Source organism: Mytilus trossulus, chromosome 11, assembly GCF_036588685.1.
Source record: "Mytilus trossulus isolate FHL-02 chromosome 11, PNRI_Mtr1.1.1.hap1, whole genome shotgun sequence".
NCBI lineage: Eukaryota > Metazoa > Mollusca > Bivalvia > Mytilida > Mytilidae > Mytilus > Mytilus trossulus.
This window is the reverse complement of record NC_086383.1, coordinates 48,434,569-48,506,657: the sequence shown is the minus strand read 5'-3', so window position 1 is coordinate 48,506,657 and position 72,089 is coordinate 48,434,569. Positions and strand designations below refer to the sequence as shown.

The window sequence follows — 72,089 nt, the reverse complement described above, 5'->3', positions numbered from 1 at the left end:
TGAAATGTACATGTTTTGCCAAACCACACTCTGTCTATCAAATTCGATCACATTGTCATCCACATTTACATATCGTAGTACTACTTAATACTGCCTTTACACATTTGCATTTCCTTAGTAACCATGTTCACTTTGACTTATAACATGTATAAGTTGAGCGCTTACTGCAGGAAGTTATTATAAAGTCATATGGTATATTCATCGCAGATGACAAGGCCTGTCATCTGAGAATTTCATAAATATTGGTTTTTTTTTGGAGTAGCCATCTTGAATGATGACCATTTTGAAAACATGATTTTCCAATATATCATTATTTGCTAATCTTATTAATTCACTGTTTGCATTCATACATTTTTTACTAATCTATATTTAATATTCACAAAGATGTCAGATAAGGCATGCACATGTTTACAAATAAAGATCAGTATCAGAATTTTTGTTACTTACATGTTTGCCAAAGTGACTTTTTAAAACAGAAATAACGTATATATGATATAATTTATGACCAAAAGTTTTTGTTGGAAAAGATCAAAATTGTAGATTTCGAAAACCCTGGGGCTAGATATCAGAAGAACATTATGGGCGATTAGACTGAAAGGAATGTGTGAAACGGCAAGAGAGGACATGTGAATGTGTGCAATGTCAAGCAGGTACAAAGGGAACAGACATAGACATTTGAGCTTGCAGTCACTCTTTTAGTGCAAGCATAAGAAGATGTTAGGTTTTGGAATGCTTTTCCTTTCGCTCAATTCGAAACAGTTGAATGAGGGCTATGGAACTGCAGAACAATCCAGAATCACAAGGCATAATGGCACAATTAAATCATGTCAAAAAAATGTTCAGAGTACAAGACACACAAAGAATTCGAAAGCCAGGAATCTTTTATCCTTGGAGCTGTGCTTTCCAAAATAATAAAACACTTTGATGGCACACGGTCTGGAAGAGGTATTGTACTAATATCCAAACTTGCAGATCACGCTAAATTGTACAGTTAACGCCTGGAACAACTTGGAGTTATCATGGAAGGAATAACTGATACAACGCTGTTAACAAAATTGAAATGTAGCTGCCATAGCAAGCATGCAAGCAAGATAAATTAGTTCTTTTGATTTTCAACAAAGGTATTCGTGACGCTCTGAAACAGACCTCGTAATAATAGCGTAAAAATAAAGACATCACCATAGCCATAGCAGGCAAAATATATATGCTTGATACTAAAAATAGCTTTACAGGGACACTCAGTAAACGCTGTTGACACTAATCAGTTCAACAGACATAAGTTTCCTCAGTAAGAATGATTCATGATGGCTACACATCGCGACACAGTCCAGTTATATCGTTGAGTGGCAGACAAACATACAATTTCTCAGCTATAATAGTTCAATTGTGCAACTCGTAGTCGAAAGGATACAACTGCAACTTATCAGTCCTCAGATAGAGAGTAAGATGTCTCAAAGATTGTGGAACTGATTGATTTTGAAAGCCTACATTGAATGTCCCTGTAAACCTTTTTATAGTAGCAAGCCTAACTCTTCAAACTATTCTAGTTACTTTGACTATGAAGAGGCCTTCACCATCACGACTAAAAGTCATGGCCTGTTTCAGAACTTCCCCAACATATTCGTTTAGAATCCGGAGAAAGACGCAACAATTCATGTGTGCTTGTATCATCTATGGCAGCTAGTTTTCAATTTTTAGGAGTGTTGTATTAATCATTCCTTTCATGACAACTCATATTTACTAAGAATATTTACTGTACAATTTACAGATATCATCAATTTCAAATATTAAAACAATTCCAGACTGTGAGCCGTCACTGTTTTCTATCATTTTGGCGAGGTCCATTCCATGGATAACAGATTCTTGATTTCTTTCTGTGTCTCGAATTCTGTTTAATTGTCTTGTCGTGCAGTTTTAACAAACATTTACCATGTTATCTGCCCCTGAAATATTAATCTCCAGCACTGAGTCTGGCTAAAAGAACAAGTGTTAGTAGTTCAAGTGACCGTTACATACACTATTGTCGATCATAATTGTCGATGCTTCATGATGAATGATATCATATACCTCATCAAAAAAAAAAAGAAAAAAAAACACCCTGCAGTCATTGTTCTTGTTGATTCATCACAACTGTTGCTGGTTATTTTACTGTTTGTTTTTTCAATCCGTGACTCATCTTAGACTTTTTTCTTTTTTCCTGACAAAATATACTTTGATCTTAAGATTTGCCTTGAAAGGATTAGTACATTTTGTCTTGTGATTCTCTCATTAAATGTCCTTCATCGTCTTGGAACAGTTGTATGCTTACAACAAATGACTGATTACCAGCTCAAATGGCTATGTCTGCTCTTTTTATATTTGCCTGGCATTGTTAATCCTCACGTGTCCTCTCTTCGCGTTACGGAATTCTTTCCAGTATATTTTTTTATTATTTTTTTCATCTCCAGTGATTTTAATAGCTACGCAGTTTTCCTTTTCAACATACGGTGGTCATAACTCATATTGTATATACACATTTTTTGGTGGTAAAAAAGTAGCTAAGCCCTTTATGCTTAACTGCAATTAAAAGAATTTACGTATTTCTTTACATACATTTATTTGTTAACCATGTTTACATACGCATGGCTTATTTGAGCACTTGGTGAATATATCCTATATTAACAGTCATAAATTATTTATTAGCAAAACTAGTTGTAAATGCAAATAAAACTTAGTATTACATGTATTAATTCAAAAAACAATTTAGCATAGAGAATAATGATATATTGGAAATTTACGTTGCCAAAATGGCCACCATTCAAGATGGCCACTAAATACTTCAATAGTCCTCAGTTGATATTCTTTGTCATAATGAATACGAAAGTTTATCAAAATTGGTAAAGAAATATATTTTTCATATTTTTTCTAATTATTTTTATTATTTTTTTGGACATGATTTCAAAATGGCCGCTCAGAGCCGCCATTTTGATTTTCTGAAATTGGGTCCATAGCTAAAAATGTAAGTTATGACCTCAACTAACACTCTGCAAAGTTTGATGCTTTTACCACAATCTGAGCAATTGTTTCACAATTCGACTGGACTGAGTGTTGAAATACATAACAATGAAGAATATGGAAAGGTCTAGAGATAAAAGAAAAAAGAAGAAAGAGAACAATTATTACGGGTGCATCAATGGAAACAAGTTAAGAGAAGCCGGTTTCAAGTCGTTAAAAGAATTAATTTAAATCCAGGTGTTATTATTTTGACTAATTACTCAAAGGAAACCATCTAAACATACTAGTTGAGGAAATGATGACTGGTTTCAGAGATGTATGACATGTTAAAGAAAAATATCGAAATTTCAATGCATGTTGAACATTTTACCAAACATGCTGAAAATTAAAAAATTATAAGGATATGGTCTCACTGAAAAGTGTATCTAGATTTATCTCATCACTGAGCAAAATGAAGAAACAAATACTTTCGGCATCGTTTGTGATATGTTGATGCTATATTATTTCTTATTGAATTTTTGATCAACAAACTCGTTGTACTATAGTTTTGTTTTTCTTTTATATGTACTTCTTCATGCAACTAAGTAAACACTTTTTTAGTCTCAATTACATTAATTTTGTGTTTTACTTATTTAGACAAGGGGCGAACAGTTTATACCTTGGCTGTTAACACAGACAATAATTGTCGGTTGTCGAATAATGTACGATGCCTTTAATAAATATTATTTTTCTCGATTAATGTTATAAATTGAATCACAAAGTTCAAATAAAGCGTTCAAATAAAACACTTCCATTATATAGAGTATAAACAATTCGAATGACATTTAAAACAATATTTTGAAAAAATAACCATTCTTTTAAACCAAGTTATAAGTGCTGATTTTCATGGTCCTTATGCCAATCTTTCTTTAGTAAGTTTTTCATTTTCATTTATATTTCTATTTGCAATATTCTAATGACAAGCTATGGCAAAATTTACAACATATATAATAAGTTACATGGAGTGTAAGTGACATAATAAGATATCTATGGTGTCAGTAAATTCTATATGGGATGATTGTAAAGTGATCATACCTGCTAGCATCACATAATGTGTTTAAACTAGCGGCTTATAAAAGAGATTAAGTCTTCAATACGTAGAAGAAACTCCTCCCATTTGTCTATACATAAACAACCAAATGCAAACAATAACAACTTGTTAGCTTTGTTTAATTAATTTCAATTGTCATTACATGTGTCCATTTCCTCGTCTGTTGAAACCTTTCAGATTTCCCTTTTGTTTTGAAAGGGGTCAACAATAACAATTTGTGAGCTGTAAATGTGTTTTATTATTTTTTATTTCAATCTTTCATCATCAATTTCATCATCGGTTGAAACCTTTCAGAATTTTCCACACACCGTGTTGTTTTCATAAAGGGATGAGCCATCTTTTTTTGTTTCGAAAGGGAAGTAAAAACCATATATTTTTAGGACACCCTATATCAAATAGATATGAAGTTACTGTATGTAGTCCTTTAACCAATCATATCCTTATAAATGTGTAGTAGGTAAGTTAATACATAATATAAAACATGGATAGACAAAAGAGAACAATAGTACAATGCAATGACATGTAAAGTTATGAGATTATATTAGATCGAATAGAATCCTTACATCATTTACATAATTACATAGTACTTTGAATTTTGAATGGATCACAGCTACAAAGTTATACATCTAATCAGACATTCAAAGGTAAAACTGCTTTCTGCAAAAGAAAGTATATATATCGTATTTTATTTAACGCACATAATAGCTCTTATATTTGAAGTGCAAACAGTGGATATTTCCGATGAATCTGATAAAACCAATTGTTACTTTTTGTTTACTGATCTTTGTATATGAAGCTCATAATGGTAAGTAAAAAGCAAGTTTGTTAATAAGTGTGTTTATCAAAGTAATATAAGAATTTGTTTTATGACTATGCAATTAAACTATCCACCAATTCTGGTATTGAAAAATATTATGAGGATAAAGCTTCTGTGAAATCAATTTTTTGTTCATATGAATAATAATATATTTATCAGGATATGTGTTCTCCTCGATTTCTTAATAAACACGCTTTAAAAAACCTGTAATCATTGGATTTTTAAAAGGTCTATTTATATTTGGCATGATTTATAATGAATAAAAAATATTGGCGGGGATTGCTTATATCTAGATTTAAACATTAAATATGTGCACCTTTTTTTCTTTAATACATTGTAAAAAAACAAGGATTTAATAAGATTTTTTAAAATTGCTTTCTCGAGTATATGAAAAGCAAAGAAGGTGCAAGTAGGCAACATTTCTTGGCACTACATTGAAAAACAAGAATGTGTCCCAAGTACACGAATGCCCCACTCGCACTATCATTTTCCATGTTCAGTGGACCGTAACATTTGGGGTAAAAACTTTAATTTGGCAGTAAAATTAGAAAGATCATATCATAGGGAACATGTGTACCAAGTTTGAAGTCGATTGGACTTCAACTTCATCAAAAACTACCTTGACCAAAAACTTTAACCTGAAGCGGGACAGACGGACGGACGAACAGACGAACGGACGCACAAACCAGAAAACACAATGCCCCCCCCCCCTACTATCGTAAGTGGGGCATAAAAATAGAAGATTGCGTATATCTGACAAAAAGTCAGAAACATACTCAATATTAAAAGTCAGAAACATACTCAATATTAAAAGTCAGAAACATACTTAATGTTAAACTGATGTGATTCTCTTCATCTTTTTAGTTTTTGCTTATTGTATCGATATCATAAGTGCCGTAGAAGCATTTTTACGACTGCCATACACTATTTATTAAATCTATCATTCATTACTCATTTTAATCTTGATTGTATTGACATGGTACTAGACATGTAGCTGGAATCTCAATCAGATTTATAAATAAATAACAATTGATGCTTAACCTTTCAACCATATATATAAATATGAACATAAGGAGATATGGTATCATCGCCAATGACATAGTTATCGCCATCGCCAATGACATAGTTATCCACCAAAGTTCTAATGAAGTGGTTGTGAACAACCTTTTGCCCTTCGAAAAATTAGCAAAAAAATTCTGCTACAAATCCCACAAACCACGGCGTCTTCCAGTGTCGAAAATCATTGAATAGACTTTAATTTTTTTCTTCGTATATATTTGATTTAAAAATTGATTGGTATGTACGTCGTCCGGTGATTATTTAACGAGAATATCTCATAAATGATGCCTGCTGCAAATAATACCTAAAAATGATTCTTTTTAAGTGACTTCTTTTTCAAAAACAAAAAAAAACATCCTTTCTCATAACTCAAGTAAAAACAAACAAGTCACAACAAGACTTTAGAATAAATGAGTTGGAATGTTTTCCGAAAGTAAGGCGTTATTTCATGTTTAATGATAAAAAAAATGGTAGAAAATAATTTTATAACGTATAAAATGATGAAACAAACAAGAATCTTCAAACATTTAACAAAGTTTATTTGAGATGTTTTATTTGAATGATACATTTGAAACATAGGAGTAATTGAATAAAGTATTTCAGTGCATAGCTTATTACAAAAAATCAAGGATGGTAAATCATTCACAAGAGTTAAAATACAAACAAATAAGCCAGAGAGAAAGTTTAAAGATGGAAAATAAATAAATCAATGAAAAAAATAGTAAAACAAAAGAGACGCTATCTGGTAAATGTAACAAGGTAAAGAAGCATTGTCCCGTGGTGTGTGCGGTTATACAAATTCACTAGTACGATCACTCAGACTTTAAACTCAAAGGTAAATTATTTGATAGAATGAAGCTAGATTTATCAAATTTAAAAAAAAAAAGATAATCGTGTTTGTTTTTTTCAGGAAATGCTTTAAAAATTCTTCATATATCAGGACTGGAGTATGAGATGTATTGCACAAATGTCACGACATACTTTCTGGAGACAATAACTAATTGTGCTTTACAATGTAGCACTGAATTAGATAGATGTACGCATATAAACTTCAACAATACTGTAGAACGTTGTCTGTTGCTGAAATCATGCTTAGCATTAGATACAGTATCAGCAAATGCATCAGCTACATCATCAGCAAATGCAACAACAGCTAATGCAGATGCTTGGGCATCAGTGGGTCCATCAGGTTTCGCATCAGCATCTGCATCATCATCATCATCATCAGGTGGACCATCAGCTTCAGTGTCAGTAAATTTGACTGTAAATGCGAATCATTTTAAGGGTTTAGTTCATTCAGTTACTTAATTCTGGTCTGATCCTGGAGTGACTTATAATGTAAAACTTTAGAAAAACAAGAGCTATAACATGAATTTTATAATTATCTGACTTGTACTTTGAAGTAGAACTCGTATAAACAATGTTTTGTGTTGTTTCATAATATGTTGGAGTATTTGAAAATTGGTATACTTTTTTTTATTTAAAAATATCAAGCCATAAAAGAAACTGACAATACTGTTGATAAAGGAAAGTACGAATTTTAGTTAAATTCCTCGAATTTAATGTATTTTAAAAATTTCACTAGTGAAGACATTTACATTGAATTTCAAATTATTTCTAAAACATAGAAGTTTTCATTTAAAAAATTGAATAACTAAGATAGATGTCAAAGGTATAACAAATCATATCTTCGCTTATGCTTATAAAGATGTGTATTTTGTATCAATCTTATCGCTAGTCAAAATAAATCACACGATCTAAGCATATGTTAATAACTATCAGGGTACCAGGATTATAATTTAGTACGCCAGACGCGCGTTTCGTTTATATAAGACTCATCAGTGACGCTCATATCAAATGTATAAGGAATGTTATTAGAATGCTACCCCTTTTTTTCATCTTTCTGTTAATTTTCCTGACTGTTTAAGCCATTCAATGTAAAAGCATTACAAAACATTCATAAAATTAGTTTAAAAAACCCACCCAATTACGTATAAAAAGAAGCACGAGACCAAGGTATTTAAACAAAAAACAAATTTTAAATTATTTCTAAATTAAAATTGAAATTGAAATTGATGAAAAGACAAACTAGTCAACAAAATTCTAAAGAACACTAAAGACACGTGAGCCAAAACCAAAAACAGATACCCTTCAGCTCACCAATTAAGACACGTGTTAATCAAATGACTTATTTAAAAAAAAAACGCTCGATATTTTTTCATATTATTTATGCGAAATTAACAATATGTAAAACTGATCGTAGCGACCAAATTGATTTTAACCCTCAAGGTTTTATTGGGTACGTGGAGAAAGGAAAAGTTAAGCAATATGAAGTGAAATGACTTAATTAAAACTCAATGTGTCAGTTTATATATCAATTAATTTCTTTCATAATCGTGTTCTTCGGTCCTACTAGTATTTCAATATTTTTGAGAAATTATCAGCTATCTTGCACGGCCCTCTGATTTGTAATTTTAAGGGTATGAATGGCTATCAGGATATTCCTTTACTGTATAATTAACATCATCGATGTTGCTTTCGTAAAAGACTCTGTTGATACGTTCACACAACACTCTGCAAATATAGCTTATTATTACGTACGCACGATACTCGTTTCGTTTACGAAAGACTAATCAGTGAGGGTCAAATAAAAAAAGTAAATGGCCAAAAGAAATGTTGATAAGCATTGAGGACGAACATTTTCAAAGGTTTGCCAAATAAAGCTAAGATGTAATATTTGCCTGGATCCAATACAAACGATTCCTGGAAGGTAACATGCAGGTTTGTAAGGGTTAGCGGAAGCTCTTTTCGACTCAATAGACAACACGCGAGTTCGATGCATTTCTGTCAAAATATTTGGATTTAGTGAATTTATATCCATATTAAATACAATTCGTAACAAAAACCAAATAACCAAAATCAAATACACTTCCACGAGGCAATAGTTGTTTTCAAAGTTTTGTTAATTTTGAGAGACTACTCGAGCTTCAACTATACATCAGCACATTTATACAAGATTTCATGTTATATGGACACACCAGAAATTCCATACAAAACACGACATTCGTGCGTTAAAGGGTATTTTCACTTCCGTTCTTTTGTTGGGCGAGTATTTGGAAAACTATGATGCTATATTGCACGAATTATTCGGCATATTGAATTCTAATATACCGCAATGGAGGTAAGCAATTCACATAAAGACATTTATTTTCGGTAAACTTAGCTTTGTTTTTTATTACCGTGTATTGTCAAGCTTGGTTACTTTTTTTCTCAGTCACTGAATGTACGATGTTGTTCCATACTAAAGCTGCTTAACATGCAAATTCCAAGGGCGTCAAAACCACGCTACGCATTGAATCGTTATACCCAATCAAATTGGTCTATTGTCAATTACTTGATATGTTTAGACTAAGGCAATTATGTTATTTGTTTGTGTGATGTTGTTTTGAAATAGTTTGCAATAAAATGGGAGTTCATTCTATAGGAAACATCATTATTTGCCATGAAATTCGACATCAATGAATTTTTATATGAAAATTTACCTATGGTCAGCATATTTATCTCTTTATATTAAACCAGCATTTGTTTTTATGAAAATTATATATATATTGTTTTTTATTAACCTTCTCTATATTCCTTCACAAAAATATTTTGAAATTCTTAAAGATACGATTTGCATGGCCTGTTTTATCTGCCACTTAAATTCAGGACGCTTACTGGAATGTATACAAAGCAATGGAGGCCAGAAGTGGGATTTTCTGAAGTTCTGAAATATTTTAGGCATTCGGAAGTCAGGTTTGAAACGACCATTAGAAAATTGGCATTTTTGTACAATACTTTAAAATAACAATGAAAACATATCTGTAGAAATGTTTTTTTTTATTTAGAAGTGTAGAAAAAACCGTATTCTGCACTAATTTTGTACACTGGTATTACGTTGTTACGTCAATGCAGAGTTTTACAGTGTGATAAGGAAAATAACAAAGTCCGAACGACCTGACATGATGACCTATTAGACTACTGTATGATAATTGAAAATCAGCACTGTGGCCATAAGGGAATTGTGATTAGGTACAAACATTATTTCTAGTATCCTGCACAATGACGATCACTTAGAAGCTTGATGAGCGTTAAGACTGCATGGATACAGGCTATCTCCTCTATCTGGTAAATGACGTCAATTTTTACATCAAATTGAACATTTAGCGTGTATAATTGACGAGTTTTTTTCCGGTGATGGACAAACTCGACAGTAGTCTATTTGACTATAAAAGACGTCACCAAAAAAGTTTAACTGCATATTTGGAATCTGAAGATTTTGGTAACAATAATTTCTTCTCAACACCTAAATTTTATACTTTCACGAGGCAATAGTTTTTTTCAAAGTTTTGTTAATTTTGAGAGACAACTCGAGCTTCAACTATATATCAACACATTTATACAAGATTATGGTATTTCATGTTATATGGACACACCAGAAAATCCATACAAAACACGAGTTTTTCCGGTATCGCATTAAATGTACAGGGATCACAGTATATACCCTGTCTCAGACCTGAATAACATATAATGTTGTTCTTAGCATGACTTAGTTTTTCCTTGCGCTCGATGCGTCTTTTGCTAGCAATCTCAACATTTACATAAGTGGTTAAAAGCAGAGACTGTGACACATATCGGCATAAAATATATAGGGACATACGGTTTAGCAAAATAGTCAAAAAAATTCCCTGAAAGAATGCCTTTGTTTGATCAAATTATAATGAAAACTTTACAATCAAAATCTATATATATTATGGAAACGATCAAAATGTAAAATTTAGAAATTGACTTTGACCTTTGACCTTGACCTCCAATCATTTCCTGTAAACTAAAGACCTTTAATCAATAGAACCTAAGGTATTTATCACATATCTTGAGATCACGAGAAATTTCGAAAAACATTCTTGTACGATTACGGAGGAGTTGCAAACACACGAAAAAGTTTTAGGGGTGATAACTCTTGCAACGAAAAGTTGTTAGGGGAGATTACTGTTGCAACGAACAAATGTGAGAGGAGATAACGCTTACAACGTAAAGTATTCGGTTAAGCGGGATCAGTGCCATGGCGCATAAATTGTACGCTTTAATATACCAAACATTAATCGACATCTTGCGGCAGAAATACATGTGGCGGATAAAATAATAAATCAGATGTTAAGAAAACAATTAGAGGTAATCCCTGGTGTCAGTAGACCGTTTCTGTTCAAGATAAAAAAAAAAAAGGTATGCGAAAACAGATTAAACAAACATCTCTTCCAGTGTTAAATGAGAGGATATTTTACACTGATATGAAAAATATATAGTTGCTAGAGACATTTCTGTGAATTAAGGGAGAACATAATTACTTCCGTTTTAGAAAGTGTCACTTCCAGAGTTATGAAAGGTTATTTTACACTGATTCCAGAAATATATGATTTCCTTACACTTTTCTTTGAATTAGCATAATAAGCTTCAACAGTTTATTTCTGTTGTAGTTTGATAGGTTACTGTATGCCGATTCCAAAAATATAGTTATTTCCCTATGAATTATTGCAAAATGTCTACTTACGGTTTCCCCAAAAATAACCGAATCATATGCACCAGTTCTTTTATTTGAATCTAGCTTTTAAAGGGAAGACTGACACACTAGAAAATAACAAACTTTAGAATATGACCTTGAACTTAAAAGCATTAAGCCCATGCTATTTTTTAGTGGAACAAGGCACTTAAAAGTATGTCATTGTCTTTAAACAAAATAGCTACATGTATCCTTTACACAAAAAAAACTTGCATGATACAGTAAAAAAAATGCGTTATCTAAACTGCCCTCAAATTAAATGTGAACATGATGCACATGATTTATATCTACGCTATCTATTTTTGTGAAATACTTAACGAAATCTTATTTGTATGATAAAACAACGTTAAAAATGAATCAGACAGTTTTAAATGTATCTGATCTGACAATATCGGCCAATATTACAACTGTTAGTGCTTCCTTGTCACTTTTAGGAGGATTAATAATAATTTGGTCGTACAGATGTATCCCTGCAACACGAAATCAAGTTCGTGCCATGTTAGTGGCTCTTACTGTTGCCGATATGATGACTGCTTTTGGCCAAGAAATAGCCGGAGTAAGATGGTACAACCTTGGTATGAACAACTCCACAACATCGGACACTTTATGCGAAGTTCAAAGTTTTTTGACAACATTTTCATGTATGGCATCATTCTTTTGGACAACATTTATAGCGCTTTACCTATTCATATGTGTTTGGTATTCGACAGATCTACTTTTGTCTAGATCGCAACGTTTCCTGTTGCAATGTATTGCATGGGGAATCCCAGGTATGTTTTAATTCTGAAACGTTCTTATCAAGTTATTTAATGGTCTAACCTTATCTACTTTGAATTTCTCAAACATTTGAGTGCAGCTCTAAATCCTAGAGTAATTTTTTATATGAAAAAAATAGACATCTATTTCATCATCATATTTGTTTTCTATATAGTGTGTTTCGCATTGACGACTTGTTCAATCATAGATACTTTTGAGTATCTACAACGCTTAACAAAACATTACTATTTCTATTATATTAAATGTTCAATTTTAGATAAATCAATAGAAAACGTTCCTGGATATACGTTATTCATTTTATTGATGAAATCAAATATCAAATCTTTAATTATTAAAAGGATGTTTTTATAACATGCAGAAGATAATTCTAAATACCGATAGTTTTGGAGAATACAAAAGTCATTATTAATCGACTGCTGAAAGCATACTATTGACAATAACTATGCTCACTTTGAGATGATAGAGCGCATAGATATGTATTGCAACTCTCTGCTGAAATACAAAATTTAAGTTATTAATGAACATTCTTACAGAAAGTATACTATTTTTAAGTTCTTAAAATATAAATTTTATTATTGCTCGTTTAATCTGTAAATCAGTGTTAGAAGGTTTTTTTTTTAAACTTGCTTAATCGCTTCTCCAAATTGGATCCTTATCTTTATTGAATTAGAAATGATATGACGTATTAATTTTCGTATTTCATTATTTGGTGGCTGATATTGTAGTTTATGTATCTTACTCGGTAAATAGCCGACAGACTGACAAATCAGCGAGTATGATTTCATACATGTTTTGAACGAAATCATTTATTATTTTTTATTATTTGTCTATTTTTTTGTTCTTATAACATGTATTACATGTCATGGAATTCTGGAACACACACATATGAACGAAAACATGTCTTTTAAGGAATTATAACATCAACAGCATTGGCTTATGGAGTTCTCGGAAATAATGGTTTTGCTTTAAATGGAGTTTGGTGTTGGCTTAATAAAACATCTAAAGACAAATACGGAATCCTTTGGATGTTACTAACAGGAAAAGGCTGGGAAATACTTACTTACCTGATTACAGCTTCATTATATATTTTACTAAAAATAAGAACATTCCTGAAGGTATGTAAGAGCAGCATGTTTCCCATTGATTTGTTTGGAAGATAATGTTGTTTTAATAGCTTTAATGAAATGGTATATAAGGGATACATTTTCTTGGTAGAAGAATATGTCATTTGTCATATAACTTAGTTGTTAACTTTCTAAAATTCCTACATATAGGATTACCTCGGACGGCATTTGATCTTTGAGCTCAAAGCTTACTATGTTTGACCTTCAGTAGTGTTGGTCTTCAGTGGAAGGTTTTATTCAAGAAATAGGAGTTCTGTGAAAAGAATTTATATCATGAATTTCGAAAAGCGAACATGTTAACCGAAGTTCAACTTACATTCTTGCTTAACGTATTCACATAGTTATTTAAAATTACTAGATGAAAAAGAACACCAATTGAACTGCATCTTTCAATTATTGAGTAGCAAGCAAAGACATCATCACCTAACGACAATATATTAAATTATCAAAGGTACCGACAATTAACTATAAGATATAAATTATATTATTTAGAGAAGAATATGAAATATGAAACAAACACCCAAAATGTTCTATTAAAAAGAATTAAGATCGGCCTAAATCCAGCATTCTTTTGTCTTGTTTTTATTTATTGAAATAGCTCCTTAAAATAATAATAATAAAGGTCACATTGAAACGTACATTTCATTCTGTATTTTTATATCTAAAATATATTTTTTCAGAGAAGACGCCACAATTCTTATCTATGGAATCAAGCCAGCAATGGGTTGCGGAGAGAGGACGAACTTTTTTGTTTTACTTGGTTGATCCTTTATTGTCTCAGGTTTTGGGGGACTGTCAGATTTTTTATTAATATTATTGACAATGGCAGTCATCCAAAAAGCTTTTATTTTGAAAATTTTAAATTGGTATTACTGTTTCTACAATCCTATGGAGATAGTGCGCAAGCTTTCTGGAATTTCATTTTATTTTGTGTCTGTGATAATACTGTTCGTTCTTTTAGTTTGAACAATTGTCTTTCTTTTTCACATAATGAAATGGCCTATTCTGATATTCGTTCCCATACTGAGGAAGGGTTAGATACAAATTTACAACACGCCAATGAGCAAAGCCCTCTGTTACATTAGATAAAACTATAATAGGGTTCTACTTTTTCATGTAAATACTTAACAATATGTATTTGACTATTATTAAACAGTATATAGATGAAAGATAAATATATCATTTACAATGTTAATCAAGATATGAAAAATATTTTGAAATGTCAGCGTTATGTTCAGATTATGTGAATTAGTTTGTTCAATATTAACATCTTATAATTAAATAAATTTACTGTTTTTGTGTCTCATTTATATCATGATATTAGTTGAACTACATGAAATTGTTGTATTATATAATCTGCACGTGTTTTGGATTTTTTAGTGTTTCACATATGCTCAATAAATTCTTTTTAATTCATTGGTCGTTATTTTAAATTGATATTGGAAGAAATTGTTATATTCTATAAGTGTTTGTATGGAGACAGAAATATGTTTTATTTCACCTTAAAACATACAAGCACACACAAAAATATTTTCTCTAAATCTATCTCTAAACTATACATGTACATCTAGTTTCAACCTCACAATATTCCGTTAACACTTCATTATAATACTTATCGTTCCCCTGCATACCAAATAAGTTAAATTTCGGTTACTTTACGGCAAAGTGGTAAAATGCTATATTTATCTTCTATTTCATTAACTTTTTTTTTATATCTTATTTGTGATGTTAAACAATTATTACATGTGAATATGTTTTTGCTCGTATTTATCTATCTTCCGCTTTATAAACAGATAATGATTTTATCCAATAGCAATTGGCTTAAAATTCTGCACAGATAACAACGAATATCAAAGTGCGTATTGTGTCAACTTTAATATCTTATTATTACCAACATGATGTCATACGATCTGTGAAAAATTATTTATACAGTATGAATTTTGAATCGCTAAATTTTCTTTCTTTTCCTTTCAAACGACAAATCAGCTACAAATCCATGAGCTTTATAAATGAATTTCCAATTGATAGTCAAACCAAAGCGATAGACATTTTCAATAAAAAATAAACAACAAAGGTGCACTTAAAAAGATAATTCTATTCTTCAAATATACGCATGCTCCTCTAGTGATTGATGTATGACGACCCTTATCATATTTAAAGACGCATATTGTATTGAATTGAACGAAACACACTACATGTATGCCGAAGAAGGCAAAACATTAAATTGATACGGAAACACCGCAGATTGAACTTACGTATAATAAACAGGAATAATGTGTTTTTATGAAGTTTTTCTCGTGTAGAATAGTCGACATATACTGATTGATCACTATCTGATTACTATCTGTCATCTTGCATCGTTGTCTATATCGTCATCCTGCTTCTTTGTCAAACTTTTAAATATCTGCAAACTCTTTCTGTACAAAAAAATGACCAAACTGGTAAAGAATGAAATTGGTCACATCTTAGTGACCAAATAGTTTTAAAAGGTACGAGGGTTATAATTTAATACGCCATACACGCTTTTCATCTACATAAGACTCTTCCGGGATGCTCAGATCAAAGCAGTTATAATGCCAAACAAATACAAAGTTGAAGAACATTTAGGACCAAAAATCAAAATGTTGGGCCAAATACGACTATGGTAATATATTTCTTGGATCAGAAAATCCAACGTTTTGTAAACAGGAAATTTATGAAAATGATCATATAATTGATATTTCTGTCAACAACGAAGTGCTGACTACTGGGTTAGTGATACCTTAGGGGACGAAACGTCCCCCAGCAGTGGCATCGACCCAGTGGTGTAAATAGGTACCAGGATTATAATTAAATACGCCAGACGCGCGTTCGTCGACATGATACTCATCAGTAATGCTCATAGCAAAATAGTTATAAGCCAAACAAGTACAAAGTTGTAGAGCATTTAGGACCCAATGTTCCAAGACATTGTACCAAATACGACTAAGGTAATTTATGCCTGTTTTTTCGAAGAAAAGTTCAAAGTTGTGTAACTAGCAAATTCATGAAAATGACCATATAATTGATACTCATGTCAACACCGAAGTGCTGTCTACTTGGCTAGTGATAACCTCGGGAACGAAACATCTAACAGCAGTGGGAACGACCCAGTGGTATAAATAGTTACAAGGATTATAATTTAATACACCAGGCGCGCGTTTCTTCTACAAACATTGTCTTAGTTTCTATAAAAAAAAAAGTTAGAGGTGGGCTAGGTTTTCATCATTGTTCATAAAATATATTTTCGACTTAATGATGACATGTTATATTTAGCATAAAACAATCCACTCCAACACTCAAATCCATGAAAAACATGATACATGATAAACATAATTGATACAATGGGAAAGTATAAGAATTATGACTTTCTCTACCTAGCATTTTACAAATTACTCATTTATAAAGATATCAAAAAAGTAATTCATGGTTGATTTATTTGAATAACCCAAAGAATATAACATTTCAAAATGCAGACTTTTTCCAAGATTACTGTGTTATCTTCAAATAACTTTTTAAAAAATCTTTTTCATTTGCATTATAATGAAGTCAATTTTAACTAGAAAAAGTATTTAAAAGAGCAACAACACATTTAAATGCTGAATAAATTATAAAGTGAGCATGCATAGCAAAGGAATTTTAATGAGAGCTGGAAAAGGAACACTACTTCAAAGACTAGTTACAAAAAATATATAATATTTGTCACAAGGAAGATTATTTCCTTAATTTTCCAAATCAATAGTTTAAAAAAAGAAGTGAATGATTATTAACAGTTATAGAGTAAATGATCCTTGTCAACATTTTTATTTTTTTTGTTTTGTTCTGTTAAATTTATCAATACTGTTATAGATTATGAAATTATTCTCGTCTAAAACTTAATAGAACGAACCTTTAAACACTACAGTGAACTGAAGTGTACCACAAGGATTAACAGTGGCATCATTGTCGTTTTGAGTAAAAGTATGGCGGAAAAGGGTCAATTGACACCACAATCATTTTAAGTGTAACCTTAATGAGTTAAATGACGATACAGAAGAAAATACGAGGACACTTACAATTCAAATAAAATTAACACAGATTAATGGAGGAAACCGAAGCCTATCTAATCTGATTTCATTAAATCATAAGAATTATATAATGACGTGCATGCTAAACCACAATTCAAACAGTGTAACAAAAAATTGGTTGAATATGAATGTTTAATGAAAGGTTTGTGGTTTTGTTATTTCCTATTTGTCTCATCCTACAACAATAGGCGGCTAAAACACGAAACAGATATCGTGTACTAAGTGTTGAATTTCACAACATCTTAGGATTTCAAATTTTGTTATAGTACGTATGTTTCAGTTTTTTTGTCTTTTAATAATAATGAAATTCATGTTAACACGATAATACGTACAACGTTCTAATGAGTTTCTTAGATGCTTTGAATTAGGATGACGGTCACATTACCATACGATTTGACAGTGATCTTAACAACACGACGTAGTTCGTTTTACGCTCACTATAATTCGAACCATATTCAGAATAAGAAGAAGGAGTGATACTCTTTTTTTTCTCGAAATGAAATGGATTGTGTCTATGTGTATACTGATCTTTCCAGTTAAATCTTCGAACGGTAAGTAGAAATTTGAAAATATTTGGATTTTATTTAGAATCAGAAAAAGCACTGGCAATTTTTTTTTAGGCTTTACTGACTATTTTTTCAGTCGTTACTGACTATTTTTTCAGTCTTTACTGACTAATGATTTTGAGAGATTAACCCAAAATAAGTTTACGTATAATTTTAAAGGCTACATTTCGTGGGATTAATATAGATAAAGTATGTATTATCAATCTAACACTGTTTAAAATCATAAGGAACGAGTTTCTTTTTAGTGTTGTCAAACTTTAAACGGATGTATGGAGACATGCATGTTTATTTTCTATTTAAATATTGCTTGATCTATCTATAACATGATACATGTACATATTTATCATAAGTTTAAATTCTGACTATTCTGCTGGCTGTCGACACTTTTTTCATTGCACAACTCATGGCATCTATGACAATGACGTTTCAAAACATTGAATCGCTGGGATATATTTTAATTAATGGATTTTAATATCTGATGCATGCTTTATTGTTATTATTTTTGCTTTTAACGAGCATTGAGTTACTGCAAATGCTCCAAAATCATACTTTGGTGTTAACTTGACATGTTGACACAATTTGTAATACATTTTTGTTATTCAATGTTTGCTTATTTTGTAAGAAAAATCACCGAATGGAGTTATAATTAAAATGTAAGTAAATTATATATTTTTTATCGTTGTAGCTTTTGCCTCTAAACTAGTTAAAATCACAGGACCTGAACGGTATTTGCAATGTGGCGAGAGTAAGAACTACATTGTTGAAAATAAAATGAAATGTGTAATACAGTGCAGTAATAACATAGACGTCTGTTGGAATTTGTCATTTAACGGTGAAACAGGGATGTGCACTTTGTTGAATAATTGTTCACCCGCTTCCAGTTATACATATTACGATGGCGATGGCGGAGGTTATAAATACAATTTCATTGGAGTTAACGTTTTGAAATTTTAAGTTTTTCTTTAACTTAAAATGGAATATTGTTAATATTTATAGACATTCTGATGATAAATGTAAATAATAAATGCATTTCGACTGAGTCTTTTGTTTATTCTTTGGTGATGTTTCATGCACATAAGAAAGAAGACGTGCATAGAATTATCAATTACCTCGTGGCTTTTTAAAGTCTTTTTTTTTTTTTTTTTTTTTTTTTAAAGTAAAGTAGAATTGATAAGTTAGATAATTTAAACTCAAGAATAGAAATAACATTATAAGATTTAATTCAATCCACTGGTATTAAAATATTATTTTCACGTGTATAAAGTTTTAATGATATATATATTATTGTACCAGATTTATTGTTAATACTTCAGACTTAATATTTATTGAAGGTTTCCGATGCAACAAATGTTTACCGAAAACTGAACACAACCATTTTACTGATATGCTAATGATAGTGTCATTACATATTAGATTTGTTGTTTAATAACAATATTCCTTTTTCAAATTACTTCAGTGTTCGTCTTGTGATTAGTTGGACGACATGTCACAAAATAAATACCTGCGTTTTACCGATTTCAAGATTTGTATTTTAATGCAACTTCTTATGTCATTTAAGACTAGACTTTGGTCATAAATTTCAAACACTAGACATTCCCAATCAGTTCTCATTGTTATAAAACGCATATGATATGAAAAGTATTATCATTCATCTTAAGAGTGAACAAAAATCACCATGAATAAAACAAGAAAAAAGTGAAAAGAGTTCTAATACACATATTACGTTTATAACTCTCAGCTATTTCACCAGGCGCGGGTTGTTGCATAGCTTTACAAATGTAATAATTTGATCACGATTGTAAATTATATCAAGCAATTTTGAACCAACTATATTTCAGTCAAGAGAACCTTAAATAATGATGGTTTATAGTTCATATAAAACATAAGCATATTTTACGCTAATTTCAAAGCAAAATGACAGTCTTTACTTTTATTATAAAATACATATAGTCACACACGAATCATAGGCATATCTCTGTGGCATCTATATCAATAAAAACAATATATTTTCATATGACACAAATAAAGTATGCAATAGAAAAAATGTATCTTAACGCGTCTACCATTTCACAAAATCTTGAAACAGCAAATGCTGATTCAATTTTTGCAATTCATTACTATTTCATGACCATTCTTGATTATGATGAATCGAACAGCCACGTCCGGAACGGTTTGAATGTTTAGTACATTCAATCTTATCGGAGGGAAATGGAAATTTGATTCAGCGGGATCAAGTCTGGAACACAAGTCGCTTTAAAATGATTCCGTTATATAATTAGATTAATACGATGAATGCAGCTATGTATCCCAAAAACCTACACATATATAAAGGATTAACAATGTTTATCAAAAATAATATTATTTGTTGTCATATCGTGACATTCATTGCTTTAAGAAATTTCAGAGAGATTACCACATTTTAGCTTTTCATCCATAATCCTATATCAAGAAAAGGTTTCCATACACTTTCCAACTGTCTTATGTTTCCTCTTTGATTATTTCTTTATTTCTATTTTTGTACAGATATTTTTAAATAAGATGCATGTTTACACGACAATTTCATAATATTCAATGGAATTTAAAGGAAATATATTTTCTTTAAAAGATCAAATAGCGGGTTTACATTGATATCAACTAAATATGCCCATAGAATTAATCTTTTAAAGTAACTATCTTTTGTTCAAATAAAAACCTAAATGGCGTAGGTTCGTCGCTCCTATAAACTGAATTATGTTTGATGTGAAGAGAAAGAGAGGTTATATTTCACAATGAAATGGAGTATTACCTTGTTTTACTACGTCTTTTGATTAGAACTTCGAACGGTAAGTAAATATATGAAAATGTGCGCATGTAAGTAACTATAGTGAAAATTGCCACTTCTTTTTCTCGTTTGATTTTTTTTTTTTAATTATCGATTTTCTTGATTATTTTTAAATGTTAATGTATTTTATCATAATCTTAATGGTAGGAACAATCAAAATCAAATTTAAAAAGGTTAACACAAAAAAATATAAACAAACATTAAAAAGAAAACATAACATTTAGGGGTAACCCGAACCTCACCAGAAACCAGAGTGGACACTGGTTCTGTGAAAAAGCAAGCTATTGGTTTTTCACTAGTAATAGCCGTCGTGTTACACAAGACATATATCCGATGATGTCATAAGAAGTTACAAACTTGGGCTCTACCATACAAAAGTACACTGGTGTTTTTGATTGTTAGATGTTTCTTTGCCAGATAATCAGATTAATTAACACCAAAAACGGAATACAAATTCAACAGTTCGCAGTATATTTTGTTCTCTCATTTTATTACATAATTTACGAACATGATACACAATACAAAAGTTGAATTCAGTGAAATCATTGAAAGGCAAAAAAATCACTTAGATTAGTCTGAATATGTATACATCATTTTGTTTATTTTCTTTTGTTACATCTTCTAACATCGGACTCTGACTTCTCTTGAACTGAATTTTAATGTGTGCATTGTTATGCGTTTATTTTTCTACATTGGCTTGAGGTAAAGGGGGAGGGTTGAGATCTAATAAACATGTTTTATCAAGCCGCAATTTTGCGCCTGTCCCAAGTCGGGAGCCTCCGTCCTTTGTTAGTCTTGTATGCTTTTTTATTTTAGTTTCTTGTGTATAATTCGGAGTTTAGTATGACGTCCATTTTCACTGTACTAGTATACATATTTTTTAAGGGGCCTGCGTAAGGACACCTACGGGTGTGGGAGTTTCTCGATACATTGAAGACAGATTGGTGGCCTTCCGTTGTTGTCTGCTCCATGGTCAGGTTGTTGTCGCTTTGAATTTTGTGACTTTCTCCATTTCCTTACTCATTTTTTTCAATTTTATTATAATCTATACTGTGATTCTTTCGAGTTGGAATGTGTCTCTATACTAGATAAAATCACTGTATTCGAACATAATTTGCTGTGTGGTCAGAGTACGACGTACATTGTATTGACTAAGATAAAATGTGTATTACAACGTAAAATATTACGGGGCGCCGAATGGGACTCTTGTGGTTTTGTACTCAAAATTCAATTTTGTACGGACAAAAGTGAGTTTTGTTCAACAAAAATGAGTTCAGTTTAACAAAATTTGTAGCAAACTACAATTTTTTTGTTTTGTCATACAAAATTATATTTCAGTGGACAAAAGTAAGTTTTGTCATGACAAAATTCATTTTTGTAATTCAGACTTTACTTTTGTTACCTAATTTGAGATTTGGGCGACAAAGGTCAATTTTGTATACAAATTAGTTCAGTTTAGGTTCTGTGAACTAATTTGCATACAAAACTGAGATTTTGTCACAACATTCAATTTTGGTTTATTTTTGTGTAGACAAAATTGAATTTGTTAAACAGAAGTAAAAATTTAACACAAAAGTCAATTTTGTGTTTCTAAAGTCAATTTTATATACAAATAAGTTTATATTTGCACACTCATTGACAAACTTGAATTTTGTCATTTTGTCATGAAAAAAATGAATTTTGTCATTTTGTATGAAAAAAATGAATTTTGTCTACAAAAATGAATTTTGTCATCACAAAACTGAAGTTCTCATAAAACAAGTCTGTATCACAAAGTTTTGTAAGACAAAATAAAATTTGTTATGACAGAATTGAATTTTATACAAAACCATAAGATTCCTATTCGTCGCCCCGTATAATAATTTTTAATATTTTTAAGAAGGAGTATGTTGTTGAAAACTACTGCAAACTGGTTATGCCTTTTTGTGAAAGAAGCGCCTTTGCAAAATTTAGATGTGGGGTGGCTCCTATTAGACTGGAAACTGGGAGGTATGAAAATTTGCCGCTGGAAGAGAGATGTTGTTTTAATTGTTTTAATATTGTCGAAGATGAATATCATGTTATTTTACATTGTCCTGTTTATAATGATCTTAGACAAGTTCTTTTTACTGAGTCTCTTAAAATTGATGAACATTTTAATAGTTTTACAGATTGTCAGAAAATGGTATTTTTATTTTCGAATCAAGATATTATAAGATTATGTGCCAAAACCTGTAATTTTATTCTTAAACGACGCCGAGAAGTTTTATATTGTAAATAATAATGAAATACTTTTGTTGTATAATTTTACCATTCAGGTTTAATATTTATTATGTACATAAACATATTCTTTTAAGTGATTATCGTCTCTCATAAATCTGTACAGATTGGCTTATGTATACAAAATGTATCTTTTATAAATGTATTGTGTAATTTTATACATAAAGTGAGACGTAAATAAAATATTGAATTGAATTGAATTGAATATAATACCAGCGTAGAGTTTGGTATGAGAATATCTTTTGATAGGAAAACAGATATGTGTTTATTGGCATATTATTGTGTAAACGCGGCTAATTTCGATGAAGTTGATGCTAATGTTGAAGGCGGTTTCCTGGAATTTATTGTCGTCGATGTTATTTATAAATGGTTTTGATTCATAGACAATATTTATTAATTTTTAAATATGAAATAATAGATACATAACATAAAGGTATTTCGAATATTCAAAATAATGTTTCCCCCAACTTAATTTCTACGATGAAACCTTGAAGCATCATGTAGAGTTCTTTAAAGCAAGGCCACACGTTTGTCATCGATCAAATTTCTTGACTCAAGATAGACTGAGTTTGTCATTTCAAGGCTAATTAGTTCAAGATGATCTTTTTTCATTACCAGTCAGATTTTTAACTACCATGCAGGCTTTTTAATTGTAAAAGACAGTCTGATTTTCCCATTACCAGGCTTATACAGTCAGCACCAACTTTGCAAATACAAATGACCTACAGGACTCTTATTTTGTCAGAGCTTTTGTAGAAAGTTTCCCACATTGTACGAAACCATGGAGTTCCTAAATCATTTAGAAATAATGAATAATGGCACATACAGTTACCTGATAAGAATTGACATATACCTTATCTAGAAATAATCTCAACTTGTTTCCTGTCAGAATGTCTATTGCGACGTACTCCATATCGTTACTAGTGCTTTTGACCTTAAGTGGTAAGTTGTTATATGGAAATGAATTTATCATCATATATGATCAATTATGAAATTATTGAATGACTGTATACTTGTTTGTTGACTATTTTGCTATAAAACAGTCTATTTTTATTAGAACTCTCACCTATCAATGAAAAACATATGAATATAATAGTGCACAAGTTAGGTGTATAAAAGCAAAAAGAATTTGCTCCCAGTAAATAAATTAAGTCCTTACTGATAAAGTTCTTATAACTTACACAATCAAAATACAAGACAATTAAACGTTCATTCAACGTCATCGCATTCAATTTGTGAGATCAGCTGTTAAACCGATGGAACGAATTTCATATTAAACAGTAGAACTGTTTAAGATGCATATGTCATATTGACATTAACATTCTTTCTTCAACAAATGGCTTTTTTTCAATAAATGTCTATTCTCGGAAGCGTTACGACGTAGTGTGGTATGATCTTATATCCTCTTTTTTCAGTATCCTTATGCCAAGGTGACTGTCCATACACATTTAAGTTACACGGAGATTACTGCTACAGAATATTTAGTAAAGTTAGGGCATCTTGGTTTGAAGCAAAGGTAATTTTGTAAGATTCCTGACCAGCATATTTTTAGAAAACATTTATTCACAGTTACCTGATAGCAAAGATTGTTTGCTAATATCTTAAGATCTTGATATATTCATAAACGAGACGACTTTAAAGTTGAAAAATCGCGACGATAAAAAATTTTGGTATTGTTCCACTTAGGAAAATATTTCGTTTTCATAATTTGTAGAGTAATTAGTAATTTTCTAATCTCACATGTCATGATTGCTGTGTTTATGCCTTCACTAATGCTCCAAAGAGATAACGTTCCTCCGCCGTTTTTTTCCCGAGCCAAATTGATGTTTGCAGCTCGAGTGCAGTCGATAAACAGTTTTTAACATGTTTAAATCATTATTTGTGTATATAAAATGTGAAAAATAAAATCACAAAACAAAACGAACACCTAGTAAAATGCAAAACGGACAGTCCAAGATAAAACGGTTAATTGAAACGTGAAAAATAAAATCACAAAACAAAATGAACACCTTGTAAAATGCAAAACGGACAGTCCAAGATAAAACGGTTAATTGAAACAATACCTTACCACCGTGTATCATGATCGTACAGTGGATATAGGTACTAACCAAGCGGGCGCGAGCAATTTTGATCTTACACGATAACGAAACATCTTTGCTTTGTTCACATAATATCAAAATTTACTTCAATCTAAACATAATAATATTGTTGTTTTCCAAAATGATTTGGTCGAAGGTTGATGATTATAGATGACTCATTATTTCCTCAAAGTAAGAGGGATTACTAAAACATTTACTATTTTACTATAATATTCATTGCAACTCTTTTTCTGATAGGTCAACGTGTGTGTGTTATAAGTATAGCTGTTTCAATAATTGGCATTGAAGTCTTTCATACATATGTTATTTTTCGATATTTTATCCCTAAAGAAGCGTTGTGTACGGTGTTTAGCTGACAACATAAATTCTTATGTACGGTGCATAGTTAAGTTCTTAAACACCGTACACAAAAAACTTTATTTTATACTCGTTTATTACCCAAAAAGTTTCAAGGAATAAGTAATCGTAGGTAGTTTTATGATAGGTAACTATTACTTTTGCCCTGTATTAGGTTTCTTTTAGATAAAACATGTAAACGTCTCAACAACTGTATCGAAATTGAAAGTTGGTGTTGACATTCGCAACTATTTGCGCATGTTCAAGTTAATTGTTCTTATTAGAATATCAAAGTTGTTTTATGAATAGGAAAAAATCGATGCGAAAATTATTTTGGAGCAGGAATTTCAAATGTTGAGAAATGTACATTGAATATTGATAAAGCAAAACAAATATTTTCGTTACCGTGTAAGGTCAAAATCGGTCATGCCCGCTTGGTTAGTACCTATAGCCGGCGTACTGATGATACACGGTGCTTACGAAACACAACAGTTACATACGTTGTTGAAAATATATTAATGTATGTGATTAACATTTATAGACATATTGCAATATTGCTGGTGGTGATTTGGCAACTATCGAAAGTAAAGAGGAGGAATTATATATTGAGAGTGAATTACGAAATGAACACGGCAATGGTATGGAATTGTTATTTTTACATTTATTATACATATCATTAAATTTACAAAGTTTGTTTTCGCTGTTTATTGAAAACAAATTAAATTAATTCAAAGCTTCTAGACTGGTACAGTAAATTCGTCACAATTTAAAGCAGGAACACGTTATTCTATACCCTTTCTGGTAATATTATTGTTATAGTTTAACTAACGATCTATTGCATGTACAGTGAAGGTGAAATAACACATGTAGGTTTTTTTTATCAAAATGGTGTATAATAAAACATCTATTATTAGGTATTGTTCAAATTGATTGATCGGTGGGTGTTAATGTCAAAGAGCGTAAAAAAGAGGGTCGAAAGATACCAAAGGGACAGTCAAACTCATAAATCTTTAATAAACTGACAACGCCATGGCTAAAAATGTACACATGACATAACATAGAAATCTAAAGAATAAACAACATTAACCCCACCAAAAACTGGGGTGATCTCAGGTGCTCCCGAAGGTTGTAGTTACGACGTAAGGAACATAATCTGATATCATTTGTGGAACGGTTATTCCATTACGGTCAATCAACTCGTCAACTAATTACTTTTTTCGGAAAATATGTGAAATTTAAGTGAGATATACAAATGCATTACTATAACTACTTACATGCTTTCGAGACTCGTCTATCCAAGAGGCGTTGGGTTTAATGTCTGTACAAAGATCAAATACTGTAGATAACTATTTTTGGTAATTAAACTATGTAATTTTCTGACGGACTCGTCATTACCAAACGTTCCTTTTTTATGTGACATCCACATATTTGTTTCTGGTTTTTCCAAGTGTCGGCCGGTACACCAGAAAATTATTGGTTAGATGGTAGTGACATTTTGACTGAAGGAGAATGGCGATGGATGTCAGAGGAAGGCGAAAGTCGTCTTATAACAGGATACACGTAACTATGAGATTACAAAATATCTTCAATATTACATGTGTACAATATGATTGTGTACTTCTGACAAAATAACACAAATAAGTTTCTTTTGAGCACAAAGCTAAGAAGTGTATTTTTAAAAGCAGCAGGTTTATGATGTGTATAGGATGTCTTTCAATTAATATTTCAGCGTTTATGTACCTCGCATTATTCGTATCGAAAATTTTAAATCTAAATTTAGAAACAAGTATGGAGATTAGGTACCTTTTTATTGTATTTTGAAATAAATACAAACTGAATCATCTAGATCTCTGAGAGTGTAATCCAACCTTCAAATATATTAAAAAGACATCTACAAATCAACAATCGACAGCAGGTCAAGTTTTTTTTATTTCCCAGAGTCCAAAAGTTTTGTTTGGGCCGTCATTTTTTTTTTACTTTCTTATTTAACAATGTTGTTTTTGTCAACACGGTGAACAAATTTACAATAAAATAAAACTGTGGTTCTTGACAAAATTTTAGGAGATGGGCACCAGGACAACCAGACAATGCAGGAACACAGGAACATTGTCTAGAAATACGATACACGTTTGGCGTTTTGTGGAATGATTATCAATGTCAAGTTCAACAGAACTTTATATGCAAGTCATCGTAAGTAAAAGATAGTCTAAAACAGAAACGTTTCCACAACGGAGTCCGTACATAGCTAACCTTTCCATGTCACGGTCGATGTTCATATGTATATGAACAAAGGGAGATGTAGTAACAAGTTCGATGAGACCCCAATCGAATGATAATACTTTTTTTCTTTTTTCTCGATTTTCTAAAACAGTTGGAAGAACACAAAAACATCAGTTAGTTTTTATTGCAGTCCGAGTGTACTATGTCTTGAAGAAGTCTTAGTTTCACATGGATATGACAATCATGAGATATTTTTATAGTAAACAGATATGAAAATATACACACAGTCCCGTATCAATAGTATACAAAGTAACAAAAGGCTTGAAATGTTCGTCTCGTTTTATTTGTTGAGTTTTAAAGAGACACGATAGCTAAGATACCAAAGGGACATTCAAAATCATAAGCCGAAAACAAACTATATAAAGTTGTCACCAAAAACTGAGCAGTCAAAGAAAAATGTAAGCATAGAAACAGTTTTCTTTTATGTATGACAAGAAGTGTTTAAATTTGTCCCTAATTGTGTTCATGGTTTTCTGTGTTTGTACTACTTTATTTTTTTGCAATTCTTCGTTTTTTTAAATAAAATTTGAGATATTTTGGTTCCTTGTAATTCATTTAATTACTTAAATGACTCCTTTTACTTATGTTTTAGAACTGGATTTGAGACTGGTGTAATTGGGTAGAAGACTGTTACAGATTTAAGATCACTTTAAATAAAGCACTGAAACAATATAAAAACTTGTGTGCACAATTTCATTTCTCTCTCTCTCCTTTGCACTGGTTTATGAGCTTATAAAGAGGATCTTAATAAAACTAATCCTTTGAAGGCCACTGGTTTTTTTTGGCTAAAATTTTTTTACTTGATGTGATATCAATAACTGTAGTGACCCTATTCAACTTGAGCAAACTAGTCTCCTTTAATTTTGTCAATATGTCTACATCATATTAGTATAGGACTACTGATTTTGATCAATAAAGTTGGTGCTGGTAATCTTTCAAACATTTATAGGAAGTTGATGATAACTTAGGTGTCAGATTGTAGCTATTTATAGGTTAATTCCCTGAGGGTGTAGATGGGGACTTACAGAATAGAGAATAATAGGCACAAAATGTGAAGAAAATACCAAATGGACCAAAAAAACATTTAAACATGAACAGGGTAGAGACCAAGAAAAAATAGTCAAACAAAAACAACTTTAAAATTTTATCACAGATATTTTTGGCAGTATAAATTTTTATCTGACAATTTCTATGTTTTAAAACAGTCATATGATGATTTTACAAATAGTCTTTAACTGCACCAAAATTCTTTTCCTCACAACGTTTCCATCAATGCAGCCAACCAGCAAACAGAGTAATTTTTGTAGACCACCTGAATAGTCTATTCCATACAGTATATAAAACACTTCTGACATAGTCTTTGTCAACATAATCTGGTACATAAAACAACCCTTTGAATTATATGATGTGTTGTGGTACCATTAGCAAAATGATTTACATAACACTACAGTATGATCTACTCCACATTGTATACTATGAGTCTCTGCTGGTATGGACACCTGGAAAATAAATGGATTCTTTTTCAAAAATATCTAAAAATATGAGAAAAACTTATTATTCTAGCAAAGATAACATTACTGGCAAAAAATTATCCATCACTAAGGTTACAGTACAAACATTAACTATATCAACTATATTCAAATTTGCTAGTAAAGAAATTATTCATTTTCATTAATTGAATATATGATATTAATTCCAGTTTGCATAGCTATTTTAGTGCAACAATATTTCTGTAGTCTTTACAATTATCTCTTGTCTACAAAGGGTTAATAATTAAATTTTATAATCTTTTGTGACCAATTCTGTATTGTCATGCTTTATCAGTAATAGTTACTTGGACAATGGCCATAGAATTGTGAAAGAATTACATGTAAAAATGTAGAGATAAATATTCAAAGCCAAATCTCCTGTTTTATACATAAATGTTAACTTTCTTAAACATAGCTTAAATGGTCATGATAAAGGTAGTAAAAACATATATTAAATGCATTCCCTAACAACATTTTTTTCTATGCATCTTATACTTTTCCTATTGAACAGATATCAAGAGATGCCTTAAGTACATCACAAATTGTATTGTTTTAGCATGTTTAGTACACAATATTCACTAATAAATAAATTTGGTGTATTTTCTGTCTTCTGATTGGTTAAAAGTATTACTTTTATTTTCAATGTTGTCAATTTTTATGGCGACACGGCTTCTCTGACATTGTCTATTCATATGCCAACATGTGTGTATGTTGTTATTGTTCATACAAATAATATAATAAGTTCTTTGAACCTTATTTTTGATAGAAATTTATTTATAATGAATGGCAATAATTTATTTTGAATTTATTGATCCATAAAATTAATTTTTGACTCGCCACAATTTACATAATCCACTTTGCGGATTATTCAATGTGAATAGTCAAAAAATAATTTTATGGGTCAATAAATTCAAAATAAAAAATAGCCTTTCATGAGATAAAAAACAGAGTGTTCTTCTTTTTAAAAAGTTTGTGATCTAATATTGTCAATTTGGCTACTTTTTTGTCCCTTGTAAAAAATTATCATGTATTCAGAGAATGAGCAGGGTTATTCCATAATTAATTATATATGAATATTAATGTGAGGAAGGTAAAGCCTTTTCATATTTTTAAACATTAAAATACAATTAATAGATGTTATATGTCTTTTTGAAACCAATATTGATCATGTTTTCAATTGAAAGTTTTGGTGGCCTCAAGGTGACATGCTAACATAGAATGTGGTCATTATGTGGAAGCTTCTATCAAATTTGGACTAGGAAATTGTAATTTAGGAGTAACAGCTAAGACTGGTTGACTGAGAGTAAGAATAATGTGTTTGTGTAGAGTTAATTGTTTTCCTGAGACCTTGTTAAGTAGCACTTTAAAAATCCAGATCAGCTCATTGGTCTCGTACAAACAGGGTTTATATTCATATCACATATATAAATTGATATGTGTGTATTCAACTCAGTTATTTTATTGTTGTTGTTACTTTTGTTTATGTCACAAGTATAATGTAACTTATATGACAAAAAAAGATTTAATCTAATGTTTTCCTTCTGATGTTATATTTGCCACTGTGTGTTAAACAATCCATCATTTTTTTTTTATCATCATGATATAGCTGCATATGCACTTTTACAGGTTCCAGTATCTGCTAGCTGGTCCTAATTAGAGTTGTTCTGTTTATTCATACCAGCCGTGCAAAAATGGAAGTTTTGTTAAAAAAACACAAGGGACAAAGGAATTCATACCAACCTTTAATGGAAAATATTGATCCCTCTGAATGCCAAGACCTAAACATCCATGTTTGTCTTTGCCCCATGTGTACACAGATCCATTATCTAAATAATTCAAAAAGATAAATTACATATAATTATGTTAGAATTGTTGTGCCTGTCCCAATTCAGGAGTCTCTGGCCTTTGTTAGTCTTGTATTATTTTAATTTTAGTTTCGTGTGTACAATTTGGAGTTAAGTATGGCGTTCATTATCACTGAACTAGTATATATTTGTTTAGGGCAGGGTTGGCAAAAACCCGGGTTTTATGAGTATTGCCCAGCCCAGTGGGAAATACTGGGAAAACCCGGGTTTTACTGGGTTTTAGTGGGTAAAACTGGGCAATACTGGGTATTATAAAATATTTGTCAGAATTTTAAAGAGGATTCAGTGATAAACACAAATATAATACATTTAATAAGCTTTTTATACCCTATTTTGTTTGTTTAGCATTTGTCTAGATGGGCAAACTGTAAATATAAAGCAAAAACATTTTTTTTCTTCAAATAAATATAACTCCAATTAAAAATTAACAATTACTTGTAAGAAAAATTACATTTGAATAATGTCACTAATTAATTTAGTAATTATTCAGATTAGAACACAGATTTGTTTATGTAACAATAATCAGTCCTTATAATGCTGTAAGTTTTATATGCATGACCCCTTAGGGTGTTTATTTAGCAATATGAATGTATGACAAATAAATTAACAAGTCACTTAAACACTGCAATAAAATGCATGTTCCAAGGTTTGGATTATTAAAACAATGCTTGGAAATTAAAAAGATATCTTTAAATGTACAAATCTTCTGTTCTGCCTACATGTAGAATTAATAGAGAAGAGAATGAAATTGACATGTCAATCTTCTAGAAATGACTGTCAATGGTTATCTGTATAAAAAGTATATATATAGCTGTTATACTATGAAACTGTACCAAGTCTTTACTATTTAATGTTAAAATAAGCATAGAAAATCATATTGCCCAGTATTGCCCACTATTACCAATTTCTGGGAGTATTGCCCAGCCCGGGAAAACCCGGGTTTTCTCATCCGGGAATTCCAGGGCGGGTAATACTTTACCAACCCTGGTTTAGGGACCAGCTGAAGGACCCCTCTGGGTTGGGGAATTTTTCGCTGCAATGAAGACCTATTGGTGATTTTCTGCTGTTGTTTTTTTCTATGGTGGGGTTGTTGTCTCTTTGACACATTCACCATTTCCATTCTCAATTTTAGACTATGTATTTGCATTTTTATAAAACTATATTATATTATTCCACTGCATGTTGATTTTGATAGTGAAATCAACATTTGATTGGTTGAAACTTTGACACGTGACGTCGAACAAAACTTCATATTCACCTCTGAGTATCATATTCCCCTCTGACATGTCGGGACTAAATAGTGCGACGTTATGCGCGGTTTATGTACATAACGTCTGGAACTTCTTATTTTCTAAATAGCAATAGCAAATATCATTATCGTGTTCAAATTTATTTCAGACGTTAAAACAAAAAGACTAATTAAATAATCAATGTTTATCCGTACTGTTTATCAATATGTATGTTGTGTTCAGTAATTAAAGCAAGCGAATAAGTCTGAAAAAATGCCGGTATGCAAACTAATATTTGAAGTTCAGATAGCATACAAAGCTTAGGCAGTGGAATAAAACATTCATTTCCCTTGGCCTCGGGAGATATGAAGATTTGTTCACCCTCGAAAAATCATATTTCCCTCGGGCAGAGCCCTTGTGAAATATGAATATTCTTGGGTGAACAAATCTTCATATCTCCCTCAGGCACGGGAAATAAATGTATATTGTTAACTGATATTGGAATGCTAATAACTAAACTATTTTGGATCATGTATACCAGTTGTTTGTTAACTAATCAATTTAGTAATGATATCTTTTAACTCAATGTTCAGTGGTTGGTGGTTTTGTGTTTCTAAATGCCTCAAATATTGATCAAAATAATGTTTTTTAATGTATTTTTACAATTACATTTTGGGGCTTTCTGATGATTTATAAAATGACTTTCTGATTCTAGTCATTGATCAATCATTCAATGGTACAAACTTGAGCTCTAATATTAGAATTTCAGAGTAAAAGGTGTGGATTTCTTCTGCAACTGAATAAACTTTTATCCAGATAAAAAAAAAAAATGCTTGGTCTGTAAAAGTGGGTGTTGTAATAATACAAAGTTAAATTTGCTAAAGGTGAGAAAAAACTACTAAAAAATTCTAAGATATCATTGATAGACATCCAAAGTTTTACCTTACATGCCTTATACACAAAATGGATTTTATAAACCGGATTCAAAAAAAATATAAAACACAGAGATCCATGAACTGAAAACTTTCCAGACTTGTATATATACTTTTGAAAAACTCTTGTAACATAACCTACTTGTGAGTGCCACAAAGTGATGAAGGCCACATACAACATCTATAACTGATACATCTGGTTCTAACTCGTTACATCCAAACAATGGGGGAGGAATCATTTCTGGTTCTGGAGCCGATTCTAACTTTGGACCTTTACCTAATATACCATAACCCCATACAAATAGTTCTCCTTTAGCTGAAAATAAACAAATATTTATATGTTTGGGAATTCAACATGCATACATGCTTGATAGATAATGGATTTTCAAAATTAACAACCTAACATAGGCACTTGTCTCTGAATCCCCCTATATTCCTTTAAATAGCACATATTTAAGGGGCACTTGCTCTCAAATTCTTATTAAGGAATAAAGGAAAAATTATTTCAGAGCCTGTGAATCAAAATTTGTTCAAACAGGCTAAGTAATTTTAAATAAATCATTTTTTTTTTGTTTTATATAAAACATGTATAGAAAAGTTATAAGATATGGTTCTACTAAAAATATTGAATAAAGATGTTTGTTGGCAATATCATCATGTTTTGTGTTTGTTTTAAAGTTTATGTCAAGCAAATGTTTGGCAAAATAGGATGCAAAAAGTACACACAGGTAATAGTGTTTTCTCTTCAATAGATATGTAGATATATATGAGACAAACACTTTGTCAAACAAGAATGTGTCCAATAGTACAAGGATGCCCCACTCACACTATCATTTTCTTTGTTCGTGACATTTGGGTCAAAACTCAAATTTGGCATTAAAATTGAAAAAATCATATGTGTATAAAGTTTCCAGTTGATTGGACAATTTCATCAAAAACTACATTGACCAAAAAGTTTAAAGTGAAGCGGGACAAACAGACAAACAGAAGGAGGAATGAACAGACGCACAGACTGGAAAAAATAATACCGATAAATGGGGCATAAAAAGAGAAAATAATCAATATAATAACAAAATTTTATAAATCTTGATATTAGAAAGAAAGTTGTTAACAATGAATTAGAAAAAAAAAAGAACAAGAGATTAAATAGAATTTTGGGAAATCCCTTTTTTCTATTTTTAAGTTATCCATAATAGTGTACTTACTATTGACTATTGCACATTTGGATCCAGCAGAAGCTGCTTTTATAATTTTCCCACAATGCTTCAGTGGTAAATACTTGGGTGTATTAATTTGTGTCTGATCTGTAACTATAGACAACTGGTTGTACTCTGAATTCCCCCATGCAAACACGTCCCCCTCCTCTGACAATGCTAACACACAATCCCCAGTTGATGCTATTTGAGTAATCTTAACTCCCTCTATCCCTCCTGTTATCTTAGTTGGTTGAGAAGTTGTTCTGTAATGACCCAGACCTAGAGAGAAAAGGAATCTAAATCAATATAAACATCAAATATAACAGCTGAGCCAGAAGACAGTAGAATAAAAACCCAAAGTAGTGTGAGCAGGGGTGGATCCAGGATTTAGGAAAGGGGGGGCGAAGTTTTCAAATTTTGCAGAGTGGAGCTAGGCGAAAAAATTTTAAGACCTATTTTGGGCTAAAAAAAACATAAAATAAGTATAATATGCACTATTTAAACGGTTCCTAGCTTGGGGCATGTATATTTTATAGTTGCTGTAAAGTGTAAGGGTTGGACATTTTTTATGCTGTATTCTCCCTATTAATTGTCTATCATAAAATGATAATATTGATTCAGAGCTATGTACTGATATATTTGATGTATACTTGTCAGTAAAAAATAGACATGGAAATTTCGATGAAATTTACAATACGACTTACACGAGTCAAAAAAGACAAACAAGCAGTTATTATCAAAATATTTGATTGATATGTTTCACCCAACATAACTTAGTAAACCAAAATGAGGGGTTCCAAATCCATCAAAGACTATGAAAGTGTCTGAAATGACAACGAAGTTGTGAATGACGGTCGATAAATAGAAACATAAAGGTCACACCCAGCAGGCAGGTTATTCTTGTCTTGAAAAAAGTATTCAATATGTATAAGTCCGGCGAAACAGACATCCCAGTCAGACATGCCAAACCATGTCACAAAAAATATGCCCGTTTTTATTCATTATGTTCATTTCATGTTAAATAATTTTGTTGGAAATTTTCGTTTTAAATAGCAAAAACATGGTCAAGACTATTGTTTTCAATACAGATACGGTCAGAATTTTGGTTTAAGGCAAGAATCAGAGTCTTTTTTTTCTCTCAAATATCTCCGACTGCCTCCTCAAATCAATGGTTCGTACATGAGACTTGAAATCTTTCTGGAGCTTATACTGACTGAAGATCATTATTCAACTTTGTTATTTATGAAATAGGCTGAAGCATTTGGGGTTAAACATGTTTTCGTAGGTAAATAGGGTACTGTACTACATTTGAAGTAAAAAGTTGTGCATAGATCATGTAGATTAATCATGAACAAAAAACATTTTGTGAATGGAAATTTTTGATATATACATAATTCTGGAAAAAAATACTAGATGATAGGTTTTATAACATGCTTTATAAAAATGAAAATAAGAAATGGTGTCACCAACTATGTAAACTGAAAAGTTAATTAAGATTCCTTTATATTTTTTTGTATCACAGTTATCTCCCCTTATACATATTATATGACTAAGTTGAAAAATTGAATTAAACATTAACAATTATTTTGTATTCGTAAAAAAGAAAAACAGTCTAAATAATTGACATTCAGTTTAAAAATTTGCAATTTAAAGCAAAGAATTAGACCAAGTGTGTACTGCTATTAAATTTTACATTCTGAGAAGGTGGTATATTATTTATCTACCTTATTTTTCATCCATTTATTTTGAAAATCTAAACTCAATAATGATATACCTGTTTGTCCATCACAACCTAATCCACAGCTATACACCTCTCCATCTGTTGTCAATAAAAAACTATGATCATGGCCACAAACTATCTAAAATGTAAGTAAACATTGCAAAAACATAAATATGAGCACAATCAATGTTTATATAAATGAATATTAAATGGTATTATTATAAAGTGCAATATTTTCTATCAAAAGGTTATGCTTAAATATAATTTAAGTAGAAAAGCTGTCTTCATATTTCTCTTTTCTGGTTTTCTGATGACAGATAAGATTTGAATTATCATATTAAGGTTGTGATGCTAACAAAATGTTTATTATCTACAAGTCTTTCTTAAAAAATTTAATCTTTTAATTTGACAATCTAAGCATTCATCTTAATTAAAGTTGTATAAAATATATCCAGCAAATAAAATTTGTTACAAGTATTCACAAATATTCCATTTTACCTTAGCAATATTGTCAGGAATGTCCTTTATTTTATGTACTCTAGGATTCTGTCCGTACACCTCGCCTTCCACTATAGGTCTCCCACACTGTCCATAGGCATTGTTCCCCAATGTAAACACTGTTCAAATATCAATAAATTATTAAATATATCAACAGATTTGGTACAAAGAAAAGATAAAATTGAGAAAGGAAATGGTGAATATGTCAAAGCGACAACCACCCGACCATAGAGCAAACAACAGCCGAAGGCAACCAATGGGTCTTCAATGTAGCGAGAATTCCCGCACCCGTAGGTGTCCTTCAGCTGGCCCCTAAAATATGCATAATAGTACAGTGATAATGGACGTCATACTAAACTCCGAATTATACACAAGAAACTAAAATTTAAAATCATACAAGACTAACAAAGGCCAGAGGCTCCTGACTTGGGACAGGCGCAAAATTGCGGCGGGGTTAAACATGTTTATGAGATCTCAACCCTCCCCTATACCTCTAGCCAATGTAGAAAAGTAAAGGAATAACAATACGCACATTAAAATTCAGTTCAAGAGAAGTCCGAGTCCGATGTCAAAAGATGTAACAAAAGAAAATAAATAAAATGACAATAATACATAAATAACAACAGACTACTAGCAGTTAACTGACATGCCAGCTCCAGACCTCAATTAAACTGATTGAAAGATTATGTCTTCATCATATAAATATCAGGTACAATCCCTCCCGTTAGGGGTTTAGTATCATACTATCATAAAATATATGAGAAGAACATAACCCGTGTCTATTTAAGAGTTTATTTTGTAAGAATACTTTTCCTGTACAGATAAGCAATAAAATTTAACAAAAACTTGTTTCTCATGAACACAGCTTAATGGCCTCTACCACATGCAAGATGGCTGTCATAGTCCTAAAAACCTTCATCAAAATGTTGTTTGTTGGCTTCATCATACTTTTAGAAGCCTGAAGACATTGTAAAATTAATTGTTTTGTTTAAAATTGTGGACAAAATTGATCTTTCAAAATTTCAATTTAGGAACCTCCATGGGGGAAATCCCCTGCAAATAGTGACAGTTGGCAGGTATGCAGTTGTGTCTTAATAAACTGGTACTTACCTCCTTCTTTATCAGTGAGTACCAGTGTATGAACTCTACCACAAGCTACCTGTGTTATGTTAGTTGTGTCTTTATAAACTGGTACTTACCTACTTCTTTATCAGTGAGTACCAGTGTATGACCTCTACCACAAGCTACCTGTGTTATGTTAGTTGTGTCTTAATGAACTGGTACTTACCTCCTTCTTTATCAGTGAGTACCAGTGTATGACCTCTACCACAAGCTACCTGAGTTATGTTAGTTGTGTCTTTATGAACTGGTACTTACCTCCTTCTTTATCAGTGAGTACCAGTGTATGACCTCTACCACAAGCTACCTGTGTTATGTTAGTTGTGTCTTTATGAACTGGTACTTACCTACTTCTTTTTCAGTGAGTACCAGTGTATGACCTCTACCACAAGCTACCTGTGTTATGTTAGTTGTGTCTTTATAAACTGGTACTTACCTCCTTCTTTATCAGTGAGTACCAGTGTATGACCTCTACCACAAGCTACCTGTGTTATGTTAGTTGTGTCTTTATGAACTGGTACTTACCTCCTTCTTTATCAGTGAGTACCAGTGTATGACCTCTACCACAAGCTACCTGTGTTATGTTAGTTGTGTCTTTATGAACTGGTACTTACCTCCTTCTTTATCAGTGAGTACCAGTGTATGACCTCTACCACAAGCTACCTGTGTTATGTAAGTTGTGTCTTTATGAACTGGTACTTACCTCCTTCTTTATCAGTGAGTACCAGTGTATGACCTCTACCACAAGCTACCTGTGTTATGTTGGTTGTGTCTTTATGAACTGGTACTTACCTCCTTCTTTATCAGTGAGTACCAGTGTATGACCTCTACCACAAGCTACCTGAGTTATGTTGGTTGTGTCTTTATGAACTGGTACTTACCTCCTTCTTTATCAGTGAGTACCAGTGTATGACCTCTACCACAAGCTACCTGTGTTATGTTAGTTGTGTCTTAATGAACTGGTACTTACCTCCTTCTTTATCAGTGAGTACCAGTGTATGACCTCTACCACAAGCTACCTGTGTTATGTTAGCTGTGTCTTTATGAACTGGTACTTACCACCTTCTTTATCAGTGAGTACCAGTGTATGACCTCTACCACAAGCTACCTGTGTTATGTTGGTTGTGTCTTTATGAACTGGTACTTACCTCCTTCTTTATCAGTGAGTACCAGTGTATGACCTCTACCACAAGCTACCTGAGTTATGTTGGTTGTGTCTTTATGAACTGGTACTTACCTCCTTCTTTATCAGTGAGTACCAGTGTATTACCTCTAACACAAGCTACCTGAGTTATGTTAGTTGTGTCTTTATGAACTGGTACTTACCTCCTTCTTTATCAGTGAGTACCAGTGTATGACCTCTACCACAAGCTACCTGAGTTATGTTAGTTGTGTCTTTATAAACTGGTACTTACCTCCTTCTTTATCAGTGAGTACCAGTGTATGACATCTACCACAAGCTACCTGTGTTATGTTAGTTGTGTCTTTATGAACTGGTACTTACCTCCTTCTTTATCAGTGAGTACCAGTGTATGACCTCTACCACAAGCTACCTGTGTTATGTTAGTTGTGTCCCTGTGATTAAGTGGGAGGTCTATCAGGACGGGTTCTATCACATAGTCTAGCACTCGACCTGAAAGTATTTATAGGAATAAAATAAACAAAAGAGCATAACATCTAAAATGGAGAAAAAATAAACAAAGGACATGAACATATGGTTGAAAACAAATGGTGATTTAAGAAATAATTCATAAGGGCTTGAATATATCGTGATTTAACCACGGGTTGGCCCTTTATGACAAATATTTTACCCTGAGCGAATATTTTTTGGATCGAAGCGCTCTAGACAGGAGGCAATATTTGCCGTTCCCATTAATAAACACACTTTTAAAATGGCGTAAAAGAACGGAGCAAACGAATTAGTGACATGCTAAAACTATTTACAATAGAGTATTTAGATAGTTTTGGATGAATTTAAATTATAATTGACTAATTACATGTTTTATTTATATAAAAAAAATGGTGTATGCAACAATTTAGCATTGTTTGTTTACGTTTCAATGTTGTGATGATTTTCGGTTTCACAAGCATGTATTTTCCCGTAAAATGCTTATATTCTGACGTCATCCTATTATGATGTCGACTATCTCATTCATAAACAAACATATAATGTGGGAGTGCAGTTGAAACAGCCTAATCAGTATATTCATATTTTACCACAGGTGTGTACTCAAAGCGTTTGAAGGACGTCATGTTAGAATGCAATGTATATAAATCAATCTGTGAATTAAAATACATTACTTATGCTTCTTTAACAGTCAGGGATATAACTCTATAGGGTTATTACAGAAAAATAACATACATTTGTTATTGTGGACTAAAAAATCAAAGAACTGTGATAACATATGTATGTTACATGTTTCAAAGGGACAATATATCATAAGTTTACTTAAAATGTATAAAAGTTCTATTGATATTACTATTGTCTTTATGTATACTTAACTATTGAAAGATAAAACAGTTCATAGTATTTCAATTTTGAATAGTACACCTATATGTTATTACAGAAAAATATGCCTGTAATAACTAAAGGGTGTTATCACGGCTTCTCTATATCATTTCAAAGCATTTGCTCAGAGATAAATCATGCTTAATTACAATGTATTTAAATTTATTGTAATAAATAATGACCAGAGCATGTTATGAGGTTCTGCGCAAGTTTCTCAGTAATTCCCAAGCGTCTTATATAATAAGTTACATTCCTTTAATAACTAAGCCTTGTTATCACAGCTAAGTTAATTCCTTAATAGCCTTGTCTCATTGATTAACCATGGTTAATAAAAAATGTATTAATTCAATTTGAAAATTAATTATCAAGGCTATGCATTTAGTTTCTGCGCAAAGTCTCAAGAGTTCCCTAGAGTCCACTTTAGATTAAATAATTTTACAAATAACAAACATATGTTATCACAGATTTAGAAAATTTAAAGAAAATTATCTGTAATAACATGTGTAAGTTATTTTCTGTAATCTCTGACTGTTTAACAAAAACTATTTGAACTGAATGCTTCAAACATCCATCAAAATTGAAAAAAAATAATGGGGAATGTGTACATGGGACATAGATGAAACCTCCACTTTGTATAACGTTAAAAGGAACATTAACTAAAAAAAAGGAGGAGTGATAAGTCTTGTGTATACATGATTTTTAAACATTTAATTTAGGCAAATTTAAGTTATAGAACAGATAGGACTATTTTAGCATTTTCTCCATTTGTAAAGGGGCATAACTCTAGAATGGTAAAGGTGACACTACCAAAATTGGAATTTGATCTGCATTTTGTGTTCATTGTGTGTATTAGTTTCATTACATTTAGTTGAGGCAAATTAAAGTTAGAGAACTCTAGGATATAAAAAACATATGGACGTAAAGAATGAAAAGTAAAACTTAGTACCCCCTCCGCTACAGCGGGGGCATAAGAAATTTAAATGTGCATTATAAAATTAACTGTTTAAATTTTTCTCCACCAGATGTGTTACATATTTTAACAATTTATATATCTTCAGAGGCCAACATATTTGTAATCCCAAACATAATACAACATAGAATGCATAACACCTTCTACATGTTTTTTTTATATCTAATTACCTGTATTTCTTGGGAACTCATGATAACCAATTTGCGAATCTGTATTTATTCCTGTGCCATATAACCTGTTACCACGGAAACTTGTGGTGACATAAACAGTAAAACCATACCCACAACCCACTTTGGTGACCTGTTAATAATAGAAAATATTTCTAAGCAATGCATTAGCCTGATTAGTGAACAGCAACAACAACATTTCTATCAAAATATCAACCAGATGCTCCGCAGGGCGCAGCTTTATATACAACCGCAGAGGTTGACCCATGAACGGATGGGGCAAGTATGGACACAACATTCAAGCTGGATTCAGCTCTAACTTTGGATTGTGATTAAATAGTTGACACAGCATAGGTTTCTGACACAGAATGAATGTGGTGTAATGAACTTAAAATTTTTGTTTTGCCTTTGAGCAATTCACTATGCTGTTGAATATTAATCCTCACAAAAAAATGTTTGAAGAAATTTTCTTTTTATTTATGAAATTTCAAATGAGAAAAATTGACCCCCCCCCCAATTTTTTTTTCACATCCCCCTATCCTTTATTCCAAAACTGATCTCAATTCAAATTTCTAATGGAGTTTGCAACAATAATTACTCATTTAAATACATCATAAAATATTAAAATGTAAACAAGTGCTTGTTATCACTGAATGGTAAAGATTGTTTTAATTTATCAGTTGGTAATAAAAGTGAATATACATTGTATATTGTATAAAACAATGATTTAAGTTGATTCAACTACCTATTCTGGACACAGAAAGATAACTCCAATTGAAATTTCTTGCTATTGCACAATATTGTGCAATTAGATATTTTTTGCTATTGCGCAATACTGTGTAATTGAAAATACTTGCTACTGCACAATACTGTGCAATTAGATATTTCTTGCTATTGTGCAATTGAAAATTTCTTGTTATTGCTGAGTACTGTGCAATTGACAATTTCTTGCTATTGCACAATACTAAATATAATAATTTTAGATCCTGATTTGGACCAACTTAAAAACTGGGCTCATAATCAACAAGAGGCTGTCACAACGACAGAAAACCGGATATATTAGCATTTATTTGTGTCCTGGCAATATCACAAGAACCATTACTGATGATTGGTGAAAGAGAAAACAGTCAATATCAAATTTGACCTCTATTTTGTCATCAGTATCAACATAAAAAAATTTGAAAAGCTTAGATTGAATGGTTCGTGAGTAAATGCAACAACGTGAATGGAAACACCATTTTACCATCTTTCAAGAACCATAACCCCTGAACGGTAAAAGTCAAAATCGTCATTATTGAACTTGACCTCTATTTTGTCATCAGTAACAACATAATAAAATTTGAAAAGCTTAAGTTGAATGGTTCATGAGAAAATGCAAGGACACGACTGGAAACACCATTTTTCAATCTTTCAAGAACCATAACTCCTGAACGGTATAAGTCAAAATCGTCATTATTGAACTTGACCTCCATTTAGTCATCAGTAACAACATATTAAAATTTGGGAAGCTTTGGTAGAACATTTCATGCGTAAATGCACGGACACGACTGGAAACGCCATTTTACCATCTTTCAAGAACCATAACTACTGAACGGTAAAAGTCAAAATCATCATTATTGAACTTGACCTCTATTTTGTCATCAGTAACAACATATTAGAATTTGAAAAGCTTTGGTTGAATGGTTCATGAGAAAATGCACGGACACAACTGGAAACACCATTTTTCAATCTTTCAAGAACCATAACTCCTGAACGGTAAAAGTCAAAATCGTCATTATTGAACTTGACCTCCATTTTGTCACCAGTAACAACATATTAAAATTTGGGAAGCTTTAGTAGAACAGTTCATGTGTAAATGCACGGACACGACTGGATACGCCATTTTTCAATCTTTCAAGAACCATAACTCCTGAACGGTAAAATTCAAAATTGCCATTATTGAACTTGACCTTCATTTAGTTGTCAGTAACAACATATTAAAATTTTAAAAGCTTTGGTTGAAAGGTTCATGATTTAATGCACAGACAACATTTGATTGCCGCCCGGCTGCCGGCCTGCCAGACCGCCCGCCGAGCATCCCCAAATCAATAACCGACATTTTTGTCACAAAAATCCGGTTTAAAATCTAAGTACATGTTTGGATTCAGCATATCAAAGAACCCCAAAAATTCAATTTTTGTTAAAATCAAACTAAGTTTAATTTTGGACCCTTTGGACTTTAATGTAGACCAATTTGAAAACAGGATCTACATACACAGTTAGATTTGGCATATCAAAGAACCCCATTTATTCAATTTCTGATGAAATCAAACAAAGTTTGATTTTGGACCCCGATTTGGACCAACTTGAAAACTGGGCCAATAATCGAAAATCTAAGTACATTTTTAGATTCAGCATATCAAAGAACCCCAAGGATTCAATGTTTGTCAAAATCAAACTAAGTTTAATTTTGGACCCTTTGGACCTTAATGTAGACCAATTTGAAAACGGGACAATAATTAAGGATCTACATACACAGTTAGATTCGTCATGTCAAAGAACCCTAATTGTTTAATTTTTGATGAAATCAAACAAAGTTTAATTTTGGACCCTTTGGGCCCCTTATTCCTAAACTGTTAGGATCAAAACTCACAAAATCTATACCAACCTTCCTTTTATGGTCATAAACCTTGTGTTTCAATTTCATAGATTTCTATTTACTTATACTAAAGTTATGGTGCGAAAACCAAGAAAAATGTTTATTTGTACCCCTTTTTGGCCCTTAATTCCTAAACTGTTAGGACCTAAACTCCCAAAATCAATATCAACCTTCCTTTTGTGGTCATAAACCTTGTGTTTAAATTTCATAGATTTCTATTTACTTAAACTAAAGTTATGGTGCGAACACCAAGAAAAATGCTTATTTGGACCCCTTTTTGGCCCCTATTTCCTAAACTGTAAGAACCAAAACTCCCAAAATCGATACCAACCTTCCTTTTGTGGTCATAAACCTTGTGTCAAAATTTCATAGATTTCTATTTACTTAAACTAAAGTTACTGTGCGAAAAACAAGAAAATGCTTATTTGGGCCCTTTTTGGCCCGGAATTCCTAAAATGTTGGGATCATACTCCCAAAATCAATCCCAACCTTCCTTTTGTGGTCATAAATCTTGTGTTAAATTCTCATAGATTTTAATTCACTTTTACTAAAGTTAGAGTGCGAAAACTACAAGTATTCTGACAATGTCACGACGACAACGACGCCAACGTGATAGCAATATACGACTCAATTTTTTATACTTATAAAAATGGTTGAACGGTTGATTTCCAGAATATGTATTTTTACAAGAATTAGAAGAAAATTTATGTCATATAAATGTATACAAAAAAATTGGCAAGTAAACAAATAATATCATAAAGAGCTGGCCTGATGAAGGAAGTTTTTAACAACCTTGACTGACTATACAGTCCTTGCATGGTCATTCCTGCCTCGTGCCTTTTGGGGCATTTGGAGCTGGCCTCACAACTTTTTCTATTCATATCTTACCTTGAGATTAGCTCTGTCCATAAATTTAACTCTAGCTGGCTGTCTAACTGTGTATATTGGATGTTGTCCTTTTTTCTCAGGCTTTAAATATGACGGAATTCCTGGAAAAGAAAAGTAAAATATGTTTGCTGGCAATTTCCTTTGGCTTGTAAGAGGTTCATTCGTGAACATGACTTTAAAGGAAAACACTTAACAAAATTATAAACCAGAATAATAATGAAATAACTGATTAAGAAGATTTAAACCAAGCCAAATACAAAATTGTACTAACATCACACCATAAAAGCAATACAGAATAAAGAATGAAAACAGGAAATGTGTTAAAGAGACAACAGCTGAGGTCACCATTGGTTCATCAAACCAGCTAGAAAATCCCTTCTGAGGTGAGCTTCTTACATACTTACATGTACATAACTCTATTTAATGTGGACCACACAAACTCAGCAATATGCACATTAAAACTCTGTTTATTAACAAACAACTTCCTGTAGTCACAAACATGTCAGCTCCAGAACTCATTAAAATGATTCAAATATTACGTCTTCATCGTTTAAAAAATCAACCACAAACACTCCAACTTACATATGTTGATATTATCTTTAATACTCAGTAGATTGATACAATTAATTCAGGATTCTTGAAAGTGGGTATTTGTGTTTATACTATAGAGGTTTTTGTTTGCCTTATATATATATATCAGGGTTCTCCCTAAGGATTTTTAAAGGCGAGTCCAGGGACTCATCATTTTTGGCCATGGTGAGTCCAACAGCAAGTAGAATACATTTTATTGCAATATAATGTAATATTTTAGTCTCCTATGGCCTAACAGAACAATGAAATGTCATTAAATTCAGATTACTTTTTAACTTTGGCTAAAAAATGATGATATTTGTGATTAATTGTGTTGAGTTTATACAAAATATTTCAATCTTGATGCATCTGTAGACTCGCAAGTTTTGAAAGTGGTGAGTCCAGACAGATTTTGATGAGTCCAGGACTCGTGGACTCGCCTTAGCGAGATCCCTGTATATGTAATACAGAATTCAGTATTGATGGCAGTTCTGTTAAATTTCGTTAGCCTGGAATCCTGAAAATGTAAATACATAAACTTTTCTTTAAGGATCTAAAGAAGCTTACCAGCATGACCAGTATGAACAGCATGTACTACATGTATGTTAACTTTCAGATGTCTTTTTTTTCTTGTTTCATTATGAGAGCTTTCTAGTAAATAGTTCAACAGATAATAATTTGACCTACCTATTGCCCCTGTTGAAGCACAACCCCAGGCATAAACTCTATCTGCTCTCTTAGAATTATCTCCAGCATATTGTGTAATTGATTCTTCCTTCACTTTTCTTTTCTGCTGTTTCTTTGATAATGGAGGTTCTATAGTGTTTTTTGTTGACATTTGTCTCCATGGTGACCACTTTGATAAACAGTTCAAGCAAATAGGACCTCTTAAAATGCTTAAAGGATGCATTCTATTAACTGTGGAAACAAACATAACATAATATACTGTCTCCTCCATTAAACAAAACAAAGTACAATACAACTTCAAAGTTTTAAATGAAGAAATAACTACCCACAAAAATACATACAAAAGCAAAACAGCTTATAACATAGATAAACATGATACATTACTGTACAAGGAGATGTGGGGTTTAAAATTAAGTTGATGACACAGCAATGTGATAGAAAATTTCCACAGAATTTGATTAAATTAACAAAATAATCTAAGCCTTAATCATGCAAATTTAATCATGTTGTTTTGACTTTGCAAGAACCATCTGAAAAATTGTAATTTTGTTAATTTGAATATTCAGTATTCATAGAATGGTACTGATCATACATGTATCAATTAACCAAAATATAAACATTGTAATAAATGGCCGAAATTATTTCCCATGATAAATGATTAGCATCAGCATAGACATATGTCTTGTGTATTGTCATTTAGATTGCTTTGTCATGTTTGTGTTTGTAGCTTATGATGTGAACAAAAGTCAGTTGTGTTCCAATGTAGCACATGGTACATTTGTAAATGTATATCATGGTAAAAAAAGAAGTCAACTGCAGAAAGAATTCTTTTTTTTAAATGTCATAATGATAAATAAATTTTTGTAATCAATTTTCCACCTATAAATATTTTAATCATGTGTTAAGGAATAAACATAATTTCCAGCACTAGAATCTTAAAACGGGACAAAAGGGGAGTTATATAAATACATAAACTCTTAATGAATTTTATCATCAATTATCATATACATGTATAACTTTGGGTGAAATGACATTTCTATATAGGTTTATCACTCAAGCTTTGAATGTCAACAGAACTCCATTTAAGGTCCAAAATAATTGTGGCTTATGTATCTAACTCATTTAATTGACTGACAAACAGCGGTAAAAAAAGAAGGTTTTATTTATGAAAAAAAGAAGGGAGACTCATGAATCTGCTCATTCATAATGACAGGATATTTTGGCTAGCTTAGACAATGTGTTTGTTACACAAAAACAACATATTAATTATGCATACATTGTAACCATGATACATGTAATGTTTAATTAGTATTATTTAAACACTTGCAATAGTTACAGTTTATCTTTAATTAAGTATAAACAATATTTACAACATATGTACAATGGGGGTTTGCTAGACATGCTGACAGTTCTTTAGTTCGGTGGTTCAATGGTCCGACAGTTTAATAGTCTGACAGTTCTTTAGGCTGACGGTCCAGTAGTCCGAAGCATACATTTTTGTACTACCAAATTGAAAAGAGGGACGAAAGATACCAAAGGGACAATCAAACTCATAAATCTAAAACATGTAAAACAAACTGACAACGCCATGGCCAAAAATGTAATCACAGGCACAAGATGTTCTACCTGGCTTTTGAGACGCGACAGACCTAACTTTTCCAAAACTGAATACCCGTTATATTTTTTTTTAACTTTTTAAACTTATTTCACAGATAATCTCCATCCCCAAAATTCGCCTTTGGTCAATTTTAAACTCCATGCTTACATCAAAATGCATTCAATATCTTTTCTATAAAAATATCATTTCTTTTTTTTTAAATCGTTGCAATTGGTATGCCAAGAATACCCCACTTTCTTTTATTCATTCTTTTATGTTTAATTTTCATAATAAAATATTCTTTCGTATATTTCAACCTATACTTAAAGCTATTTAAACTATACTAGAATTTCACACTTTTCACGTGAAATACTTGAACCGTGCATGTTACCATGTTGATGATGCAAGCACAGGAAGTATCAACAATATCAATTTAAAAAAAATCTTTGTGTAATTTGAAAGTTCCCTTGAAAAGATGGTATATAAAGGACTCTGCAGCCCTTTTCTATTATACATACATTGTACATGTATGCAAGGACTGTATACGTCCCTGATGTATGTATCTCTAAAATGGCTGCTAGGGTCATTGCTGGAAATGGCTGAGGCAAAGTTTAAATATACATCTGTTTCAAAAAATAGAAAAAACGACAGAAAACTATGTCTGACATAACCAATCTCAGACCAAGATGTCCGCCACAGCTGAACTTAGCTAAACATAGGATCATATGGAAAATTCACATGAAGATATTCTTGTCTTGAACCAGTGGGCCAATTGGGACGAAACTTTGGTTGAATGGTCCTTAGGTGGTCCCCTTCCAAAAATATTTCCAACAGCCTCAACCTGCGAACAAGATAGCCGCCACAATCAAACTTAATTTAACATAGGACCCTAGGAGAAAGTCACTTACATATTTTTGTCTGAAACAACTTAGCAAAATGGAATCATACTTGCATGACTTGGCAACAATGGCCCTTGGGTGGTATATGAAGTAGATCTACCACTAAACTGTCAGACTATTGAACAGTCGGAGTATTGAACTGTCGGACCAGCCAACTGTAAGAAAATCAAACTGTCAGACTATCAAAGTGTCTTACTATTGAACTGTTTGACTAGGGAAGCATCTGACCCACTGTCACTACGGCCCAGTACAATGACTGTGAATAATGTCAATACTGTGCATGCACAAATACTTCTTTACTTATTTCAGGTAAAGAAATGAGTGAAGCCATACAGAAGGACACTGTAAAATGTACATGTACAAATGTATCTCAAACATGCCAAAACACAAAATAATATACTATTAGAACTGATAGAGGAATATGCCAGAAACTTAGACAGCAAATGAGAACCACTATTTCAAAGGCTCTTGACTTGGGACAAACACATTAAGACTGTGGCAGAATGAAAATGTATGTGACAGTGATATTCACACACTCATAGCACAGAAAAACTTCAAGAACACATCACAGGCACTTGTTTCTACTGTCTATCCATTGGAAGCCCCACTATCAACGTATATTTATAGGATAGTGGGACTTCCAATGGATAGAAACAAGTTCCTGTAGAACACTTTCGGAAAGTTTTACACTCCTACCTAGGAGTCTACTCTCGTATTCGGAAGAAGAAGAACACACGGCAAAATAAAATGCAGTTATTCAGTTGGAAAAAGGCTGAATTTATCAGATCTTAACGATACTCACGATGAATTATAAAAATAATTTTCATCAAGTGTCCTCTTCCAGTTGATTTTTAAGTCATGCGTTTGATGACAATTACTGAAAGATGGTGTAATTTTAAGTTTGAAATAAAATCCAGGATAAATATTGTATTTTCATGGGCGCAGCCATTTTCACATTCTAAATTTCGTTCATTGCCTGTTAAGAAAAATCCGGAATTGGAAAATTGAGTTATTCCCCTTTGAACGTTTGTTGTTGGAATAATTTCTCACCAAATTGATTCAGATTCCTCCAGGAAATATTGATGACATTTGTTGATTTACTTACCCCCTTTCTTTATAAGTCAAATGAAGTTGAAATAATAATTATGTAAAATAAGTAGTCATAATGTGATATGATAACAGTCGGGACATAATATACATTGACGCTTAGCCACATTTCTAATTAGATCTTAGACTATTTCGATCATTCACGGCTCAATATATATATAGATAAAATAATGTAAAATTTTGTTTTATTTTGTTCAGTTAACTTATGTTTCTTGTTCCTAATATTCTTCGAATAAGTGTGATCGCATATGACTTCCAAATAGCACTCTTAATACATAAATTATCTAAAACAAAGTCTTGTATCTTGAATATAACGAATAAAATGCTGTTACGATCATCGAGACAGCAACAGAAGAACAAAAATATGGAAAGATGAATTTTAGAGGTCGCATAAAATCTACAAAGTTCAACAAAGAATGCCCAAGATCTGCCATCAACGTTAAATTGTCAAGTTGACAACCTTACAGCTGAATTAGGACAGTCGTGTACATTAATGTCATAAATATTTGGTTTAGATCTACACTTTTATTTCAACTTGAAGAAAGAAATGGTCTATCCAGTACCGAACCCATTTTAAGATTTAATAAATCTGGCTTCAAACCGTTAGTGCAGTGTTTTTTTTTTTTTTATATTATTTAATAGAATGTGTATCGTCCCAGCGAGTCTGAACTCCAAAAGTTTTGAAAAGTTCTCTTTGCGTACATATATATATACCAGTGTTTGTGGAATAAGTTGAGATTAAAGTGAAATTTAAAATATCGAAAACTAAAATCACTTATCTCAGACTCTTTTCTGTCAAATATTAAAAGAAACCGGTTAGAATCTATTTTGCAGAGTTTTGGTAAATTTTATTTTCAGGTTCACAGAAATTGTTTACATGTTTGCCCATTTTCTAAAGGGTTTGGGGATGGTATATATATATTAAACCCTTTAAAATAAAAATAATTCCATATGCAGTCTATTTCTTAAATTTCAGTTTGTTGATTTATAATCACAAGCGGGTAAAAACTTGCTTACTAGAAAACACGATATTTGATACCCAGACTCAGTAATTGCACTATGTGAAAGCTAGACCATTGTTATATTGAACTCTTCAGTCATCGATCGGTCTTTAGACTCTACGTCAATGGTAATTGACATGATAGTTGGTCATGTAAGGAGATAAACAAATAAACAGTTTGTAAAACTTGCTCTGATAAAAAATGAAACATAAAAGATAATTTGATAGGTAATCATTTCACCTGGTGTTGTCTATATCATTGACATAATGTATATAATATTTATAGATAGATAATACACGTTTACGTGATGTCAAACTTGATTCTGAAAAAGCAATTTAGAGATATAATTCACGGACGGTTGTAAAATCTTGAAAATGTTTACCAAAAAATCAAATTATATTTAACAAACACCATAAACAGATTCATACAAAATTGTTGAGGTAAAATGCGGAAAGAAAACATATTACTTATAGGAAAACACGAGAAAAATCTAATATCAGGGATCCAGAATGAGTAACAGCATGACCATATGGTGGCCGACCAGTATAGATGTCATCATCTAAATCACATTTTGCATATTGTCGAAAACGTCATGATACATTTAAGTCCAATGTTGACGTCTATTTTATATAGGTTTTTCATGAATAGTCAATTAAAGTCGGCACTAACACAATGGTGGTGTATTTGGGTGTTTGATATAATTTGAGAGCGTTCTTAATTAGATATAGGAAGATGTGGTGTGAGTGCCAATGAGCTGCAATTTGCTGCAATTTGCTGCATAGTTCTTTTGTTTAAGATGTTTGTTAGTGTAGAAGCATTTGTCTATGTTGTCAGAAGTTTATTATTATTATATAGATATAGGAAGATGTGATGTGAGTGCCAATGAGACAACTCTCCATTCAAATAACAATTTAAAAAAGTAAACCATTATAGGTTTAAGTACGGCCTTCAACACAGAGCCTTGGCTCACACCGAACAACAAGCTATAAAGGGCCCCAAAATTACTAGTGTAAAACCATTCAAACGGGAAAACCAACGGTATGTTCACATTTACAAAAATGACCTATAAAAGTTATTAAATACATTCTAATTATCTTTTATCAGTATCGCTTTACTTTTTTTTTTATTGAAAATCTACTTTTAACATTATTCTTAAACTAATATAAATTGAATAAATCAAATATGTATATTGCAATATAAACTGTAAACATTAAATTTGTGACAAGTTATATTTTACCGGTTTTCTAGCTGCAGAGAATTAAGACAGACATAATGTAAAAAGCTCGTATAATCAATGGTCTGATGAATACGGGTCTCATATAGATTGTAAATATAATATACACACAAGGATATGTTGGATACACATGTACCAGCACTGTGTCAAAGTCAGTGAAACGGCACCAACCCAACAACAGACAATAAATAAAAATCACTAACTTTAGGGCAATATTATCAGAGAACATCAAAGATTTGCCATCATTACCTTTATAATTCTTTAAAAAATATATGCAAACTATGATAAAACAAAAGGCAAGGTTTCTAACCTAGTACATGCGTATTATCATAGTTTCTGCAAATATACCCCCCCCCCCCATTTTTAATTGAATTTGTTTCAAAAAGGCATACAACCGAATGGTTACATACTATAGATACAAACAGAAATATAAGCAAAATAAGAAACAAATGATTCCAAACACTGAAAGTCGTATGGCAGTAAATGGACCGTATCCCAAATAAGTAAATGGACCTTATCCCAAAAAAGTAAATGGTCCGTATCCCAAGAAAGTAAATGGACCGTATCCCAAAAAAGTAAATAAAGTGAAGCAGGAAATAATGGTTTTTACTTTTAACGTGTTGATACAAAACAGTATAGTTTTATTTTGAACATAAGTACAAAGTATACTTTTTGTAGTCTTGTTATCATCAATGTATTATCCAAATATGACAAGACACTTCAAAATGAGGAAATACATATGCTCTTTTCTGAACTACCTTGTGAATAGAAATATTTGTTATTATATTTGATTTTTTTTTCATTTAAGAAATTTTATTTTACAAATATTCTTTTAAAGCGTTTTGTGTAGAATGCAGTCATGAATGAACATGCAATTAAATTAAAAGCATGAATGGATGTACCAGCTCAAAACACGGTATGTATCCAGAGGCGGATTTCGCTGCCCGCCCTCTTTTTGGAGCTTCATTTAAAGTTAATCTGGACTTTTTAACACGACCGCAAACATTGGAAAAAAATGCGTCGTATATTGCTATCACGTTTGCGTCGTCGTCGTCTGTGGCGTCTGAATAGAAATCAATGAAATTTTAACACAAGGTTTATGATCACAAAAGGAAGGTTGAGATTGATTTTGGAAGTTTTGGTTCTAACAGTTTAGGAATTAGGGGCCAACAAAGGGCCCAAATAAGCATTATTCTTGGTTTTCGCACAATAACTTAAGTATAAGTAAACAGAAATCAATAAAATTCAAACACAAGGTTTATGACCACAAAAGAAAGGTTGGAATTGATTTTGGGAGTTAATGTCAGAACAGTTTAGAAATTAGGGACCAAACGGGGCCCAAATCAGCATTTTTCTTGGTTTTTGCACCTTAACTTTAGTATAAGTTAATAGAAATCTATGAACTTTAAACACAAGGTTTATGACCATAAAAGGAAGGTTGGGATTGATTTTGGGAGTTTTGGTCCAAACAGTTTAGGAATAAGAGGCCCAAAGGGTCCAACGTTAAACTTTGTTTGATTTCATCAAAAATTAAATGATTGGGGTTCTTTGATATGCCGAATCTTACTGTGTATGTAGATTCTTAATTTTTGGTCCCATTTTCAAATTGGTCTACATTAAGGTCCAAAGGGTCCAAAATTAGTTTGATTTTAACACAAATTGAATCCTTGGAGTTTTTGTATATGCTGAATCTAAAAATGTACTTAGATTTTTGATTATGGGACCAGTTTTCAAGTTGGTCCAAATCGGGGTCCAAAATTAAACTTTTTTTTGTTTGATTTCATCAAAAATTGAATAATTGGTGTTTTTTTATATGCCAAATCTAACTGCGTATGTAGATTGTTAATTTTTGGTCCCGTTTTCAAATTGGTCTACATTAAGGTCCAAAGGGTCCAAAATTCAACTTAGTTTGATTCTAACAAAGATTGAAAATTCTTGGGGTTCTTTGATATGCTGAATCTAAAAATGTACTTAGATTTTTTATTATTAGCCCAGTTTTCAAGTTGGCCCAAATCGGGGTCCAAAATTAAACTCTGTATGACTTCATTAAAAATTGAATAATTAGGGTTCTTTGATATGCCAAATCTAATTGTGTATGTAGATTCTTAATTTTTGGTCCCGTTTTCAAATTGGTCTACATTAAAGTCCCAAGGGTCCAAAATTAAATTTAAGTTTGATTTTAACAAAAAGTGAATTCTTGGGCTTCTTTGATATGCTGAACCTAAACATGTACTTAGATTTTTGATTATGGGCCCAGTTTTCAAGTTGGTCCAAATCAGGATCCAAAATTATCATATTAAGTATTGTGCAATAGCAAGAAATTTTCAATTGCATAGTATTCAGCAATAGCAAGAAATCTTCAATTGCACAGTATTGTGCAATAGCAAGAAATTTTAGATTAACTTTTGTTTTCTAACGAAACAAATTTGAGAATATGGTAGAAAATTATTAGAATTAATTTCGATTTTTTATACGGGAAGTGTGTGCATTTAGAGGGATATCCATTATCTATTATGTTTTACCTTTGGTATCTAGGTAAACAAACATGTTTCTTGTAAATGTTTTGATATCTGTTGATTTTATTACAGACAATTTTGGAGTAACTTGGTTATAGTTTGCATGGACAAGTCATATTAATTGTATTTCTTTTAGAAAATTCGTGTACAAAATAACAGTTCCCTCGACTCCTAAAATACTTGACATTATAATGAAGGTGTGTGAATTTACAATACTTTTTGAGTATTTTTATCTTTAATGTCACGTGATACAACTAGAGTGCACAGAGTTTGATTGACAAATTTAGTATTTATGGGCTTAAGTTTATCTTAATACCTAGGATACATTACATTTTTGGAGAATTCAAAGTACTGCTCTGTTGTTTATCTCAAATCTACCTACCTGGTTATAAGATGTACCAATGTACTTCCTTCGTATCTAGAAGGCACGCCCTCTTGTGGATTTACAACTGAATGATCGGTAGATGGAAGTTGCAATTTGTGGCTCACCTTTCTAAGCTCTTGACTTGTCATATTAAATTTTGTTTTTTTCCGCATTTTTTTTTTCATGCCGTTCTGTCTTTCTTCGATATATTATTTTTGAATGTCTTTCCATTTGTCTAAAACTACCATTCTTTTTTTAAAATATAGCAAAGAGAAATCTAACTGTTGGCATCAGTCATTTCTAGAACTCAACCGAAAAACAATGACCATAGTAACAAACAAATGCAACCTTTCTAAAATTGTACGGAATGCTCCGCACTCACATGCTTTTTTTGTGTATTTTTTTTTTTTTATTATTTTTTTTTTTTTAAATCTATAGACAAAATTTAGATCGACTATTTTCGATGATATTAGATTGAAACAATATAGAAAAGGAATGCCTTTAGACCAGAGGTTTCAGTGGAGTTTTAAGAAAAGGCGTTTAAATTTGCAAAAATTGTAAGAGTATGATTCTATGTCTGTAAAAAAACCTTGTCGGTTAACCTGGATTTCTTTTATTGAAACTGAATTAATGTTAAGCTTATCGTTTGCCTTGCATGTAAATGAAGTTTCACATAGACCCGGGTTAACGGCGTTAGATTGAGCACTTTCAAATCCTCGTTTAAAGTTCTACAGAGAGGGGAATTATTTCAAAGGCAAAATCAAACTCATAAACTCAAACAAACAAACCGAAAACACCGTGGCAAAAATACGAAAGAAAAAGACAAAAAGAAAATTAGCAGTATACAAAACACAACATAGAAAACCCAAAAGATGCGGTGAAAGATGACTGACAGCACGAACATTATCAAACAACCTTCTAATAAGGATAGTTTAATAAAAACTTATAAGACATAGTTAAGTTTAATAAAAACTTATAAGACATATAATGGTACAAGTTTCTGGAATAACCATCATCTTGCCGGATTGAAAACACCAATTCTAGAATATAATTTAAGCCGAGAGATATACTATTTAGATTTCGAAAATCCGAAAGGAAAAAATGAAGATCATTTGTTTCGTCGATTAAATTAATTCTAAATCGACCATCGTTGGATTTGAAGTTGTAGTTTAAGGTGTGAGGCTGACTTTGAAATATACACCTTAATATTTCAAACTGTACAAAAATGCAACAACATAGATACAACCGGGTAGTTCCAGTGTTTTTACAAAGTATACACCAATACGATGAACTTTCATGTTTCATTAAAAGGCTACCAACTTTCTGTTAATGCAAGTTTAGTTATGATACAAAAATATAAGAACAAATCCACGGGACAAGCAGTAACATTATATCGAGGAAAACATTAGAGAAAACACAAGCTCCTACATATCGCATGACAACACTGTGAGATGTACTCCATATGCAGGAACTGTTGGTTTAATTCTACAGAGAAATGGAAACTTCTAAAACTGCTTGTATTACTATTGTTTGTACAGTGTACATACAGACTGTATTATCAAGTTGTAAAAGCTGTTACAGATAAGTAGTTCTATCTAACAACCCCTTTATAATCACAACACTAATAGAGAGCACACAGCTTTGTTTATTGATAAAAAAAGATATAACTATGTAAAAAGGGTTCTTTTTTGTAAGTGCTGTCTGGTACGTAACGTTTCAGTTACTAAGTGGAAAGTTATTTATGGTTCCGGTACCTATCGGGCTGTATAAAACAAGAAGAAAACAAAAACGATAGAGTACACGTATCAACATTGTCGTGCGAGTTCTGAATATACTGCAAACGGACTGGGACTGTGGACAAGGTCAGCAAGCAGTCAACAAAAGACTCATCACTGACATTTGAATTGATAAAAGTTAAAAAGGCCAAAAAAAAGTACGAAGTTAAAGAAAATCACATTAGTAGCAATTGGCAAGACATTTCAAAATGGTAAAAAGTCTTCGTCTTTGCTAATGGACATGATCTCTTGATAAAACAAAGTAGAAAGTCTAAGGAATAAATTATAACTTCAGAATGTTATTAAACAAGCAGCAGATTTTTATAATTTAAAATATATTGTGTTTTACCTAACGTAAAACTTAGAAATAAATACAGTCAATTTGGAATTATGAGTTTTTCCTTTGCACAAGGTTGGTACAACACATATCGACAGATTTTATGAATATATACAATAACACGAATAAACCTTTAAAATCTTGATAATTATATTAAAAAACTTGATCTTAAATAAAATAAGCATATATACAAAATTCAACAATGGTATGTTTAACTTAATCAATAATTCTAATTTTTAAATTACCAATTCGGCCAACTTTAGTAGCAATATACCAACTTCAGCTGCATATATGGGATATATATAAAGGCAACAGTAGTATACCGCTGTTCGAAAGTCATTAATCGATTGAGAAAAAGACAAATCCGGGTTACAAACTAAAACTGAGGGAAACACATCAGATATAAATTTCCCAACTCATTCGGTATTCCGAAGCTGACAGCTGCTACTCAGACTTTGTAAAACGTCACCAGTGTCTGAGCAGACATTTGATGAACCAGTGAGATGTCTCGTCGTTTTTCTAAAAAAAAAAAAAAAGTCATCGGAACATACCAATACATTCCGTATCAACTTCACAAATAACAAACGATGGTCTTTAATATAAAAAAAAAAGGTGGTATGAGACACCTCTCATCCAAGAGACTATAATGACACAACAGTTTAAAACAACTATAGTATATATTTTAGGTCATTTCGTTGTTAATTATCTTAAAAACGTATTATAGTATTCTGCTATTTGTCATTGTAAATTATTACTTTTACTGTTATATCTATATTTGGCTCGGCTCGGTAATCAAACACCCTGTCATGGTGTTGGTGTGTTATGGTAAGTTTTTGTATATTTGACTATTGTTTCTGCTAATTTGCTTTGTCTATATGCTTTTTTATATCTTTGCTGACATATTTGTTTATTTGTAGTGATTGAGATTAGAAGACAATGTTCACTGATGTACCCCTATTTTTGAAATTTTAACTATTATATCCGTTTGTTGTGTTTACTCATTGTTGTGATTGTAATGGAATGTTTTGCGACTGTCATACAAGTCAGAATTTTTAAGTTAACTAGCTATGAATGAAGACAACAGTAATATACCGGTGTTCAAAAGTTATAAATCGATTTAGAGAAAACAAATCTGGGTTACAAACTGAACCCGAGGGAAACACACCCACTATATGAGGAAAACAAAAGAACAATAGGAACACCACTGAAGTGCAACAAAATAACCCGCCAAAACCACGTACAATCCACCAATTTCTACACAAGAAAATGTCTGTATCAAGTCAGGAATATGGCAGTTGTTATCCATTCGTTTGATGTGTTTGAGTTTTAATTTTGCCATTTGCTTAGTGACTTTTCGTTTAATTAACATTTTCCTTATGTATGCAATATTGATAATATAATCACTTAATTGATGGACACTGCATGCTAGCGAATAAAACCAAGATTTTGTTTTACCCTGAATATGTAAACAATAAACCCACAAAACTAGATGAAATCAACAAAATCAAAGTATTAATTTTTTTTTATAAAAATCGAAAGAAAGACGAGACATCAAGATATTAACAAATATCAAATTCAATCTTTAATTTCAATTCAATTTCAGTAATACTAATATAAGTAGTCATCTAAATCAGAAACAGATAATATTTTGAACTGTTTCCTATATAAAACTGCTTACATCGAATTAATTTTAACTTTGGTAGTAAGTTGTCTCATTGACAATCATACAACATTCCCTATTTTTATAAGGTAATACATATCCGATGGTTTTTTTTTTATTTTCTTATATGACTGAAAATAGAAAAATGCTAGAATAAAGAAAGTGCTATTACCAGTACGACGCATTTCCACGTTGAAAAAGTAAAATCTGTTGTTTCTTTTTATCTCATCGAGTTTTTCCTCAACTGAGTTTCATATTGTATATTACTATAAAAAACATCATAGTTATTGTGAAGATGATGATAAATTATAGTTATCAATGTTTATACATTATTTTATAATGACTTTGACAAAGATGTATATTACATGAATACATTTTCAGTAAAAGTAAGAGAAATTTATCTGTTAAGATAATCAGGTTTACCACCTTGGAGGTGATTGCAAGTAAATGAATCGCTATGGGAAGATAAGATTTCCGTGCTTTCGGTTCATCTCCACACCGATATGTTTTGGTCTTAGCATTCCGTCACGTGGAATTTTATATAAAACGTTAATTGAACGCTTAAACAAATTTTTGTCGTTACCGTTTCGCTATCTTTCCATCAGAAATGTGTTGATTTTTATTCACATATGTAATTTACGGAACATTAGAAGCGATAACGTTTTTCTTTTAAGATCTAGAGAAAGATTAATGAAAACGTCTTTACGATGATAACAGATGCATGATATTTCGTATCCTCTTAAGAGACACATAAAGAGGGAGTGACAAAAAATACTGAAATGTGATAGAAGGTGTTTTATATCATGATTTAGTAAAAATGTTTAAAATTAAGTAATATATTATGAAACTAATTCAGCTGCGTGACTTCTTCTTGACTTATGGTAGTTAAACAAAGTATTTGCAGCTATATATTTGTACTGATAATATCAAAACATTTTTTTTCTACAGAATTTATTGGTTTTGCCTAAAATATAACGTACGACTAAGAACGATAACTCTGACCAAGAAAAATTATAAATGACAATGTAAGCTGTGTCAGCGAAACTCAGTGGTGAAGTGTGGACATTGAAAAAGTAACACTCTTCTGATGATAAAGGTAACAAAATCATTTGATGCTTTACGTCGATAAGCATATAGATAAAAAGTTAATCTTACATTTATTATCATTATCTGTTAAACTATGTTTTATAAAATATATATGCAAATCAATATTTTGTATTTTCATTATTTATCGAGAAAATTGCATAAGAAACTTTCTACACTTATATCTAAAGCAAACTTTGCTGCATATTGGTGAATGAAAATGGGAAAAAATGTATTTTTTTTTATAATCACCTGTCTTGTCATTGTCATAAGTACTTTCGGTAGAAAGATGTTGTCTTTGTTGGAATATAACGCTCAGGTCAAATACTTTAAGGAACATACTTTTACAAAATGTATTACCGCAAAAAAAAATCTTTTACATTATATGTTTGTATTGGAATACGCTGGAATTGCAGACCATATATACGTATAATTGGATATTTTCAGTGACATATATGAAGCTGCTAAGTCTTTTGGTCTCGTCGCTTGCTATATTAAGGGGAACATTTACAAAATAGAGGCAAAAGGTACTTAAGGGACATTCAAATTCATAGGTCGAAAATAAAAATAAAATGCTGTGGCTTTAAAAAGAGCCTAACAAACGAACAACTTACAAAAAAACAACACTGAAAACTAAAGATGAAGCATCACGAAGCCCACCTAAAATTTGTGGTGATCTCATTTGCTCTGGAAAGGTAAGCAGATCTTGCACCATATGTGGAAAGGTCACATTTGGGGAAAAGTGGACTGGATTGTAGTTACGACAAGACGGATACTGATATTTGATATAAGTTCCTGTATATAGTCACCCTGATATGATTAAAAGAACAAATCGGCGAAAAAAGGGGCAATGCCGATTGTTGGTCGAAAATGTAAAAAAATCTTTTCCAATCAATAAATTACAAATTTTATCATGTGAATTTATAACAAGTAAGGTCTTTTCGCGGATAACATACTCAACATAGAAAACTTCAATGTCTCAATGTTTACAGTGGTTATTTTTTGCTACTAGAATTTACTACTGTAGAATGTATGCTTGTGCAATATTAGTAAAATGAGTTTGTTCTTCGTCGTATTTGTCGCTTATTTATAGAAAAAATACTCATCAAAGATTCCAGGCTTATAATTGTGTACGCCGATTTGGTATGCACATATGTATGAATTTATTTAGATTAAAATAGACTCATTGCATTGTCTATGTGCAATACATTGTTGCTTAGTATTAACATATGTGCCGTCAACTAAGTGATGTCAATTGTGGTTAATTGTTGTTAAACTTTATGGAATTATTTCGGATCGTAACTATCTTTTCTTTTGGCACTGATGAAACTTCTCTCAAGTCCAATTTTCATACTTAATCTGCTGCAAGTCATTATTTGATTACTTATTGCATATAATCAAAGAAAAAAATATGTGACTGTATCTTACATTACATTTCCTTTACTATAGATAATTTAACTGATCTGTAACAATAACATCTCCATGCCTTATATATCATGTACTGTAGTACGACACTAGATTAAAACTGACGAGAAAAGGTAACACACGGCCACCGAAAACTTTATTTTTGTGAAGCCCAGGTGGTCGTGTGGTCTAGCGGGATGGCTGCAGTGCAGGCGACTTGGTGTCCCGATATCTTAGTAGCATGGGTTCGAATCCCGACGAGGGAAGAACAAAAAATTTGCGAAAGCAAATTTACAGATCTAACATTGTTGGGTTGATGTTTAGACGAGTATGTCAAAAAAACTTCTAACGATATCGGCAGACATAAAAAATAGGAAAACGGTATTTTACATCATTTTTTAATTATATTAATAAATATCAATTCTTATCTAAAATAAAACTTTCCCGACATTTTCTTTGAAGAAGTGATTTTCCTCCATCACAAGCTATTAATACAATTCCATTTTCTCTCGCGTATAAGATTGTCCTAGGTTTGACTATGCCGTCTACTTTTGATAGGACGGCCTCCGTATGTGTTCCATCTTTTTTAATCTTATATATTTTATTTGCAACCCAATCAGTCACCATAAACGTATTTTGAGTTATCTGTTCAAACCCATATGGACCTTTCAAAGCTGAGCTGTTAACTTCAAAAATAATATCTCCATTGATTGTTGTGCACACAAAAGAACTTGCCAAATAGTTGGTAAAAAATACTTTTTCATCGTGAATTTGTAGGTAAAATATCCAACCATTCGGGATTTTAATTATGTTTTCATAAGGAGGCGAAGTCTCGTTGATCACAATTATTCGATCTTTTGCAGCAATGTAAAACTTTCTCGCGTAATAATCTAAACCCCACAATCTCACTTCGGAATTATTGTAAGTTATCGGCTGTAATTCGGTTTCTTCCTGCTCAGACCTACTGGTTCGAGACGATTGTGAATGAGTTCGAGGTTTCTCTATTGTTTTTGAAACAACCTCTATAGTTCGTAATACTTGTTCTTTGTTAACATCTATTACTTGAATGCGTGTATGATCGACTGAAACAGCTATAGTATTTTCGCTCATAACTGCTAAGCCATATGGTTTTGCATCAAGGATTATTTCGGACTTTTGTATCCCAGGCTGATTAATGTCCCATACAACTAACCGTTTGTTATAATCAGCAACAATAATTCCAACACCTGGGAGTATCTTCATATCTATTATTGCTGTTGGTTGTATTTCTATTTTCTTTGTATTTGGTCCAAATCTGCAATAAGAACTGTGTTATCAAAATGTTCGGTATTATGAATGCATGAAACAAGAAATCAAAACAGCTTAATATTACATACACTATACCGGTACTCTATTCTTTTGCTAAGTTTGAAGCGTCCAACGAATGTTCCTAATATGCATGACCCCATAGTTAATTACTGTCAATTTAAAATTTGAAAGACAATTACAACAGAACATTCAGTGCCAATATTGACGATGTTTATGTCGAGGGGTAACCATCTGTTCTATCGTCCTCTCAGCTGCGCGTTATTTTTATAATGTGTTCTATCTCTCTTTTCACGTTCATCATGTCTGTATAAAAAAATTAAGGAGATTTGCAAATAATACCAATGAGGTAGCTATCCATGCACCAGAGGCGAAAGAATGAGGATACATGTATATACAATTTCACCAATGTAAAAAAACAATACCCTATTATAAGCAATAAATGACCCTTTTTATAAAAAAATGTGTGAACAATTTAAAAGAGAAAAAAAACAGCTAGATTTAACCTTAACAAATAAACGAAAAACAAATGTTTCAGTGAGCAATCAAGAAAATAAACGACTGTGTTCCACTTTAACAAGGTGGTTACTTTAAATACATGGTATGTCAAAGGACTTCTAAGTTTGTGTTTATAGACCGGTCATATCACTATAGATACCACCGTTGTATGGCTTCAGATGCATTTTTATGGGGTGGGTGGGGTTGGGGAGGGGAGCGTAGAAAAAATTTGAAGACCTGTCTTTTTTATCAATCCTAATTCTATCTTATTCATTCTAATGTGACGTCATTTTTTCATTTTTTTTAGTCTGTTTTACAAATTCAAATGACGTCACTTTTTCGTCATTTTTTACAGTTTCATATATGACATCACTTGGCGTTGAGGTTTAAACTTATTCGGATGTGTCTACTTTTGTGTTTCAAATGTCTGGTTATGTAATGTATTCCAGTTGTTTTCTGTAATTAGTTAATACTTCAGTTTTATTATGAACAACTGTTGTATAGTCATTTTATAATATTTAATGTTTGCAAAAGTATAAATTATTCTAAATAATAGGGATGTTCTAGTAACTTACAGAAAACCCTTGCCGTTTTAGCACAACTTTTTTGATCTTTTGGTCCTCGATGCTGTTCAAATTTGTACTTGTTTCGGCTTTCAAACTTTTGTATCTGGGCGTCACAAGTAAGTCTTGAGTGGACAAAATGCACTTCTGGCGTATTAAGATTTTGAATTTGTTGCAATTTGTTGGCTGTTGTTCGTGTGATTCTTTGTCAATTGTGTTCTCCAATTTATTTATATTTTAGTCCTGTTGTGTTGTGTTGTCATTTTGATGTAATATTTCAGATGGTTATAAAAGTGCGAGGTTTGGCATGCAACAAAACCAGGTTCAACCCACCATTTTTTCCTTTTAAAATGCCCTGTACCAAGTCAGGAATATGGCCATTGTTATATTATAGTTCGTTTTTGTGTGTATAACATTTTAGGTGTAATACCACCAAATCATGATACGTCACATCCGGTTGCATACGAAAGTAGGCCTAAAAAAATATTCCCTTGAATTTGACAGTTGTAGAAAATCAACCCTGCATTTCATTGCACTTAAGTTTTTCTGAGTCGTAAATATGTATGTTGGATGTCTGAAAGCATCATTCTTTAGTTATATTATGGTATCGTTTTGGAACGTTAAGGTTACATAGTTACCAAAGCAGGTAACCAGTAAATAACAGTGTAAAAATTGGGTTGCTTACTTCCGGTGGTGGTTACTTTCCTATATGCAATTAAATGTAGTGTGAAATTTTCCCTGTATCACTGGAATGGATTAAACTTTATACATGCACAGTATTTCTTTGGTTGAAATAAAGGTAAATACTGTACAATTTTTTTAAAGTGCCAATTTAACAAAGACTAATAGGGAAAAATCAATGGTGGTATTACACCGTTTTAACGTTGTGTCGTTTGTTTTCTCTAATTTTTAAGTTTAAATTCACATTGCGATAAGACGTGTCACGGTACTTGTCTATCCCAAATTCATGTATTTGGTTTTTATGTTATTATTGTTTAATTTCTAGGGATTTTGTCTGATGCTCGGTCCGTTTCTCTGTGTGTTACATTTTAGTGTTATGTCGTTGTTCTCCTCTTATATTTAATGCGTTTCCCTCGGTTTTAGTTTGTTACCCCGATTTCGTTTTTTGTCCATGGATTTATGAGTTTTGAACAGCGGTATACTACTGTTGCCTTTATTTATTATAGGATAGAAGACATGCATATTTATTACATTACGTATATATAGACTTTAAGCTAGGTGATGTGCCGACATTTATGTGGTATTTGTTAAGCGTACAAAATGTGTTCAACTTACTTACTCTTATTTAAACTAAAAAGTTACAGAATACATACTTGCATTTTGACGAAGTTTTCCTCTCCATTACAGATTTTCAGTATATAAGTTTTTTTGATACTACATTGAAGCAAACCAAATGTGAATTATATTACATAAAAGTATATATTATTTACTGATCATATGACCTAAATGTACATGGCTTACTTCCTATTTGTATATATGATTCTTCCTGTATCAAGCAAATACTTCCGACAGCAAAGTATGTCAAGTTCGTGTATTTTCTTTTTCAAATTGATACTTAATGTAACTGAAGACTATCTCTTTACATTTTGTTTTGCATTTTCCCCCTTTAATTTTAATACACTGCACTGCATGCTAACGTTATAAGTGATTAAATTACATATTCTGGACTTATACATCCAGTCATTGTGGTATGGTGCTATTGTAACTTTTTGTATTATTGTTCATTTTTGCTAATGTGCTTTGTCAATATGCCTTTTTGTGCTTCTTTGTTAATTATTTTTTTTATAGTTATTAAGATTATAACACAATGTTGACTGCTGTACCCCTGTTTGTGACATTTTTACCTGTTTGCTTTGTTCACATCATTGTCAATATAATTGAATTTGATGCGACTGTCATATAAGTGAGAGGTTTAGCTGACTATAAAACCAGGATTAATCCACCTAATTCTATATAAGAAAATGCCTGTATCAAGTCCGGAATACGACAGTTGTTATCTATTCCTTTGATAAGGTTGGGGTTTTGATATTGCCAATTGATTAGGGACTTTCAATTTTGTGATAATTCCTTTTTTTTTGTAATTTTGTAATTTCCTCCCCTTTCGTATATTTGTGTTACTTTTCTTTTTCACAAATACACGTTATAAAGTGAATTACTTTTAAGACATGATCCTCAATAGTTATTTATATTATATGAAATCACTGAAATATGTATACGAAAGGGAAACAAACCAGTATTGCACGACATTGACAAATTTACGAAGGACAATATAAAAAGAATTATTTAATGAAGGAGATGACATTAAAAAGGACTAGAGAAATAATAAGTGAATTTTAACACACAGATAAAAGATAAAAATCGACACTTACGATTATCTCAAATACAAAACAATAATTTAACAGCTGATAATAACACGAATCAAAAAAGCTGACGACACAGAGACAACTAGAGAAATTATTCACAAAAGGAAAGATCCAAGAGATGATGTTATAAATAAAACAAAAACTATTTGAAATCAAAATAGTCACAATGCCAATGTAGAACAACCAATGACACAGACTGATTTTATGAACGCAAAACACAAATACAAAAATATCCAGCAAAACACTGTGTATGAGGTTAACGATCTCAAGTAGAGTGATAGGTATAAAATTGTTTGGAAAATTTGGACAATCATAGGTACAAATTCAGTAAATACATTGTGATGCATCGCATATAAAAAAAAATTTGGAGCTACAAAAATCAGTGTTATATCATTCAAAATGCGAAGCATTCTGGTGGATATAAAAACTATCAAACAGAACATCTAACATGTAAATGGAATCGTTGAACCGAAAAACAGAAAGAGAGTTTCAAAAGAAAGAAAGAAGCATACTTGGGTTGAAGGGAACAAAAAGACAGTTTAAGACGTAATCTTGAAAATATTTTATTAAATAATTGTCTGTTAATCCTGTAAAATTGTTGTGCCCAAAAAATAAAAATAAACAACATCCAAAAAGTTTTTGTTTATAAATGTTGTTCGTTGAATGAAAGAATGTAAACAGATTTTTTATTTTTATTTTACAAGATTTTTTTAGTTGGAATAAACAGTGCCATGAACGTAACTTTGTACTCAATCATATGAATGAAGAAAATCTGTGTTTCGTCAGGGTTTTGTTGAACCGCACTGGATTTTTAGATCGTTCTGATTCTAATGTTTTATAGACATATCCTATTAAAATCGTGCCGGTGTTCGTAATGAAATATTTCACGTTTATTTCAAATGACGAGGTGCTTGTACACGTGAGGAAATAATTTAAGATCGGTTATCTTTTGAAATTCCTAAAATCTCTAATCAAGCCACATGAATCAAGATACAATGATAAGGTGTAAGATAAAATGATATCGTTGAAGATATGGTCGTGCGCCGCCATGTCAAAATATAAAAACATCTTAAAGTATTAATGAACATGGTTATTTTTTCTACTTACAGCTGTTCAAAAGTATCATTTATAACAAGATCGGTAGCTTTTTATTCATAGTTTTTCAACCCCTCAAATTTTGATTATGCTGACCACTTTATGTTGTGTGTGTTTTATATGGACTCCCACTGGTTGTGGAGCACCATATCGTGGTGCATTTCACGTCCTCTTGGTATATTTAATAAAAATTAATTTAAGTATGAAATAAAAGATGCCTGTAATTATGAAAAGTGAGACAGGTTGAGCACGCACTTTGTATATATTACTTGCACTCTACTTACCTTCTTCATATTTTTACACCTTTCAAGAACTTTAAAAGTACTACAAGGGCTTAATCTCTTTTCGCTTCTTCAATTGAAATTAACAGCTTTTACTTATGTTATAAAAACTATCGGGACTAATTGTGATATTTTAAGAGTTTCTTTCGAGGAAATACAAGCAACTAGAATTAAAATTGCTTGTCAAATTAAAGCAGAAAGAAAGAGCGTTCAAGTTTGTATATGCATGAAGACCGTCAAAGTTTTACGAATGATTGCTTGAAAAAAAAAATTGACATTCACTGTACATTAAAAGACGGACAACAATAGCGTTTTAAACTACCGATCGAAGTAATTGATGAATTAATACGTGCTTGTTTACATTATTTATTAAACGTAAAACACTGTTTAAATCTTGTTTGATGGCGTTTGTTTTTGATTCAGTTCAGTGTTTCTGGTGTTTTGTTGTTTTACTCTTATAGTTCATGTGTTTCCATCGGTTTTAGTTTGTATCGGGATTTGTTTTCTCCGACTCGATTACTTTTGAACAGTTGCATACTACATCTCGAAAAGTCAACCGTTAAAATCAGCATAGCTGTGTCAGAAACTGTATATATTGCAATCGCTACTGTATGCAACAGCCTTTCTGGCAATGTTAGGTTTGAGAAAAGCTGTACACAAATTGAAATCCCTGCACAGTCCTTGAATTGATCGTATCTTTCCTGAAGTTGTTGTTCTAAATTGTATTAGTGCATTGCATGTTATTCAATTAAAACTGTTCTGATATGATCTGTAGTTTATGCATTTTAATTTGTGCTGTTTAATCTTTAATCTGAATTCTGGTTTGATTGATGTTGTTTGCCGATGTAAAATGTTTTCGATACAAAAAACTCTCCAGTGCTAATGTTTTTGTATAAATGTACATGTGATATGCAAGTCTTTTGTAACTGTTCAAAGGAATTTCCAAAGTTGATGTTATCAATACTAAAGCTACACTACCATTGATAGAAGAATATCATTAGAACCATTTTATTTTCCAAACAGAGATACTTTGTATAAGCATACTTTAGTCTGCCACTGTTCCTTAAACTATTGATTCAATGACAAACATGAAGATTTCAACTTTCCAAATATCAACTTCAGATTTCGCAGCAGTAACATACCCTCTGATCGATCGTATGGAGTTAGCATATCTCAATTGCTCCTACCGGGTTATGAAGAAGAATTACTGAAATCGACACTTCATACAAGTGAGAGGTTTAGCTAGCTTTAAAACCATATTTAATCCACCATTTTCTACATAGGCAAATGCCTGTATCAAGTCAGGAATATGACAGTTGGTATTCATTCGATTGATGTTTTGTGCTTTTGATTTGTTAGATAACAGTATAGTCGTCTGATTTGTAATGTTACTGATAATGACGAGTGTGAATCAGATTGGCCAGTTATGCGTGATTAGCAGGAAACACATATCCTATTAACGCAAGGGTCTTGCTCCTTTTAAGTTCGAGCGATTTAAGATAAAAAAAAAAAATAAAAAAAAAAACGTCAGCTAGTTATATTTTACTTAATATATTTCTTTGCGCAGCACTAAACAGAAGATAGATTGAAAGAAATATTTATCTTAATATATGTAATGCTTAGAATGCGAATCCTTCATTAAGCTAGTACAGAGAACAAAATACTCAAATGTTTTTTATCAGTTTACCTTAGAAAGCGGTATTGTGGGTACCTGTTTGTCTCAAAGTCAATCGTTCTTTTATAATGAACTTATTTCAACAACACTTTTAAAAACTTTTTTTTCTGTCGATTAAGAAATCGAGTTGAGAACATCGAACACGGCAAGTATTTGGTAACTTTATCAAAATGAAACTTTATAACATTCGAATTTATTCCCCGAGCGTATCACCAGACCAGTAGTCAGCACTTCTGTATCATTGAAGTATCATTGATATGGTCATTTTTTTTACAAAACTGTTTACAAAACTTTTGAATTTTTGAAATATTCATGAATAGATTACCTTAGCTGTATTTGGGAAAGCTTTAAGGAATGTTGGTCCTCAATGCTCTTAAATTTCGTACTTTATTTGACCTTTTAATTTTTTTTAATTTTTTGGGTTTTTTTTTTATTTGAGCGTTACCGATGGGTATCTTGTAGACCTAACGCGCGTCTGGCGTGAATACAAAATTTAATCCTGGTATTTTTCATGAGTTTATTTGCAACCACTGGGTCGATGCCACTGATGGTTGAGTTTTAATTTCCCGATGGTATCACAAGACCAGTAGTCAGCACTTCTGTGCTGACATGAAGTACAATTGCTATGGTCATTTTTCAAAATTAACTGTTTACAAAACTTTTTGAAATTTTGAAATACTAAGGCTTTTCTACCTCAGGAATGATAACCTAAGCTGTATTTGGTAGAGCTTTAAGGAATTTTTGTCATCAATGCTCTTAAATTTCGTACTTTATTTGGCTTTTTTTACTTTTTTACTTTTTTTGTTTTTTTGGTATTTGAGCGACACTGGTGGTGAGTCTTTTGAAGACGAAACGCGAGTCTGCCATGAATATAAAGTTTTATCCTTGTATCTAGGATGAGTTTAGTTGACTATATGCATTGGATTAATGTAATGGTAGTAAATCAAGGGTATTTCAGTAGAACGGATCACAAAATTCGTTTAACTTGTTTTTTTTCTTTTGTCTTTTTCAGATATTCAACTTACTGCTGTTAAAACTTTGAGATACACTGAGAGTGTCATTCTTGAATCATTCAATAATTGTTCTTTACTAAATATAAGTGTTTGCAATCGCTTTTGGTCGAATGCAAGTTGCTTGATATTTCGATCTCTGTGTAAATCAATTTTGTTTGGTTTTTCGTCTTTTTTATTTTTTACGTGGTGTTTTGGTTTTCCCTTCATTTTTGTTAGTTTATCATTTTTAGTAGAAAAAGACGGGAGAGCTAGATAAATGCTGGATAAACTTGAATATTAACAATATATAAAAATGTCATAACTGAAAAAAGAATCGTAAAAATTGTTACGAGAATTCGACTTTATCATGACATCATCAATTATAATCATACATTTATGGTTCAATGTCATAGTATTTGGGTATCATAACTCATTAAAAATGAATTCGGGAATGAATTAAATTGTAATGAAATCAGCTGAAATTAAAACTCTAACGATAACAATAACTTGAACTGGCCTTTATTTCGTAAGAGCTTTTAAAAATTCACGAACCTTATGTTCACATTTGAGCAGTATTTGTGACATCTTCTACTGGATAGTTTCATTGTTTACAAATGCTAACAATTGCATTTACTATTGTTATGTTTATTTGAAAAAAAAGACGAAAAGTTTGGACTCGGGGAAAAATTCAAAAAGGAAAGTATCTAATCAAATGGCAAAATTAAACACTCATACGAATGGATAACAACTGTTATATTCTGCATTCCAGTTGAATTTACATAGTAAGAAATTCCAATTCCTAATATTCCAGATTTTGTGGTTTGAATTAAGATTTTCTTAATGAGTATTTTATAGTGAAAATGCTGGGTATAAAAATCGAAGGACTCCTGGGGCTAAAACAAACTCCCCAAACTACCAGGCACATAATTTAGAATAACAGACGTTCTTTTCATTCATATGAGTATTATCAGTGGTGATCGATTTAAACAAGTTTGGAAGCTAAATAAGTTGACCAGCATTAAAAATAAAAATATAAGTTACCAAACCTCAATTTCAATTAGGTCATTTATATCTAGATTAAGAACACACATAATTTTAAATAATGTTTTTGACACAGGTACTAACTTAAATTAAAGTTGGTCATTGATAAATTTTAATCATTAACATTTCAAGTTGAGTATTCTATCAAACGATCCCTTGGGTAATCACCTGTGTTTGATTTGATCTACTAACTGCTTTGATTCGAGTGCCACTGGTGGATCTTATGCAGACAAAAAGTGGGACTGGCCTGCAAAATGATAAGCCAGGTATATTTGTATTTTTTCTCGAATAATCATTGTCATGCGTGTTGGACCATTGGCTCGGATTTAGAAATAAATAGAACGTATAGCACCTATTCAACAACTTTCAGAGATTAATTTAGTTATGTACTGTCATATTACAGTTCATCGTTCTATTCCAGTCTGGACCACGCTTTACTCCCCTCACTTTATTGCACATGCTGTTGTTCTGGAGTGTGTCTCAAATATATTTGTCTTATAGGAAAACCAATTCTCTCTAATTGTCATTAGAACATCTTTTAAATATAATTCCGATCTCAAATTCTCAGAACGTCCATTGAATACTGCTAGCCAAAACAATAGACACTCCGTTTAATATATAGTTGTTTTACATTTTTATCTTTGGTTTCAATAGCAATCGTACCACAACTTCATACTTTTTTTCTATTTCCAAAGCAGGTAACAACTTAAAAAAATTTGGGACATTATGAAATTAATACAATCCTATACAACATTTAACATGCTCAAAACTTGTCAGATATGTTTGAAACAATAAAGGAATATAAGATAAGAATGGTTCTTAACATTAGGAATTTCAAAAACGTGTAAGACCAGATAA

At 31.6% G+C, this 72,089-nt stretch overlaps 4 protein-coding genes across 4 annotated transcripts; 2 read left to right on the top strand and 2 right to left on the bottom strand.

The window, feature by feature from the left end:
* Positions 1 to 11,908: 11,908 nt before the first annotated feature.
* LOC134690113 (G-protein coupled receptor 157-like) lies at positions 11,909 to 14,542 on the top strand. The gene is made up of 3 exons (XM_063550085.1): positions 11,909 to 12,326; positions 13,243 to 13,448; positions 14,138 to 14,542. Exons 1-3 carry the CDS (start codon positions 11,909 to 11,911, stop codon positions 14,540 to 14,542), a joined length of 1,029 nt encoding a protein of 342 aa, XP_063406155.1.
* A 9,488-nt stretch (positions 14,543 to 24,030) lies between these two features.
* Positions 24,031 to 28,633, top strand: LOC134691251 (perlucin-like). The gene is made up of 6 exons (XM_063551643.1): positions 24,031 to 24,130; positions 24,604 to 24,704; positions 26,165 to 26,261; positions 27,072 to 27,183; positions 27,685 to 27,813; positions 28,496 to 28,633. The coding sequence occupies exons 1-6, from the start codon at positions 24,079 to 24,081 to the stop codon at positions 28,524 to 28,526; spliced, it is 522 nt and encodes a 173-aa protein (XP_063407713.1). The 5' UTR covers positions 24,031 to 24,078; the 3' UTR covers positions 28,527 to 28,633.
* LOC134691250 (RCC1-like G exchanging factor-like protein) lies at positions 28,012 to 49,631 on the bottom strand. Its single transcript, XM_063551641.1, has 11 exons — positions 49,613 to 49,631; positions 46,421 to 46,651; positions 45,164 to 45,264; positions 41,641 to 41,770; positions 39,496 to 39,624; positions 36,873 to 36,991; positions 36,429 to 36,513; positions 34,664 to 34,933; positions 33,601 to 33,774; positions 31,173 to 31,258; positions 28,012 to 29,402 (listed from the first exon to the last, which is right to left on the bottom strand). The coding sequence occupies exons 2-11, from the start codon at positions 46,641 to 46,643 to the stop codon at positions 29,325 to 29,327; spliced, it is 1,395 nt and encodes a 464-aa protein (XP_063407711.1). The 5' UTR covers positions 46,644 to 46,651; positions 49,613 to 49,631; the 3' UTR covers positions 28,012 to 29,324.
* A 12,137-nt stretch (positions 49,632 to 61,768) lies between these two features.
* LOC134691249 (uncharacterized) lies at positions 61,769 to 65,251 on the bottom strand. The gene is made up of 2 exons (XM_063551640.1): positions 65,098 to 65,251; positions 61,769 to 62,691 (listed from the first exon to the last, which is right to left on the bottom strand). The coding sequence occupies exons 1-2, from the start codon at positions 65,124 to 65,126 to the stop codon at positions 61,815 to 61,817; spliced, it is 906 nt and encodes a 301-aa protein (XP_063407710.1). The 5' UTR covers positions 65,127 to 65,251; the 3' UTR covers positions 61,769 to 61,814.
* Positions 65,252 to 72,089: the final 6,838 nt, after the last annotated feature.

Bases quoted from the DNA above. Each gene is read 5' to 3' on its own strand.
- LOC134690113 (XM_063550085.1), top strand. From the start codon at position 11,909: ATGAATCAGACAGTTTTAAATGTATCTGATCTGACAATATCGGCCAAT. The intron at 12,327-13,242 runs GTATGTTTTAAT...ATGTCTTTTAAG, and splicing joins TATTGCATGGGGAATCCCAG to GAATTATAACATCAACAGCA. The intron at 13,449-14,137 runs GTATGTAAGAGC...ATATTTTTTCAG, and splicing joins AAATAAGAACATTCCTGAAG to AGAAGACGCCACAATTCTTA.
- LOC134691251 (XM_063551643.1), top strand. From the start codon at position 24,079: ATGTCTATTGCGACGTACTCCATATCGTTACTAGTGCTTTTGACCTTA. The intron at 24,705-26,164 runs GTAATTTTGTAA...TAACATTTATAG, and splicing joins CATCTTGGTTTGAAGCAAAG to ACATATTGCAATATTGCTGG. The intron at 27,184-27,684 runs GTAACTATGAGA...ACAAAATTTTAG, and splicing joins CGTCTTATAACAGGATACAC to GAGATGGGCACCAGGACAAC.
- LOC134691250 (XM_063551641.1), bottom strand. From the start codon at position 46,643: ATGCATCCTTTAAGCATTTTAAGAGGTCCTATTTGCTTGAACTGTTTA. The intron at 45,265-46,420 runs GTAGGTCAAATT...TTTCTTTTCCAG, and splicing joins TGCTTCAACAGGGGCAATAG to GAATTCCGTCATATTTAAAG. The intron at 36,992-39,495 runs GTAAGTACCAGT...ATATTTGAACAG, and splicing joins ACTCACTGATAAAGAAGGAG to TGTTTACATTGGGGAACAAT.
- LOC134691249 (XM_063551640.1), bottom strand. From the start codon at position 65,126: ATGGAGAGGAAAACTTCGTCAAAATGCAA. The intron at 62,692-65,097 runs GTATGTATTCTG...TTCTTATTGCAG, and splicing joins AAAACTTCGTCAAAATGCAA to ATTTGGACCAAATACAAAGA.